We start from the raw sequence: 72,089 nt of genomic DNA, 5'->3' as shown, positions 1-72,089 counted from the left end.
AAAGTTAACTCGAAAATCGAGCATTTTAGTAAACTTTCAAAAAAATTCTTAGAGGAAGTGTAATAAATGTTATAGTATGCTATATATTCGTGAACTACTCAGTAAGCCCTTTTATTTGATACCCCACACGGCATGGTTTGATGAAAAAATTTTTTTTCTTTGTATGCGATTTTTGATTGCTGGGGTGCGGGGAAGGGGACCACAAAACTGGTTGGCAAGATGTGTTTATATGGTGTATAATGGATCTATAAAATATATATCTGAAGTCAGAATGAGGTGCGCTATTTTTGCAAACGAACATCCCCTTGGAGCCTGCTCTATTAGTAGTAAGGACTTGAATAGGTCGTACTACTCGTACTCAACTTTATATTAAATACGAAATCCTAGAACCAAAACCTTTGCGTAAGTAGTCATGATATGAAAATAAATCAAGAATAGCTCTAAAGCCAGTAAAGCCCCGAGATCCATTATGAAATTTTTAAGTTGGAGGCCATAATTATTATACTGGCGAGCATTCTCTCCCAAAAAAACACATACAATCAAATAAATAATATGACAATGACATCTCTCTTCGATAAATGTACATTTATATTCTAAAAAAAAAATCCGTCACAAGAAATAAGAAAATAATTTATCATGATAGGTACTAACAAATTTATATTTCTGTTTTAATAAATCACCCAGGAACAAAATAAAAACGAATTACTTTTATGTCGTTTTCGATCCGATATAAATAGAGATTATTAATGAAAACCATCAGCAAAATGGGACAAACTACCTTTTGTAACTCTTCCTAATACCAGGGGTCACTAAATGGCCGGCCGCGGTCCGTATTCGGATAGCAGTGGTCAAGCGAATAAAGTACTTGAAATCCTGATCCCAGGCCTACACGTCGATATTTTTTTCGTGTAGGTACAGTGAGATGCAAAATTGCATGGAGAAATTATGAATGAATTCGTTGATGAAGTCGCCATGCACTTTTGCAGCTCATTGTACATAGTTTAAATTATGAGATTGAGCGTACCTATATCCCTCAGGTATTTTACTTGTCCAATTTCGCGGTCCAATGTGTTTTTGCGTAATAAATATTTGTAGAGACTGAGAGGCAATGCACATTGGATCAATAAATTGTACACGTTGTGACTAACGTCGCGTACCAGGTATTATATGATAATCCTGTTCCTTAATTAGAATAGACATTATTAAAAAAAAACTTTTCTCCAATTATGATTAGAATGATCTTCGACTCTTGATTTTCGATACAGGTTTGATGAAATATAGATGTTGGTTTCTAAATTGTTTCAAAGAGCCTTTCACAATGGGTAATAATTTATCACAATTCTACCGGAAACTGAACTTTTAACGCAAGTGAACGCGACAGATATAAGTGTCTTGTTTGCCATTCAGGCAAATCTCGGCTCGCACGCCGCAAGAGACTGTACATGCTGAATTAGCACTGAAAACAACATTTGTAGTTCTTTGAGATTCCTATAAATAACTGGTGATTTCTACTGCGCTGGCTGTTCTTAAAAGTTTGACGTTACCTGCTGATAAGTCATCAAAGTCGAGCATGAGCTCTTAAAGGTTAACACACGACCGTACCGTACCAAAGTCATCCACATACTATCCTGAAAAAACTTATGTGAAAAGTTTCAAGGTCGCGGTGGGGTCGTGTGTTTGACCGCCTGAATTTGACCTAACGGTTTAGTTGTCTAGTTGTTGGGCACGGGCTGCGGCCGCCGCTCGAAGTGGAAGGTGTCGGAGAGGTAGAGCCCGAAGATGGCCACGCTGTAGAACACCGTCAGCCCGAACAGCGCCACGCTCGCGCTCGCCGTGAACATGTTCGAATACTCGCACCTGTTGGCAAACACTATTAATTAGAGCTAATATCAGCGATTGTTAATATACCTAGATGTCTAAAGAGCTCTCAAAAATGACCGCACGAATATCGTGCCACGGTAGGCAGGGCCTCAATATTGTGCCACGGAGCTATTCAGTGCGCTAATGGCGGCCATTCGGAACAGTTGTAGTACGGCGTATTTAGAATATATGTTTACCAAAATAATATGGCATACTGTTCTGTAATAACATGTGCTAGTCGTTCCAACAAATACGGAGAAAAATATGGGATTAAGATTCATGTGTAATTGGGCTAGGGTCATAATTATTTCGTTTTCTTTTGTACGAGCTACTTTTGTATGGGTATGATGTTATGCAATATTTTTAACAGCCATTGATATTTAAAAACTTTCATTTTTGTATAATTTTATTTGAAGCGTTCGCCCGGCACTGTTTTACTAAATGCCTACACTATGCCGGTAGAAATTATTAAATTCTAATTCCTATGCCACTGGCATAAGTCAATTTTTTATTCCTTTGCCAGCGGTATAGAGATATGAACGTTTTAAACACATCTGCTGTGTGGCCGATACAGGCCATTAAACTTGTTCAAACACATACATACGTGTCAGTGGCATAGGTGTTCGATTGTTTTGATCACAGACGTTGTGCCACCGGCATAGTGGTTTAAATGACCAATCATAATTCAGAAAAAGGTTGTAGAATAGAACTAGACGTGAACTGTTATTGGTCTGGTGTCAGTACGGCGTATTATGGTTTTGTTTTGAAACACTTTTCGGCTGACATTTTATTTGAAAGTAGTGTTATAGGTTATTATCATTCGGTGGCCATAAAAATACCTATTATAGCGTGAATACGTTTACGCCATAATTAATATTTTCATATGTGGGGTTAGTTTGTTATTTCATAACAACAAATTCATTCTGAAGTTATTTTTTAATATGCATAAAATTAAAATTATTATTTGCTTGGTTCTTTAACGTATTTGACATAAACCCATCCCTTTTCATGTCAAATGTTAGTCAAATATGAACCGCGAATTCTTAGCTGCCAGTACGTTTAGCAAGAAGGTTATTAGCCGAATAAAATCGCAGATTGGTAGTTACTGACATTACATGCATTTCAGGTACACATATGTGTGTACATTAGTATAAAAGAGATGACTATTATTTTGTTTACCAGCTTTGATAACAGGGTCTGTAAACGTATTGTCTTGTGTAAATGTAGGCGTAATTGTATATGTGTGCTAAACGGTGCCGAGAATTTGAACGGTAATGTTCTTAAAGGCAACTTCCATGCTTATATGAGTTCGTTGGCCAATATTTAGATTTAGGTTAGAGTAAAAAAATTGTCATTGTGATCATACTTTGATGTTATACTACTGAAACATTCGCGGTTCTTTGAGGTTCTCAGAAATGGTAGTACTTATTCACCTCATTCTCAATTTTGGTCCTGAATTTCTGCACTTCAAACCCTTTAAAACAAATTTCATAGTACAAAACTGGAAACAACGGCAACTTATGATTACGCCATACATGCAAATCTTTGTCAGTTGGCTTTCCATGTCAAAAGTCACCTTAGCCTTCGATCACCAGCTCGGTCGTACTCGTGTCCTCTGGGGGACTATAAGCACAGTCCCCTACACTCTCACCTGAAGAACCAGACCACGGTGAGCGCCACGGAGACGAGCGTCATGAGGATGTTCTCCAGGTCCCAGGCGCGCTCGGGCGGCGTGCCCTCGGTCACCAGCTCGGTAGTACCCGTCTCCTCTGTACTCAAAGTCTGGAAAAATAAATGCAAAACATCAGTCCATTGAATATTCTCTCTGTGTATGATGGTGATATCCTTAGGACCAGTGCCACCAACCCCCATTTTTATTTTTAGCGGACTAATCAACGTCACTCATCAGTCAACTATGAAAGTTTCCGTAAGGTACAGCGGGGCAAAGCTCGACTGGGGGGAATTGTAACTAGTCCATTTTTTCCATTATTACACTATGATGTTGAGTTCTAGAGGTACATGTAGCCATTGAACACGCCTACCATATACGAGTACCTATAACCGATGGACACTCTCTTTAATAATGCAAACATTGTAAAACATGGAAATAATGGACCAGTTACATTTGTCCCCCAGTCGAGACTTGCTTATGCTGTACCTTACAATAAAATTTGTCAACAATTTAACAGAGACAGATATTTCGGTGCAACTGAAATTCAAAACAGGAAGCTTGTAACGCTTAACAGCAATTTAGATATTTAAACTGCTCGGATTTGGCTGACAGTTTCCAGAAGTGGACCTACGCACGCGAGACTCTGCTGACAGTTCTAAGGAGAAGAACCACCTGTGGTAATAGACAGTAGAGACTGACCTGGGCAGGGACGACACGCTTGGGGTACACGACAGCGCGATCGTGCAGGCCGCACGCGCGCAGAGTCAGCCCGTCGTCGAGCAGGACGCGTCCGTTGAAGATCAGCCGCACGCCACCTGTAGACAGTAGACACTGACCTGGGCAGGCACGACACGCTTGGGGTGCACGAGGCAGTGCACGACAGCGCGGTCGTGCAGGCCGCACGCGTCCGTTGAAGATCAGTCGCACGCCACCTGTAGACAGTAGACACTGACCTGGGCAGGCACGACACGCTTGGGGTGCACGAGGCAGTGCACGACGGCGCGGTCGTGCAGGCCGCACGCGTCCGTTGAAGATCAGTCGCACGCCACCTGTAGACAGTAGACACTGACCTGGGCAGGCACGACACGCTTGGGGTGCACGAGGCAGTGCACGACGGCGCGGTCGTGCAGGCCGCACGCGTCCGTTGAAGATCAGTCGCACGCCACCTGTAGACAGTAGACACTGACCTGGGCAGGCACGACACGCTTGGGGTGCACGAGGCAGTGCACGACGGCGCGGTCGTGCAGGCCGCACGCGTCCGTTGAAGATCAGTCGCACGCCACCTGTAGACAGTAGACACTGACCTGGGCAGGCACGACACGCTTGGGGTGCACGAGGCAGTGCACGACGGCGCGGTCGTGCAGGCCGCACGCGTCCGTTGAAGATCAGCCGCACGCCACCTGTAGACAGTAGACACTGACCTGGGCAGGCACGACACGCTTGGGGTGCACGAGGCAGTGCACGACGGCGCGGTCGTGCAGGCCGCACGCGTCCGTTGAAGATCAGCCGCACGCCACCTGTAGACAGTAGACACTGACCTGGGCAGGCACGACACGCTTGGGGTGCACGAGGCAGTGCACGACGGCGCGGTCGTGCAGGCCGCACGCGTCCGTTGAAGATCAGCCGCACGCCACCTGTAGACAGTAGACACTGACCTGGGCAGGCACGACACGCTTGGGGTGCACGAGGCAGTGCACGACGGCGCGGTCGTGCAGGCCGCACGCGCGTAGAGTCAGCCCGTCGTCGAGCAGGACGCGCCCGTTGAAGATCAGTCGAACGCGGGACTCCGCTGACAGTTCCACGGAGAAGTGCCTCCTGTAACGGACACAAATACGCTGTTAAAAGAAAAACTTATACGCATAAAGTAATTTTAAAAATAGTTACAAAAGTAGATAGCGTACCACACTATCTCTACAAGATGCGGTAACATTGAACGCTGTCTGTGATCGAATTCGAGATCAAAAACGTAAACAAAGAAATGTCAACGTCACATTCCAGGGGTATACAATCTTGTTATCAAAATATAGGTACACACCGTTACCTACGAGGCTATCAATAATATGTTCATAAACACATATAAACAAAATATAAACTGTACCAACACGAAGAACAAAAGCACTTCACACTTTATGTACAGTGTACAGTTATATACGCACACAATACATACTCAACAGTCTCGACACGCGGAGAAAGCAGAACATTTGCAATTATTTACTATTTCATTCACAAAAGATGTGAATTAACATTTTTGTTGCTCATTGATATTGAAAGATCAACTTTTGAAACAAAAGACTCGCGCTGGTTTGGCCGTTGCGACCGCGGACCGCGGAGGTTAGTAGGCCTGTCGGTTACCACTATATTGCCCTTAAGAAATAATAAAAAAAACCCATCAGTTACTGTATTTTTTGACAATAACATCACAAGTATAATAATAATTTATAATTATGAACCAAAGGTTTAAAACTTCTTACCATTGACAATAGCATACTTTGGCTGACATTTGTTTTGTTTACGTTTTTGGTCTCGACTTTTTCGATCACAGACTTTAATCAAAACTACACAGCTTCGATATTTTGTACTTCTTATTACATCTGATCTGAGTTTTTTTTTTTTTTACATCCTTCTTTCAAGTTTTAGACCATGAATTTCGTATTTCGCAAGGTAGGGGCATGGGGTGTCATGCTCATGGCATTGTGGGACGTAAACATAGATCGAGATGTGAATATTTTCCCGAAATTTTAATATCAAATCTTCAAAATTTTATTCTATTTGCAAGCGTTAGGTACATGTCCAAATAGAATAAAGAAGGTAACAGTACGGAGGCAGAGAAGAGATATTCCAATTTAGAGTCAACACTCAACAGTGTAACAGACTATAAGAGTTATTTTTATTGTTACCAACCTTCGTTTGGTATGGTTCTATCTTTTTGAATTTCACGGTAATCTTCAGAAATAATTTTTACGATATATTATATTCATTGCCTGGAAACCCACTGACTCCTACTTATAATTCTTATAAAAAATCCAAAACGAAACGGATAACCCAAACCATCGCCACATTACAAACTGTAACAACAGTTTCAGGACTCACTTACGGATGTTTTAATAATAATTTAAATATCTTTAGCGAGTACGTTAATTAAATATCCTATTAAAACTAGTAATGGTTAATATCCAACACGTGGTACGTTTTGCCACGAAACGTTAAGTGACACGTGACTTAAAAAAAATGAAAATATACACGTTGATTGAATTGAAATGCTCTTAAACAAGGTAGCCACATTATACATAAGATTCGTGTAAACATGATTTGCCAATGTTTTATGGAAACATTTAGGGCCGGTTGCACCACGCCGTCTGTCACCGTTAAAGCATTCGTTAAATTTTATTGTATGGGAAGTTCCATAGACCTCTGCTGCGTGACGATGATGTGTCTGTGTGGTTGATGCAACTGGCCCTCAGAATTGGAACCGTTATTAGTGGTTTTCCATAGTTCAGTTAAGATAACGCGCAATGCGTAGGTGAACAACGATCATGTGATGAGACATGAGACTATAATATACTGTATAGTCGTTGACTACCACACCTAGACTACTTTCAGGGGTTAACTAAATCTTCCTTGCCACTAGTGTCTACGAAACCAAAAACCGGCCAAGAGCGTGTCGGACCACGCTCAGTGTAGGGTTCCGTAGTTTTCTGTATTTTTCTCAAAAACTATTGAACCTATCAAGTTCAAAACAATTTTCCTAGAAAGTCTTTATAAAGTTCTACTATTGTGATTTTTTTTATATTTTTGAAACATATGGTTCAAAAGTTAGAGGGGGGGGGACACACTTTTTTTTCCTTTAGGAGCGATTATTTCCGAAAATGTTAATATTATCAAAAAACGATTTTAGTAAACCCTTATTCATTTTTCAATACCTAACCAACAATGGGTTCCCTCTATTTGGCATAACTTTAATTGTCCGAAACGATTTTCGCATAACAGACTTCGCATAATCGATTTTCGCCGAATGTTAATTTGGCAGAAAACTTATTTGTCATAATCGAAAATAATACGAATAACACATTGTCCGAAAATAAGTTCGCATAATTCTGTTTACGCCGATTGTTTTTATGAATAAAATTAATTCGCATAATTGTATTTGGCATATTTCTTAAAATCAGAATATCCACCCATACTAAAGGCTGTTAAGAGAGTCGGTTTGGTTAGGTTAGAACTGCGACCTCAACAAATAAAACATTTTGTCAAGAATTTCGGTTAGGTTAGGTTAGAACTGCAACATTAATATAGTAGTATTACCTATGATAAAAATTCTGCGTAGTAAATTTCCACTAAACCATGTTATGCAGAAATAATTTATGCATAAAAACCATTCGGCGAATAACCTATATGCATGAAATATATTCGGATAAACAAAAATATGCCTAGACAAATTATGCGTAACTATACTATGCCATAACAGATTATGCGAAAGGTGAATTATGCCAATATAGATTATGCCAAAAAGAATTCTCGATTGTAAAATTATGCCAAAACAAGGGGAACCATCCAACAATATATCACATGTTGTGGTTGGAATAAAAAAAATATCAGTCCCCACTTTACATGTAGGGGGGGTACCCTAATAAAACATTTTTTCAATTTTTTATTTTTGCACTTTGTCGGCGTGATTGATATACATATTTGTACCAAATTTCAGCTTTCTAGTGCTAACGGTTACTGAGTTTATCCGCGGACGGACGGACGGACAGACAGACATGGCGAAACTATAAGGGTTCCTGGTTGACTACGGAACCCTAAAAACGACACTACGCATTGGCGTTCTTTTAAACACTACTCTCACACAATCTATCCCATTTTATACTGACATTACCTATATGATTTACCCTTGAAGTAGTGTCAATAAGTTGAATTTACTTGAGTTTGAATTGTACACGCGTCTGCTAACGCGAGTTGATAAAAGCGCAGCCAGCAAGGTTGATAAAGACAAGCTCTAGACAGAGAAACATACAAATTGGGAGCAAAGGCAACCAGACAAAACGTGCTCTTAAAAGGCTAAATCATAAGTAAGTATGGGTGTCGCCATAAAATGAAATGACAATTAGTTAGGGACTGGTCCACCAAGAGCGAGTAGTTCGCTCGCTTTTGGTAGGATCAGTGCCTTAGGATGTGGCGTCGTTGTACGATCTAGTACACAAGTGGTCTATGCCTGCGGTCGACAGGTCATCAAGCACAACACACGTGACGCAGCGTTGTCTAACCACCGACAATATTATTATTACATTGACATGGGTAATTCCACGGGGGATAAGAGTATGTCATTCTTATTGTTTTGTTTAGTTTGTTTATGAGTTGACCTCTGGCCCCTACTAAGAGGTTAATAACTCTAACGATAAACAACTTAATTATCTAATTTTATTAATGATTCATATCGACATAAAGAAAAAATATTCCGTTGTTTTTTTTTCAATGAATGTATCTAAAAAGTCTAGTTACCTATAATTAGACACAATTATTGAAAACTCATAATTCTAAGTGTTCATTCGTAAGCTCCTGTTACATCTTTGATAGTTACAAGAAGTTTTTGGTAACTTCATTTTTTTTTTGGAAACATTATTCATTTGGTCCAAAGAAATTCTAACCCATAAGTCTCTTCCTGGCGCCACATCGGCGTCGGCGCCCGTTGTACCGGCGTCGGCGTCCAACTGTATTCAAAGCTTGTTCCGGAGAACTTCAAAGTCGCAACCAATCAAATGCTCCAGTTAATAGTAAAACTTACCGTTTTAAATCCTTAAGTAACTCGTCCAGGCTTCCCTCCACCTACTTCAGCGTAACGTTGAGGTATTTTAGTTTGATAAGTATCTTCCTGACGGCCACATCGGCGCGGCGGCGGTGACGACATCGTTGGCCGACTGAATTCCAATCATGCCCCAGAGAACTTCAAACCAACGACCAATCAAAAGGTCAACTTTGGAATTAAACTCACCATTTAAAATCCTTAAGTAACTCGTCAAGGCTTCCTTCCACTTCCTTCAGCGTATCATTGAGGTATTTGAGTTTGATAAGTATCTTCCTGGCGGCCGCGTCGGCGTCGGCGTCGGCGGTATCGGCGGCGTCCGGCGTAGCGGCGTCGGCGGCCGCGCCGGCGGGCTCAGCGTCTTTACCGTTCGAGCCGTCTTTGGCTGGGACCCTGGATGAGTTGGCTGCTGGAAAGAGAAGAATTCATTGTAATCCGAGTTGAGTACAGTACATTCATGAGAGCTGTCATGGATGGAATGAACAAAACTTTCATTGTATGCACAGAACTTTATGAGTAACACCTGTAGTCTATCGATATACATTCGTTACTGTCAGGAACTAACATTTTATTGGTCATTCACTCATCCGTTCCATTAGATAGTGGCAGCCCTTGTGAATCGACCTGGGTGCGTCTAAAAAATATTAGAATTTTTGGTAGCCGGTACTTCAGAAAGTTTCCAAGTTCTGTATCACGAAATATGACGAAAGCTAAAGTAGGACCACGGTAAGTTTTCATGCCAAGTGCTATGCTATAGAGCTTATAGAGTTCGCAACTAAATACGCATTCATTCTTACTGCCAAGTTTGTTGAAAATTAAAGTGGTTAAATTTAATTTGGAATTTTGACAGTTCCATACAAAAATTACACCAGCTTCTATGAATTAGTTAAACAGTTTTGTAGGCACAAAACGGATTAACTACTATCAGTTAATTAGTTTTATAGGCGCAAACCTGATTAACTGATTGACATGAGTTTTGTCGCTACAGCAAATGCTCGTAGGATATAAATATTTAGCCTGTCAGATAAAAAAAATATAATTTACTATCTCCAAGATGGAGTTAATGAGATAACTTAGTTTCGTTGAAAAACAAAACACATTCATGCTCAGGAATGCCGTATCTACGAGTATATAACATTAATTAATAAAAATTATCTAATTTATCGAATAAATCGATAAAATAACACATGAGTCAAATATTACGTGACGTGAGTAGATAAGAGATATTACAATATTTTATATGTCCAACTCGATTTGAAACACAAAACATAATGCAATAGGAGTTACGGCATAGGGAATGATATTCCGCTTTTTGTGGTAGGGCACAGCACAGCAGATATCATTTACCTCGAATCTAGAGCAGAGCCCAACTGGGGAAGTACCTCCGCCTTACAGAAGACCGCAGCCAAATAGCACTAGGCCCTACTCATAGTGTTGTGTTCCTGCCGGTGAGTAAGGCTGCCAGAGCTCAACGAGGGTGCGGTGTGCTTTGAGTCATCGGCAACCCGAACCCTCCTTAGAATTTGTACACTCCTTTTCGCTGTGTACTTAACACAGCAAAAGGGAGTGTACAAGTTTCTAATGGGTTGGCAACGCGCATGTGACACTCCTTGAGTTGCGGGCGTCCATAGGTTACGGTGACCACTTTCCATCAGGCGGACCGTACCTATGCTTGTTTGCCACCGACGTAGTATAAAATGAATCTAGAGCAGAGCCCAACTGGGGAAGTACCTCCGCCTTACAGAAGACCGCAGCCAAATAGCACTAGACCCTACTCATAGTGTTGTGTTCCTGCCGGTGAGTAAGGCTGCCAGAGCTCAACGAGGGCGCGGTGTGCTGGCGACGGGAGGACTCACGGAACTTATTTGTTCCGTCGATTGTCCTTTGAGTCGTCGGCAACCCCAACCCTCCTTGGAACTTGTACACTCCTTTTTGCTGTGTAGGTACTTATAATTAATACAGCAAAAGGGAGTGTAGGTACAAGTTTCTAAAGGGTTGGCAAACGCGCATGTGACACTCTTTGAGTTGCAGGCGTCCATAGGTTACGGTGACCGCTTTCCATCAGGCGGACCGTATGCTTGTTTGCCACCGGCGTAGTATTAAAAAAAACTTCCATAATAATTCACAGTATGGAACATGTCCTATTTTTAATGATTATTAATTTGAAAAAGTAACGAAATAAATGCAATTTTTTTTTGGTTCAAGAGTGAACATAAATTTAATTGTAATTTCTGCTGCAATGGTCAATTGACATGGTTGCATGACATGCAAGTAACTTTAGTAGTATGACTTGCATGTCACTTCAAATCACTTGATTTGGAACACAAAACAGTATCAACGCCGCCGCCCAGTAAGTAAATAGCCTACTGCATCTAATTGAGTTTTTATCATGAGCGTGGTTAATTAACCAGACTGCTGTAACTGCGCTAACGATCGATAACTGTTTGACTCTCATCAAATGTTTAATTAAGATTGTAATCAAAGTGCAAACTGGAATAAGACCAACATTGCGGGAACCCAAACATTACGTAATTTTGTCATGAATTAAATGGAATAAAGTAGTGTGTTAATAGCTAGCGTGCTAGAAACTAACCTGTGGAATTAACTAAGGTATTACCTTCAAACGTTCAAGAAAAGGAGCGTACACCCGTCTTAAGGGTCCGCAACGCACCTCCAATGACTGGAGCAACACCAGTCTTCAAAAAAACTTGCTAGCTTGACTCGTTGGCAATGGTTCTCGTGGCGGGATGAGTGTGGCGTCAGCAGCGGTGTGTGGCACCTCACCTGGCGGGAACAGGTCGCGCGCGGTGACGTCAGCCTCAATGGCGCTGACGATGCTATCCATCTCCTGCATCCGCGCGTGTCCGCTCCTCTTCCACCTCGTGGCGGGATGAGTATGGCGTCAGCAGCGGTGTGTGGCACCTCACCTGGCGGGAACAGGTCGCGCGCGGTGACGTCAGCCTCAATGGCGCTGACGATGCTATCCATCTCCTGCATCCGCGCGTGTCCGCTCCTCTTCCACCTCGTGGCGGGATGAGTGTGGCGTCAGCAGCGGTGTGTGGAGCCTCACCTGGCGGGAACAGGTCGCGCGCGGTGACGTCAGCCTCAATGGCGCTGACGATGCTATCCATCTCCTGCATCCGCGCGTGTCCGCTCCTCTTCCACCTCGTGGCGGGATGAGTGTGGCGTCAGCAGCGGTGTGTGGAGCCTCACCTGGCGGGAACAGGTCGCGCGCGGTGACGTCAGCCTCAATGGCGCTGACGATGCTATCCATCTCCTGCATCCGCGCGTGTCCGCTCCTCTTCCACCTCGTGGCGGGATGAGTGTGGCGTCAGCAGCGGTGTGTGGAGCCTCACCTGGCGGGAACAGGTCGCGCGCGGTGACGTCAGCCTCAATGGCGCTGACGATGCTATCCATCTCCTGCATCCGCGCGTGTCCGCTCCTCTTCCACCTCGTGGCGGGATGAGTGTGGCGTCAGCAGCGGTGTGTGGAGCCTCACCTGGCGGGAACAGGTCGCGCGCGGTGACGTCAGCCTCCATGGCGCTGACGATGCTATCCATCTCCTGCATCCGCGCGTGTCCGCTCCTCTTCCATCTCGTGGCGGGATGAGTGTGGCGTCAGCAGCGGTGTGTGGAGCCTCACCTGGCGGGAACAGGTCGCGCGCGGTGACGTCAGCCTCAATGGCGCTGACGATGCTATCCATCTCCTGCATCCGCGCGTGTCCGCTCCTCTTCCATCTCGTGGCGGGATGAGTGTGGCGTCAGCAGCGGTGTGTGGAGCCTCACCTGGCGGGAACAGGTCGCGCGCGGTGACGTCAGCCTCCATGGCGCTGACGATGCTGTCCATCTCCTGCATCTGCGCGGCGCCCGCGCGCGTTCGCTCCTCTTCTACTTCGTCGCCGGAAGAGTCTGGCGTTAGCAACGGTGTGTGGGGAGCTAAAAATGTTGACAAAGAATTACTTATAAGCTTCTTCTTACATTAAGCTCGTAGAAGATGTTCCAATTGTTTGAAGCTTCGGGTTTGACTGAAAATTGTAGAAGGTGGAAGATCATAATAGGCCCAAGAATTTTCGGAGCACCGCCAACATGTCAAGTTGTCATTTTAGTCCTAAGGCACCACAGAAGTAAGTGCAGAGGGCCTTAGCCATGCCGTCCTATCATCAGCAACCTTCTGGCTTCGTTCCATTTCATCCCGTCTTAGCTTACTCTCGACAGACTGTAACTAGAGTGTACAGTAGACTGACAGTTTCCTGATGGTAGTGTTATACATTTCCCCTCTCCGAATGCTTACATATGTTAGAACCTCATGATTTCTAAGCTAAGCCAATGGATGTAATATTGTAATAGGATTATTACATAATCTATAACAAATAATAAAAAGAAGAACGTACAGTCAATCCTCCTGTAGAAGTGCAGGCGATTGTTGTCCATCATGGCCATGTCGGCGTCCACGATGCTGTCCATCTCCTGCAGCGGGATCACTCTGGAGCTGTCCCGAGGCGCCTCCTCTGTGCTTGCTAACAACACAATCAGGATTTATTACCCAATTGGACATACTTTTGCAAACAGGAACCAACTAGGGATGTACCGACTATTGATTTGGCCGACTAACGACTAGTCGGCGCTAGGGTGGCCGATTAGTCGACTAGTCGGCCAAAATAGTTTTTTCAACTAAGTTCACATTTTGAATGTCGTTTTTGGTCCTTTGTTTGCGCTTTTCATAATTTTTTTACAGGTTCAAATGTCTATGAGAATATTTAGATAAATTTTCCATTTTTAACAACCGGTTTGGCATAGTAGATAGTGAATTAGTAATCCAGCCTATGAAATTGTTAATCCTAAGTAGGACATTTATTTTTGTGATATCTGATATTTGTTGTTTTGACTAAGAAAGGCATAACAAATAGGTACATAATACAACCATATCAGCTGTTGATTTATTTTTGCACTGTTTTTAGTGTTTTTCTATCATTTATGAAGTGCCGACTAATCGGCCTTTTTTGCCGACTAGTCGCCGACTACAAAAGTGGCCGGATAGTCGGCTTTCCCGACTAGTCGGCGACTAGTCGGTACATCCCTAGAACCAACCCATCTATTGTTCAAACATGAAGTGAAGATTCAATGAACTACCATGGCGTCCATAGGTTACGGTGACCGCTTTACATCAGGCGGGCCGTATACTTGTTTGCCACCGACGTAGTATAAAAAAAAAAAACTACAATGAAGATTTCATCTGGGTTGGTTCTCGTTTGCAAAAGCATATCCAATTGTTTACTTAAAGGTTTAATGATTGTTAGTAAAGTTAGCAAGTAAGTAAAACAAGGGTTAGCAGAGATTAACTAGGACGTTACCTGTACGCAGATTAACAAAGTAATTTTCTATATTTTAATTGTAAAACAATCGTTATTTAAATATGTAAGAGTATGAAAAACAATGCACTATCAAGTCTGACAGCTGAATTCCGCGTATGAAGCAATACTATTCACAACTCGTCCGGACTTCCGGTTAGCTATTTAAGTAGCTATAGCTACTATGGTATGTGTAGTATACAATAAACCTATACCGTACCTTCTTTTTTCGAAACTGAATCTCATTAGTAGTAACCAAAGACATATATAACTCCGTATAGACAGATAAAGTTTAAGAAAAAAACGTACCTATACCTACAGTACCATACAGAAAAAGGTATGGTGGCCTAGATGGCATTACACCTTTGGGGTACGCTCAGCTAGATGGCGCTAATATTAATATTTGACATATTAACACATATCAAGCTAAGAATATGGGCCAAATTGTCAAATCTGAGGTTCAAAAGTTCTAAGCCTGTGTCAAGAGATGGCAGTCTATGCACTGTGACTGTCACTGTGACACATTTTACTTCGACAGTAACTCTCTCTAGTCTCTCTCTCTATAATACTCGATCCTCTTTGGTAGTAACTCGGCGGTAATTTTAGGTATTGCAAAATCTGGCGAAGTCTGTGGAAGAAACAGTGTTTTAGAGTGAAATCAATGGAAGCTTACCATTGGTTTCAGAGGTAGATGCTGGCGTAGAAACCGTGGCGACAGTACTTGCTACGATTGTTGCGGGCCCTGAAAATTAAACGACTGTGATAATACTATCAAAACACGCGAGAAAAACTCGATAAGAAGTACTGATAAGGCATAACTCATATGATGCACTGTGCAAAATAAGTCAACAAAAGAGGTATGTATAATTATGCATATAATCGCCTAGCATCCATAGTACAAGTTTTGCTTAGATTGGGGCCACGTGGGTCTGTGTAGTGTGTCTTCCAATATATATTTATTTATTTATTGTTCGAATTATACCTTGATTTCTTATCATTCTATGATTAGGTGTTAGGTGTGGACGATGACGCCATACTATTTCAATTTATGAATACTATGACTTATTGCTAAAATATTATAGAAATTACCAATGATATTGATCATTATTTTCTTTCAGAATGCTGTTATAGAGTTATTTAACTAAAATAGATTTTACAATTTTAGTTCAGACTGTGACTAAACTGGGTCCCCGGGAGGGCGTTGGTCTACCACAAGGCCAAAATTCGCGCCACTTTACCACCAGCATGAGAACGAATTGTGTACTTTTACTGGACAGGGTGTGCGCGCGACCGCATGACTAGCACGGTCCAGTAGCGGTCCGGCCAGGCGTTTGGTCGACCATCAGGCCAGCATGCCGTGGCCACATTACCACCAGCATGGGAACGAGTTGTGTACTTACTGGGGCTAGGCCTAATGCTGACTGTGACAGGGTGTGCGCGCGACCGCATGACCAGCACGGTCCGGTAGCGGTCCGGCCGGGCGTTGGTCGACCACCAGGCCAGCATGCCGACCCCCACGACCGCCAGCGCGGCCACGAATTGGACCACTTCATCTCCCACGCCTTCTATCAATGTCATCCTTGGGGATCTGTAAATACAAAGCACCATTTGTATTTGTACTACAAGATTTTTTTTTAATGGGTAAAGGGAACCCTTTATTATTTACCAAAGAAAGCAACAGGGCTGTGATGATAAATATACTAATAAGATTTTCTTTAAGCCTCTTATTTTCTTTAAGGGTTGATCAAATAATTAATTACATTTTACAAATTGGTACATAAAATTGACATACTATTGCCTTTCTAAGGCATAGGGAATATATTTCCCACCTAATTTTGAACTCTATACCACAGTGATAGGATTCAATTTTGCATAATGCCTGACCTGCTTATGCCTTATAAAGTTTTACTATACTTTCTTCTTAAATACTTATAAAAAAATTTCGAAACTGACAAGCGTGTATGAGAAACGTTATGAAAGTGTGTGAAGCGAAAGTGGTTTGTCAGAATTGTTTTAAATGGAAATCCGTGATCTCTGCCTACCCCTCTGGGAAACAGGCGTGATTGTATGTATGTATGTAAATAAATATGTTTTAATAATACTGTTTAGTTTACTTATTTAGTTTGCCTCCTTGGCATAGGCCTCCTCCACCTCTCTCCATAACTTTCTAGTTTGTGCTTTTCCAATCCACTCTTCTCCCGCATGCTTCTTGATGTCATCAGACCACCTCATTTTTGGTTTACATTCTCTCCTACCCTACTTTGATCTGCAGGAAACCATTCCACTACCTCTCTGTCCCACTTTATTTTTCTTCTCTTGCCATGTGTCCAACCCATTTCCATTTTAGCGTTTTTACAGCGACAGATATATCCTTAATTTTTGTTTTCTTTCTAATTCCTCCTTTTAAAAATATTTTGCAAACATAAAATGCAAAATTCAGAATTTTTGGAAGTGTCACCAAACTCATCTAAGGTGAAAAATAGCATAGACTGCTTCCATGCCCTACTAAATGTTATTTAATTGAGCCCCAATTCTTTTCAAATTATGAAACATAAAGAGTCTTATGCAATTTAATAACACATTAAAAAAAATCTAGATTTTACATTACTTTTATAATTTGCTGTAGTAAGTAAGTATTTATTTATGTATAAATACACAAATTCTACTGTGTCAGGACTACTCAGGAGGCTTCAGGCTACAGGAGGCTTTGGTGGTCAGGACTAGTAGTTCAGGCAGCAAATACGAAACTTGTTTGTAATTCCAAGATCCATACTAATTATAAATGGGAAAGTGTGTGTGTCTGTTTGTTTGTCCGACCTTCACGGCAAAACGGAGCGACGAATTGTCGTGATTTTTTAAGTGGAGATAGTTGAACGAATGGATAGTGACATAGGCTACTTTGTCTTAATTGTCTCTTTCTAACGCGAGCGAGGCGCAGGCAAAAGCTAGTATTATATAAAAATAGATTTGACTTCAGGGCTCAGGACATTGTATCTCTTTATGCCAAATACATAAGTCAATATGACAGATCAATATATACGAACAATAATTATTCAGGCATATAAAGTGTAGATGAATTGTCTTAGTTAATTTTTATATTATTTATTAATGTGTCAAAACTAAAACAATGTTAAATATGAAACTGTACGTTAACCTGTAAACTATGTGGTCTGAGATCATTAGACAGCCTAATGCAAAGTTTGGCAACTAGCCCCATACATTTCAAGTTACAAGCAAAATACACAACTGCAGGTTAGTGATTGAAACCCAAGGCTAGTAGGCTAAGTAACAATCTTGAGATCTATCTATGGACATAAAGTCTGTCTATACCTAGATAAACTTTCCTAGTCCGTAGATAGATAGTCAAGGTCATTCAAGTGGTTATCAGACTGCCGTTTCCCATAGTTATTACCACAAAACTATATACGGCGATGCCGTTAACTGCGAACATATGCTCCAGAATACATCTAGATGAGATAACATCAATAATAACGCGACATCTTGACACAGCTGAGAGATCTCAAATCACCATTGCTTACCTGTATTTGCTGTGTATAGCTTAAGAACCGAATGGATATGGAATACACTACGAGAAATGCAACGCCCATGCACCGAGCACGATCACTTGTATCATATTAACAAAAAACTAGAATGAGATAATGCTAAATAAGTAATTTGCAATTGAGATACGACGGAAATAATATAAATAACAATGCCCAAGAGTGACAGATTCTAGGGAGATTGACAGATCCGTTGACATTTTTGTAAAAGAATTACTAGACACAAAATATATATCTACAATTAACAGGTAACACTGGTGTTAAGAATTCATAACAGACTATCGCCCTGCATTAATTACCACACCACGCCAATCTGACTGCTCTGTACTGTCATTTTTTCTCGCTCCCACTAATACGTGACCTTGTAGCGGAGTGTTCGTCCATATAAATAAAAGCATAAAGGGCCTTAATAGTTCTAACACAAGACTGTACGAGGACCATACCCACCATCCAATCTAGTCTCAAACTGCAATGGTTTTTTCAGAACAGCTGGTGTTTTTTTCACGCACTAGTGCGAGAAGTGGTTCATTATATGTCAGGTCGAAACTTCGGAGGGCCATCTGTACTGAAAAACGTCGTACGATACACGTGCAAAAAGGAAATTCGTAACTCGTGTCGATTTAAAACACTCCCTTCGGTCGTGTTTTAATTTATCGCCACCCGTTTCGAACTTCCTTTTTTACGCACTTGTATCGTAATGTACTATTTCAGTACAGATGGTCGTTTTTTTACGCACTAGTTCGAGAAGTGGTTCATTATATGCCAGGTCGAAACTTCGGAGGCTCATCTGTACTGAAAAACGTCGTACGATACACGTGCGAAAAGGAAATTCGTAACTCGTGTCGATTTAAAACACTCCCTTCGGTCGTAAATTAAAACACGACCGAAGGGAGTGTTTTACACTCCCTTCGGTCGTGTCGTGTTTTAATTTATCGCCACTCGTTTCGAACTTCCTTTTTTACGCACTTGTATCGTAATGTACTATTTCCGCACTAGTTAATATGTAATCAGTACTTTATTGCTTTCATATATGTATATACATTTCAGTACCTATAGCACAGCTATGAACATGAACCCTGGCAAAGTTGTACATTTCTTGTGAGGTCGAAACTTCAAACGGCCATAATATGTACTAAAAAACGTCGTCCGATACACGTGCGTAGAGCGAATGCGACCGATTCTTGTTTCTTTTCTTTTTCCGCACTTGTATCGTAATTTCCATTGATCCATTCCACCTTCTTGTACACTATCATTGATGCAAAATGTTAGACATAAAAAACATTTTTAACAACTTTGGCCGGTGGAGTAGGTACTTTACTTACCATCTTTAAAAAATGTCCTACTTTGTCGCACATGCATTATAATGTACTATCGATACTATGGTCGCAATTCAGTGGTACATGTTATAGTACAAGTGGTACTTAAACTACTTAGATTATGTTTCTTTTTAACCCCCGACGCAAAAACGACGGGGTGTTATAAGTTTGACGTGTCTGGCTGTTTGTATGTCTGTCTGTGTGTGTGTCTGTCTGTTGCATCGTAGCTCTCGAACGGATGAACTGATTTAGATTTAGTTTTTTGTCTGAAAGCTGAGTTAGTCGGGAGTGTTCTTACGCCGTGGCTTGCGTGGGCGACGGTCGCGCGATGGTCGCGCGACGGCGATGCGACGCATACGAAATCAAAACTTATCGATATGGAAGTAGACGATGCGATGAGACGCGACGGCGACGGTCGCGCGACGGTCGCGCGACCGTCGCCCACGCAAGACACGGCGTTAGCCATGTTTCATGAAAATCGGTCTACTATGACGCGGTCGAGGGTTTTTCCAAAATTTTAATTTTGTGGTTAGGACGCCGTGGCTTGCGTGGGCGACGGTCGCGCGACGGCGATGCGACGCATACGAAATTAAACCTTATCGATATGGAAGTAGACGATGCGATGAGACGAGACGGCGACGGTCGCGCGACCGTCGCCCACGCAAGACACGGCATACTCGTAATCGCAACACAAGCCTTCTTGAGCTTACCATGGGCCTCAGTCAATCTAGAATGTCCTATAATCAGTAGCGGCTCGCCCTAAAGTGCGCTTGTGCGGTGCACTCCCAGAAATAATCACAAGTAAATTATAGTAATACATCAGTTATGATACCTCTAATTAATGTACTACTATTTTAAAAAAGTATCGCAAAAAAGTTAAGCCCAATTAAACAATTACTTATATTTCTTAAAAGTTCATTAAACTGACTATTACTCCGCCAACTCCCTTCCTACAATTTCATACGCACCGCGCTCAACGGAGCGCTTTCAATTGCGCTCCTATGGAAAAAGATTCAATGCATTCATCAATAGAAAATTCAGTAAGAGCGAAAGAGAAGCTTAGACACAGCTCCACGCGTGAGACAGACGATTATCTATGAAATATTAGGTAAATCGGGAGCGCCGCACTGACCACAGAACTATATCAAAATAGAAGGCAAAAGTATCATTTTTAGTACTTCGCGTGGCAAAAAGAAGACAACGACCTCTTTCCTCGCCGCAAACGACAGTCTTTTGTTCATTGCGGCTTTAATTTGACAACCTCGACTTGGCGTGCGTTCAAAGCGAGCGATATCTATATAAAAAAGAAATAAGTGTCATAACAATGCGTGTAATGAAAATAATTTCATTTGTTCTTAGATTACGAGCGACGTAAAAATTTGCTATTCAAACTGTCGAGTCAACTCATATTCGTGACGTCAAGTGTTCATGCAAAATGTTACACGGTTGGTCTTGTCAACCGCCGAGCTTTTTCCTTCTATCTCGATATAGGTCTGTGCGTTTGTCCTTGATTGCCGCCACGTTGCACAGCGCAGGCGCGATGCGCGCCGCTGTCATCCTCGTACTTATTTCGCGCGCTATTTTGTTACTTATGTAAACAAGTTTTAGGCACCCGCGGGAATACGATTTAGACTTAATTTGAAACCGCATAATTAAATTGTTTTAATTGCAAGTGTAAAATAATTTCAGTGTGTGAGTATGGATGGATGCAATGTGACATTTATAAAAGTGTGTGAAAAAACTTTAGCAACACGATTAGAATTAAAAGCCCAGTGGTTATTGTGAGTGTGACAAAAGTGACAAACTGTTTTTCCATTTCTTTTATTTGGAAGTGGCGCGGACGACGGAGGTGGTGAGTGTGCATGGACTGAAACCCGTTTGAATGATCGGTCGTAAGGAAATATGCAAGGCCTTAGATTCAGCATATCGAAAATCCACATAGGAGTACCGTCATACTAGGTATCTACATACATGTAAGATCTTGGTGCTCACAATGAGAGTTTGAGTGAACACCCACATATTACAGCCACAAGCCGCCTCTGCCTATAATATTTATTTATTATTTTATTTTTTATTATAATCAATTCGCATTAGTGGCTAATCTATTCTATTATCCTAAAGGTCGTTATAAAGTCCTAATTCTTCTGATTTGGTTAATCTTTAATTAAATAAGAATTCTCTTTTTTTTTTTGGTTTAATGAAGGTTCAACTTGGTTCAACCGTTCAACTAAGCTATTCTCACTCAATGCTGTAATAAGTTGCATCATCCCAGATAGGTAAATATACTCCACCATGTAACTTAAAGATCATTTCATTTTCTAATAAGATATCAACAAAGCAATCACTTTACCCTACACGTTTATAAAAAATATGGTAGTAAGATACTTATCAGTAGGTACTTATTGTTGTTTATTAAATTTCACAACAAAACATCAGAATAAGAAAAAGCATAATACAACTAGGTTGTTAGACAAAGACAAAAATACTATTTTCGTGGATATATGACGTCACCAAAGCCAACACATCCTGCAAACTGTTTTCTAGATAAGGTAAAGAAGCACCGTCATTGTAATTTATTTCGTTTGACCTACGAATAGAGGTGATAATAATGAATAAATATTGTAAATATAATAAAAATTAACGTAATCCGCGACTACAAGACCGCGTTAAAATTATTTACTATATTCCTTTCTACGCAGAAGGCTGTGTTTGAGATTTCAACTTATTACATTTATTTCGCCTATTTCACTTTCTACACTTTTAAATTATGATCGAAGACATTTAATATAGTATAAGATTAAAAATCCATTAACTACAATATACTTATAAAACATAATTTTTCATTAATATATTCAACATAAGCATTCCAATCGTAACATCTAGAAGAAAAAGATGTAGAACGGGACGTTACTGTTGCATCAGCCGACGTCTCGTCGGTTGTAGAAACTTCTGTTCTGCCTGTACTTGCCCGCTCGTGGCCCGCTCCAGCCGCAGCCAGTCGTTTGCGTCATTCTTGACACACCCATTGTCAAAGTAGCACGTGATTATTTTACACGCGATTGAAAATTTAACTGTGTTTACCCTCACAGTAATTGACGAATCGAGAAAAGAAAAAGAAGTTTTTTCATAAGCGGCGTTTATTTTTGTGATTCTGGCTGTTACATTAGTTTGTTTTGTTTTTATTCCGGTCTTATTAACATAAGTTATAAGACCTCCGCCAGTGTTTTTTCGTTGTAAATAAATCAGGAAAATTGAAAGTACATAAGGCGAGGTTGTAGAGTAGATATCATGAGCTACGCGTACTCTCCAAAACCCAAAAGTTTGACCAGCGCGTTGTATAACCATCGCATGCACCAGTTGATGCAGGGCACTGTGCGTACTAATATTTGTTTGAGAAAGGAGAAGACAAAGAAGTTTAAGACCAGCATTTTTAGAAGACACATCAAGATGTAAGTACTTAGTTTAAAACTCCCGCGTTCGTTCCACGACCTTGCCCTTTCATTTGACCTTTTCCAGCTTCCGTCTCATGTCTCGCCCCACCCCACGCCTTTCCACCACCCCACCCCACGCCTTTCCACCACCCCACGCCTTTCCACCACCCGACCCCACGCCCGCACCACCCTCTAGTCTAGCGTATTCTAGTAACTAGTTTTATTAAAGCAGTTTCAAGTTAAGTGTCTAGTGCTAGGTATAGGGTTTGCAAGATCCGCCGATTTTGTGGATCCGGATATTTCGGATCTTAAAATTTGACGGATTCGGATAAAACGGATCCGTGTTGAAAAGGTCAATTTTTATAGGGGTTTCGTGAAGTCAAAGCTCCAGTTACTGAAATAAAATAACTTAGTCCTTTACCTACTTATTCCAGACTCCTTTTAAATACGATTTTTCTAATTATTGGTAACTGTCAACTGAATATAGTTCAAGTTGTAGTACCTACAATATTATTCAAATACACGTTTACACAATAATAATATTAATATTTTTTCTAGAAAATATTTCATTTTCCGACATATTTTTCGACCTTAAAAGTTTCTTTCATCTCTGTCGCACTTATGCCAGCGACATTTTGTTTTGTTTCGGTCCGTCGTGGGTCCGTCTGTTATCCATTTCACTCAGTCAAGCGCTCTCCAATCGCACTGAACGAAAGGAGAAGGACCTATAAAGACCGATTAAGTGCGTTTTCACATTATCCGATCCGATATCGGATGTCGGACCGGTACCCCATACATTACGGGCGCCATCTTGGATTTTTTCTATTGAAATCCTTCCGAAATCCGATATCGGATCGGATAATGTGAAAACGCACTAAGACCGTGCAAAAAAAATAGTGCTTTATACAAAATTAATAATTTATCGTTATTCCTGTCGGGATGCATCCAGGGTGGCTAGCCGAATGGCACAATCGCTCACGAAACGTTCACGAAACGAAGCGCTAGTAGATATCTATCTCTATCGCGCTTGCGTATTGGCGCGACAGAGCCAGCGGCGTATCGCTTTCGTTTGGCGTCGGAGAAATGCCATTCGGCTACGGGGCCTGTTAGTAACGATAGCAGTTTTAAAAAGGCACGTATTTATTTATTTAACCGGGCGACTAAATAACCATAGAAATGGGTATCAAAAATAATAGTTTGGCGACTAAAATGTGGCCTCAAATTATTTCAATATGAGGTAGCATTTTAATGTCATTACGGCTACGGTTTATTCAGACGCGAGTACCAACTATTTATTTGGCAACTGAATTATTATATTGGAAACAATTTAAGAGATACAGTTTAATAGGACAACGGCTGTCTATTAATATAAAATATACAGTTCTTTTAAAATATTTATATAGCAAATTAACATAAAAAGTACATTTAAAATTTATACATCGGCACTCATCACCTGAGCTGTCATTTTAATAAAAAAAAAAGGATTCTTATAAAATATAATGGTCGACAAAATATTATACTTATGGGTAAGAAATTAGGTGTTTGGGAGTGCTGGTAAATTCGTCTCTATAGAATGAATTTGACTTTTCATGACGTTTACTCTATCGAATCTAAGGCCGGCCTTACGCAGTCTTAACATCACTCTGAACGATTCATTTTTTTGGCAGGAAAACCTTACTCAGAATATGCTTTGGCATAAATTGTTCCGCAGATTTTATAATATCGAATCTTATGCTGGCATAATGTTAATGAGCAAAATAATCTTCTAAATTAAGAGTACTTCCGTAGATTTTTGTTTGCATAATATTTAGGCGGTAAAAAGTTGTCCATCTTCTTCCTATTTCTGTTTTGATAGCGAGTCATGTGTGTTGGGGATGCAAGATACCTAGAACACTCCTCCTCGCTTCGCTCGTCGTCGTACCTAACGGTGCCTCTGGCACTGTGTTTCATTTCCTTTTTGCTATCGTTGTTTTGTTCATACAAAATACCTAAGAATTATGCCATAGCAAATTTGGTAGGACTTATATTCTAATAAAAAAATAACCTAACCCTAACCCACTTTTCTGCTAGCAGAAAATAATTCTGCTCTTGTAATATTTATTATACTATACGATTATCATGGTAATTTTTTTTAAATACCACGTCGGTGGCAAACAAGCATACGATCTGCCTGATGGAAAGTGGTCACCGTAACATATGGACGCCTGCAACTCAAGGGGTATCATATGCGCGTTACCGACCCATTAGAAGCTTATACACTCCTTTTTTGCTGTGTACTTATTATAAAATGATTTGGTACGCGTTCCCTTATAGAGATATTTAAATACTACTCGTTGTTTACGGGTCGCAAATACGATGTTTGAATAGAATGGAATAAACATTTATTCATGAACACAGGCAAGACAAAATACACATAATAACAACAAGACAGAAAGGAATGAAGTGCCACGAAATGGCCTCATCTCAGCGTGTTGCTAGTGACTTCCAGCGCTGATCTTCCGATGAGACTATCCGGTACGTAGAAACCTTCAACCCGTTTTCATAAAGAAACTATTTTATATGTGTTTTAAAAAAACCTACTTCCCATTAATTTTTTTAGTTACCTCCGCAATTTAAATACTACTTTAAACGATGAGCTAAGTATAATTATTTAGGTGCTAACATCTATATGACTACAAATATTAAAAATCTTACGCTTTACAATACTAGGTGCCAATTATTATTTTAGTCGCCAAAGTATTGTTTAATGTTCCTCGGCAATATTTTTGTCGCTTGAAATTTGCTGCCGTTTTTTCAATAATAATGATGCGTAATATTTGAGGCTCATATATTTTTTTTGTCGCCACAATATTAAAATACAGCCAAATTATATTATTGTATGCCCGACTTAACTTCCCGTTTAATATTTTAGTTGCCCGGTTAATTATATGCCTTTTAAAAACTATGGTTTACTGTTAATTTTGTTTAGTTAAGAAACATCAATACATAGGTAATAGTTTTATGGATTAATCGCATGGCGTAATGTACCTAACCTTAGATAGCTTGATATTCTGTGGTATTTGAATGAAAGCGACAAAAGACACGAAATAATTCATAAGTTTCATTCGAAAATTCTTTCTGGCGTGGATCAATAACGGATCCGTTTTATCCGGATCCTATGAGACCTTGGATCCCGATCTCAAATTCAACGGATATCCGGATAGTTCGGAGCTAGGTATCATGCAGTTTTGGGTTCCGTATCCGTACCAAAGAAAAACCCTTACAGTGCGATTCTGTCCATCTGTCTGTCTGTTACATATATCTCAATAACGGCTTAATGCTTATGCTATATATTGAAATTTACAGTACTTATGGAAATTGTTAACTTTTACAAATTGAGAATATTATTCTTTTTTTATGAATACTTACTTATTACGTAAAAAAACATTTTTTTACAAAACATTTCAATAAGCTCGTGATATGTACATGTATATTATTATTATTTTACTTTTCTATTATTAACTCATTACATAGTTATAACATTAAATTAAACAAAATGAATACAATATTACACTAACTAAAACAAAACTATCAAATCAAATCCCCCAAATCTGAACCTTGCGGAAGGGTGCCCATTACCATTATGCTGGCCACATTCCCCTGCAGGATGGCAATGCCAATTCTTTGTCCAAGGAATGAAATGAACCAGCCCTAGGATCTCTGGTGGTGTATATTAGCAACTTCTTGAAATCCTTATACAACGTTAGTGCATCCCCAGACACCAAGGTCTTAAAAAGTTTCCAGTGTCTCCACCGCAAACGCTCCAAATACATGGTTGCTTACTAGACCAGCATATTTGCGGTGCTTCAGAGCTTCAGCTGTTGCCGCTGCCCCGCCCGGTCTTAAAGAAGTAGAGGCCAAATGGGCAGCTCCACGTTAGGGCACACTACAGGCCAAGAATTTACCTACTGCATCCGACAGGTACGCCACCTCAAAGTCAGGTATTGACGGAGAGAGTATCTTTCCCACGAGGGATAGCGTTCTATGGACGGATGACAGAAAAGCAGGCAACGCAACACAAGAAATGCTCCTTAAACCCAGGCCGCCGAAACGGATCGGTAAAGTCGTCTGTAGGAACTGCCAATCGTCACTGTCGTCGAGCTTAATATTGAAAATTTTATTGTAACACAACATGTATAGTGCAGTCTGCAGTAGTGTTGTCGATTACCTGCTACAAATTTGAATGTCTAAAAAATGGACTGCACCTCATCGCATGAGTCAGCTTTGGAGCGAAAAGACTGACGAATGGATATACGCGCACAAGAAGACACAACCTAAAACTTGTAATTGTAACAACAAAGCACAAAACAAATATATAGGCAAAAACTTAATTCCAAACAGAATAGTGAAAACTTGGAACATTTGTACCCTACAACTACAACTACAACCTACAAGACGCGAAAACAACACAACACACAGTACAAGTACAAATTCACAAGTGAGGTGAGGTTGGCAACGCGCATGTGACACTCCTTGAGTTACAGGCGTCCATAGGGTACGGTACGGTGACCGCTTTCCATCAGGCGGACCGTATGCTTGTTTGCCACCGACGTAGTATAAAAAAAAAAATAACCGACTAAAGTTGTGAACTCTTCCAATGTCAGTGAATTTCAAAGACAAATTATCTAATAAGTGGCGGCCTGCTGAACGGATCACCGGGATCTGGCTACCGCAATCTCACCTCTCGACTTCAAGCGTTGCTCTGTTGTCGCACTGTGCGTGCGGCCGTTTTGTAGGGCCCACTCAATGAGTTGGCAAGTCACCGCCTGTCTTCTACAATTCAGAGACTAATTGTCACGGCAGGTGTCCGATAGTCTCCTCCCATTGCCCATTAACCAGTCCACCCAATTTGCAAAACAATAGCCTATGAGTCCTATGACCTTAGTTCCTATTGCAACAAAAAAGTGTTGCACTGCAATAGTCTTTGCACCTGGCGAGGACCATCTTCGGGTGTATCACATTGTGCGCTAGGGGATGGTATGGTATCCGCCACGTATCCCTATCCTTTAGATTAAAGTGTTAGAAAAGGCCTCTGCGCTGTTGGCTTCGGCTCCACGTACACCTCCCAAAGGTCCGGAACCCCATGGACCCGAGATATGGAAAGTGCATACAAATCCATACTATCCATACTAATATTATAAATGCGAAAGTAACTCTGTCTGTCTGTCTGTCTGTCTGTACGCTTTCCCGCTTAAACCACGCAACCGATTTTGATGAAATTTGGAACAGACAATCTTTAGACCCTGAGACAGAACATAGGCTACTTTTTATTTCGAAAAAAAGGGATGAAGGGGTTGAAAAAGAGGTTGAAAGTTTGTATGGGATTTCTTAATTTTAAAAGATAAAACCATGAAACTTTATATTTTAGCACTTGATAAGAAATCATTGAACATCTTGATAACGGATAGGGATAGGGATAGGGATTGGGATAGGGATAGCGATAGGGATAGCGATAGCGATACGGATACGGATAATATGGGTATCGTTAGAGGGATACGGATAATCGGTCGGCGGTCTCTTACAATCAATGTGCTCTAAGACGATCGTTGTTTGCTTGCTTGAAAATTACGTTTGCGATAAGTATAAGCAAAATGTAAAAAATTTTAAGGGATAATAGAAATACGGGCTATGTGGGATGTTTATAAAGGTTTCCCCAGCGTATATAGAATGTGTGTGTGTGGATTGAGTGAGCACCTTCCGAAAATGAAAAAAAATATGCTGATCATTTAGTAAAAGTTCTAAAACAATTGTAAAACGAATCTCTGAATTTGTAAAAAGATAAATCAAAAGATACAGCCATTAACATGTGCTCACTCAGTTCTCACAAACTACCAACGAAAACAGTGAATATATTCATTTAACATATCATATTTATATACTAACATTTAGTAAAAAATAGGCCAACCTACCTCTATAAATATTAGATCACCTAGTGACGTATTAAATTTTTTACAAATAGTTTCTTATGCTCACTCAATCCACACACTTTTGAAAAGCCGAATTTTGATGAAAAACATAAGATTTAGACCGCTATTATATGTGTATAGTTTAGTAAAAGTGAAATGGGAATTTGTAAAATACAAAACGAACCACTAACGTGTCAGGTTTTTTTATAATAAATTTTTGTAAGTGCTCACTCAGTCCACACGTTTTGAGAAAGTTAAAAATGTAAATATCTTACGATTTGTAGCACCTAAGACACTCGAAAGTACTTCAACATTTAGTAAAAATTTTTACTAAATATCCACCATCTAATATTTTATATTCGTTGTCTGGTTTTAAAGATATTCAGACATAACTTTTCTCATACAAATGTATCAAGTAGGGTGACCACACTATGTCGGCTCCTGATTTTCCCCACCTTCCCATTGTCATATTGAGATTGGGGAGTATCGTTCGTTCAATTTTGATAATATTAAACTAATACCATATTAATTATCCATCTGCAAACTGTTTTTAGGTTATGTTCTTGGCCTAGTGATGATGTGTATTGTGTAATTTTTATCGACGTCAGGATAATAACCATATCGACATGCATGCATTAAAAAGGACATGAATGATAATTGGTAAGAAACAAAGAATATAATACTTCACTAGTAAGAAACCAGAACCTGGTAATCTAATCGCGCTAACAGATGAGCGTACCGGATTTGTAAGTGGGAGCGAGAAATAGTTATTCTTTTCTCGCTCCCACTTACAAATCCGGTAAACTATTATCAAAATTGAACGAAACTCCCCAATCTCAATATGACAATGGGAAGGTGGGGAAAATCAGGAGCCGACATAGTGTGGTCACCCTACTTGATACATTTGTATGAGAAAAGTTATGTCTGAATATCTTTAAAACCAGACAACGAATATAAAATATTAGATGGTGGATATTTAGTAAAAATTTTTACTAAATGTTGAAGTACTTTCGAGTGTCTTAGGTGCTACAAATCGTAAGATATTTACATTTTTAACTTTCTCAAAACGTGTGGACTGAGTGAGCACTTACAAAAATTTATTATAAAAAAACCTGACACGTTAGTGGTTCGTTTTGTATTTTACAAATTCCCATTTCACTTTTACTAAACTATACACATATAATAGCGGTCTAAATCTTATGTTTTTCATCAAAATTCGGCTTTTCAAAAGTGTGTGGATTGAGTGAGCATAAGAAACTATTTGTAAAAAATTTAATACGTCACTAGGTGATCTAATATTTATAGAGGTAGGTTGGCCTATTTTTTACTAAATGTTAGTATATAAATATTATATGTTAAATGAATATATTCACTGTTTTCGTTGGTAGTTTGTGAGAACTGAGTGAGCACATGTTAATGGCTGTATCTTTTGATTTATCTTTTTACAAATTCAGAGATTCGTTTTACAATTGTTTTAGAACTTTTACTAAATGATCAGCATATTTTTTTTCATTTTCGGAAGGTGCTCACTCAATCCACACACACACTATAGAATTACCTACGCTGTGGTCGATGTGTAATATTTCTACAATCATTGCAAGCAAAAGTATTATGTGCAATCGAAATAATCGCAGATAAATATACCTACAGAGAAACCTAAGGATCCAAATAAAAATCTTAATGAATACTTTTATTACGCGGGCGAAGCCGCGGGTAAAAGCTAGTAATTATAATATATTGAAGACTTGAAAGAAATAAAGAAAATAATATATTGTATATGTTAAGACAGCAATCCGATTTTTAACCGACTTCGTAGTTTAGATCGATGCCGACTTCAAAAAAGGAGGAGGTTCTCAATTCGACTGAATGTTTTTTTTTTTTTTTTTTTTTTTTTTTTTTTTTTTTTGTATGTATGTTCCTCGATATCTTCGAGAATTGTGGACCGATTTTCAAAATTTTTTTTTTGATCGAACGGGTATAACCCCGAGATGGTCCCATTGGCACCAAGTCAAGGTCTGATGATGGGATCCTGGAGAAATCGAGGGAACTCTTCAAATGTTATAGGCACATGTAATGTTTTTAGTGTATTTTTCAAAGGTAAACCAGTATTTACGCCTGATGGTAATAATTTTATGTGGCTGAGCTGATGATGGAAGGTCAACTCCTCAATGATTAGGAGTTAAAGGATAATTCTTTCACTAGTGTACATGTATTCGGACTGATACGTATAATATCAATAGGAACCACTAAAAATCAACAAATAAATAAACTTTTTAACAAAAAATAAAACCGCCTTCAAAAATAAGCGCGTTACAAAACACGGAGAAACTAAAAAGCAAAAAATAATAAACCTTTGAATTCAGATTTCTTATCGTATTGCAATAATCTAAACATCCAAATTATAAACAAATCAATTATTTTTGGAGTCGGTGCCAGCCTGCGTATGGTTGGGTGGGGCAAACAGGCAATAGCAAGGCGACTAACAGGTCTGGTACCGACTGCAAAAATAATTGATTTGTTTATAATTTGGATGTTTAGATTATTGCAATACGATAAGAAATCTGAATTCAAAGGTTTATTATTTTTTGCTTTTTAGTTTCTCCGTGTTTTGTAACGCGCTTATTTTTGAAGGCGGTTTTATCAGTTGCATGGTCTCATAGGCTACGTCGAGTGAGATCGAGTGAGAGAATTAGGCTACGAGACGTTTGCTTAGGCTATAGTAAGGCCGATAGTCCACTATCATATTATGTTTATCATAGAAATATGGTCATAGATCTGTGTACTTCCCTTTTTCTCCAGCGTGAAAAAAAAGGACGGCACGTTGCCTATATGATCATATTTCTATGATAAACATAATTATGATAGTGAAGAGTGAGCCCATTTGTAATAAAAAAAAAAAAAAAGTGGACTATCGGCCTAATCCTCAAAGTGGCCGACATTTGTTCAGGTACGTTTAAAACGAATACTACTTAATACTTTGTACTATGTTATCAGGCATAACAATATATTAAAGTGACCATCAATGTTCAGTGCTCTCGTCGCTCTCGAGTCATAACATGTAGTATTTCGCCTAGTCATCATGACGTCGCGCTACAGCGAGTTCGCTTTACACTCTTTACAGACAGGTACGGGGCCCCGATGGGTGGCTTCCACCGTATCAGGCTGATGTACTTACTACACTAGATTATAGATACACGACACGATATCTCTCACCACCTTCCACAACCTACATTTATCCGGTTTTTCAGCAAGCTCACTTGGAGATATCTATATTTACCTATTTCGTAAAAAGAGTTTCCCACTTCCTCTAAATTACGAATATAATTTGGCAGAGCTGTTACAGCATATATGTACGTTATAAGGTCATTTTACGTAACAAGAAATGTAGATCAGTTTCCAATAACCAATTTTAATACTACCATATATTAAATATAACAAGATCATACCATCCCATACATTAAAATGCGACCGCCTACGAACGCGCTTACACTCCACCACACATAGATGGCGCCACAAAAAAATGCCTTGTTGCCACCGATTATTTGTAGATTGGCATTAACCTCCTAAGGCCCAAGGTCCTTCCTATAGTAATAATTAAGTTGGTCATTCAGGCCCAGCTTCTTCAACGACTATATAGTCATAGCGTACCACGGTCCTACCAGTAGGACTTATTATAAAAGCCGACATTTTGATTTCAAATTTCGCGCCAATCTAAACTGACGTATCCGATTTTCTAGAGGGGTGTTTAAGGTTGAATGTGAACACACTCATAAGCTTGAAAAATAAAAACAAAGTGTCAAACTGACAAGTTACAGACGGCGACATGGGTATTCCGTGAAGGAGAGGTTAGTAAATCCAATTTTATTCATGTAATTTTGAGTACTTTCTTACTAATTTGTAAATAATCTTCTTTTTTATTAGTTATTTTACGAAGTTAAGTAATAATTTCATTGATTTTGCTTATATTTTACGAAATACGGGATGAAAAATATTAAGTCCTATGAGTAGTACCTCGGTTTTATACAACTACATAATTTAATAATAATGTTTGTGGTGGTTGCAAAAACTGACACATATTGCTTTTATTGTTGTAGGATTAAATGACAAAGAAACATAATTCGCTCTTAGGGAATCAGAAATAGAAACTGAAGATGAAAAAACAGACTTTTGCCACATAAAACTCATAGAAACAAATTTTGTTCAAACCAGATCCCGGTATGCTTCCTCTAGTTCCTATGTCGATATTTCTCTGTCAGAACTAATTCCAAAGCCTATCCACGGCAGGACCCGATATTTCACCTTGCAGCTTCTGCAGAAGGACGTCGTGGAGCGCCTACAAGAGGATGATCTCACGCTCGCAGTGGAATAACATTCGTCGAAGAAGAGCGTAAAATCTTAATTTTTAAGTGATTTAAAAGTGATTGGTGCATTGTATTATTTTAATAAGACTATTATTTTATCTCATTCTTTCTATAAAACTAAAAAAATAAACAAATCTTAAGTGAGTTTTTTCATTTCGTAATATAAATAACGTTTCTTTATAAGCCCATGGTCCTTCCTGTAGGACTTTTTTTAATTAAAATCAAATTATCCTAAAAGGCATCGTAAACTGATAATAAATATGCCCCAAAGCTGTTGGTGGCATACAAGTACAATAACATTTAAAAAATGTATTCCTAATGTTTGGGCCTGAACGAGTATAAAACAATAGTACTACTGGTAGGACCGTGGTTCGCAATAACTAGTAGCCGAATTTCGCCTTGGGCCTTAGGAGGTTAAGTGTCAATTCCGAGCCGTAAATCTATGCCAAAGTGACACTTAACGCCATCTACAAGTATAATCGAAAGCTACAAGACATTTTTTTGTGGCGCCATCTATGTGTGGTGGAGTGTAAGCGCGTTCGTAGGCGGTCGCATTTTTATGTATGGGATGGTATGATCTTGTTATATTTAATTTATGATACTACCTAAAATTTTAAAAAGTGTGAAAATCTCGAAAACCAGGCGACTTTTACTAAACCTTGGTACCTAAGGTGCCCTCTTGGTGGTTAAAAGGTTGTCCATTAATTACTGAGCACCCGGTATATCGTTGTCAGAGTACCCATAACACAAGCCTTCTTGAGCTTACCGTGGGCTTCACTCAGTCAATCTGTGTAAGAATGTCCTATATTAAAAAAAGAAAATTAGGTACCTATCTAATTCTTCATTTAATTCTTATAAATTGTAAAGTTCTAACACTTTGATCAAAGGTCCATTTTGGAATCTCGAGTGCACGATTTCGCTATTCGAAAGTTTGCGAAAACGGTGAAATAGATCGAGTGGTCGAAGTTTAAAAATCTCGGTTCCCAGATCACAATGCCAAGTCGTAACGTCGTAAGGCCTAAGTAATACCACAGAATATATAATAGTACAAGTAACCACAGAATATATAATAGTAAGTAGCGCGGCGATAGAATCACGGAATGAGCCGCCCTAATACAAGCATAACAAGCAATTACTTATCGATGACCGTAGGCTCAAAGGGCGTAAGGAACAAAATGGCGAAAATGAGTTATGAATGCAGTTATACTCAGATTTTTTTTCTCTATCGAATGGTATATTCAACGTCTCGATACCTTTGAAAAAATGTCCGATACGCCCTAAAAAAAATCGTCGTTTCTACCAAGTTTGAAAGAGCATTTCGTCGTATCCACCAAGCTAAAAAAAACTTTTGGTGCGTTTTGGCGTAACTCCCCAATCTCATGTACGTTACATTACAGGGCGGATCATTTTTCTAAATTTAAGAAATATTTTAATGATGGGCGCGAATTTGGTGCTCTATAGGGTGCAAATGACATAAAAAATATTAAAAAAAAAAATAAGTAATGGGAAGTGCCTCCACGAAGCTATCGAAAAAAAAACAACGATATAATAACTCTGCTTTGTATGTTTTGCTAAATATGTACCCTCGTCGATATTTATAGTAACGCTACAGGAATTAAACTGCCGCTGAACATAATAGAAAAAGAGTAACAATTAAATACATGACCATTATGAGTTATGACACTTATGACCAATATACACTCGCGATCAAAAAAATCGACTCAAACGAATTTTTAATTTCATCGTTTAATATCTCCGGAACCAATCATGAGACCAAAAAAGTAACTGTACCATTTTAGAGCTTACAGTGTAAGCTTTCGATACGAGCATGTTTTTCAGGCGAAAAATTTCAGTTCATGAAAAACAAGCGATCATACCAAGGAGGTGTAATATTTAGGTGCAAAAATGACCTTGACAACGAAAGAAAAAAACATTTTCATGAAAGAATTACAAATTATTTTTATCTTTAATACCTGGTGTTACCACCAAAAACCTTTTTCACACATGCCATGCGTCTCTTCATTGACCTTATCAGCTTCCTGATGGTGTCCTGGGACTCCTGGGGGCATGCTTCCCACTCTTCGACCAAAGCTTCTTTCAGGGCCAAAATTGTCTCCGGAGCGGGATCGCGAGCTCAAACCTTGCGTTTTAGGTAATCCCACAAGTTTTCGATAGGATTTAAATCGGGACTGAGAGGTGTGGCCATTTCAGAGTCAGGATGCCAACTGCGTCAATGGTACTCCTTTGTGACGCGGGCGGTATGACAAGGGGCATTGTCTTGCATTAAATGGAACCCCTCGTCAAAGAACCCGGCGTAGGGGACGACATGGTCTTGCAGGATGTCGGTGATGTACCTGTCTGCATTCAAACCACCGCCTCGACCCCCGCCATCAACAAAAACCAGCTCGGTCCGCCCCTCCATGGAAATCTCAGCCCAAATCATGACGGAATCTCCACCGTAGGCGACTGTTTTAGCGAAGCAACACTGGGCGAATCTCACTCCAGGTCTTCGGTACACCAGTCCTCTTCTGTCGCTGCCAAGGAGACACACTCTGCACTCATCGCTGAAGAGCACGCGGCTCCATTGGTCGTAGGTCCAATTTTCTTAGGTCGCCACGAATTCCTTCCGAGCGTCCCGATGTCTCTGAGTCAGTTTGGGCCCAGTAGCAGGCCTTCTTGGGGTAAGGTTGGCTTCCTTGAGTCTTCGCCGAACTGTTGGGGTGCTAACAGGCACAACCCGGTTCCGCATCAGGTCTCGCTGGATGGCAACAGCGGTACGGTGGCGATTACGAAGACTGGAGGTGACGATGAAGCGGTCTTCACTCTCCGTTGTGCACCGCTGACGGCCAGATCCTGGTTTCCGTTTCAAGGTTCCAAACCGACGAAACCGACGGTAAACTCTGGAGACACCGACTGGCTGAAATTCAGCTGCTCAGCAACAGAACGCTGCGAGAATCCTCGATTCACCAAGGCGACGACTTCGGCGGCTTCAGCTTCGGTGGTATCCATTGTTCTAAGATGATTTCAGTGAAAGATTGCGTGGAGATGTGCACTGGTCAACTTCTGATAAGCGACTGATAAGAAATATGGTGGTGCGTCTTCATTCGACATCCCTGCTGGGGTGTGAGTGGCCCCTTCCGCGCTGGGCGCTGTGGGGGCTGTGTCGGGGCGCGCCCCATCCATGTGGGGCGGTCTGACGCCGTCATTTTGTGGACGGCTTGGCGATCCGGTGATTGCTAGCCCTACCGCTACCGGCCGTTATCCAACCCCGCGACCCCTAGCCACGGTGATACCGTTTGAGCGGGGCCGGGTTTCGGGGTCGCAGTGAAGGCGACTGGCAGCTCGGGCTAGCGTGGGCATGGTGGTGGTGTTGATGATGTTCAGTGTGGTGTGGGGGTGTTGTCCTCTTCTTCTTCTTCTTACGTGTCGATGTGTAGTAGAGCTCGGGGCGGGTCCCGAGCTTTGCGCTTGTTCGGCGGCCGTGTGTAGTGGGGCGCGATCCCTCGGAGGTGCTCGAAGTTGGAGTTGTCCGCGCGGTCAAACATGACCCGCGCGAGACGCACGATGAACTGCTCCAGGCTCCTCCACTTCAGGTGCTTCTCGATGGCTGCGTTCCTCACGTACCGGGGGGCTGCGATGATGGTCATCAGCGAGAGGGACTCCTGTCGCCTCATCTTCTCCTTGTTGCTCCTGCAACAGAAAGAATACCAGGCTGGTGAAACGTAAGTCAATCTTGACCGAACGTAAGCTTTGTACAGACCGAGCTTGGTCCGCACAGGAAGCTCACTGGCAAACACGGGCCGCAGACACATTCGTGCGGTTTTGGCCCGCATGACTGTGTCTGCGGTGTGTTTGGTCATGGTTAGGCCCTTGTCGATGGTCACCCCCAGGTATTTCACTGTGGGTGACCACGCGAGGCGTTGACCCGCTAGGGTGGGTGGCGTGGGGGGCACTCCGTGTGTTTCTCCAGTCATGATGGCTTGCGTCTTGCCCACGTTGACTGATAGTCTCCACTTGGAGAGCCAGTCAGGAAGGGCGTCAAGCGACGGCTGGATCTTGGTGACCGCATGCTGCTTCTGGAAAGAAGAAGTGTAGTAGCGGCGTCGTCTGCGAAAAGGGCTAAGTGTGCTTTGCCAACGAGCGGGATGTCGTTGGTGTAGCGTATGTAGCAGGCAGGTGATGGGCAGCTCCCCTGGGGAACGCCCGCCTGGATTGGGCGTTCCTGTGATGACTTGTACGTGGAAGCGTCGATCCGCGAGGAAGGCTGCGATGACTTTCACAATGCGGCGGGGGGCTGTGGACAGAGAAAGTTTATATATTAGACCTTCGTGCCAGACTCGGTCGAAAGCTTTCTCCATACTCTAAGAACAAATTAAATTATTTTCATAGAAAATATTTTAACTTGTATTTTTTAAGTAGTAACACTACTATTATGTTATAAACATTAAATAAATGTCATATACAAAGAAAAAGTGACCAAGGCCTCCAGTGTTCCGAGCTGGAATCGAACCAGCGTACTCCGCTTACCGGGCGAATGCCTGAACCACTCGGCCATCGGTGCACGAAGGCAAGGGTCGAAATTTCCAAGTATATGACATTATTGACATTCCCGAAGGCTCGTGGCGCCCTCTGCCATCCCTGAGGTAGAACAGTATGGTTCGACCTCCTAGCTGAATCAACTCAGGTGATTACAAGCTAGCGAAGAGAGATGGCGCTGCCATTCATACTCTAAGAACAAATTAAATTATTTTCATAGAAAATATTTTTACTTGTATTTTTTAAGTAGTAACACTACTATTATGTTATAAACATTAAATAAATGTCATATACAAAGAAAAAGTGACCAAGGCCTCCAGTGTTCCGAGCTGGAATCGAACCAGCGTACTCCGCTTACCGGGCGAATGCCTGAACCACTCGGCCATCGGTGCACGAAGTAGGGCTTGCAATATCGGACGATTTTCAATTCCGGAACTGGTTTTCGAGATTGGACTTCAATTCCGGAATTCCGGAACTAGTTCCGGAATTGAACAATTTTTTTTGGTTTGGTTTTCTGGTGGGTTTTTGATGAAATAATACAATTTTAAATTGAAATTTATTATAAATCGACGTTTAAGACAATAACTCCGCACCTGAAAGGCATATAACACTGAAATTTTCATTTTAGTAATTTTACAGGAAAGCCCATTTTGTGTCAAAATCGGTCTTGCAAGTTATTTCGAACTACAGTTAACGATACAAACGACGTTTTAGTGCCAGTTTTCTGGTAGAGGTCAACGTTAAAGTTATTTTTTTATCCATTGACCATCGAAATAATATAAAAGTAATAATTTACAAGAATGGCATAACGTCTTGTTCACATAACTGTAATAAAAGAAATATTGAATTACCTTTATCAGACTCGAGTAGGGACAAAAGATGTCCAAGCTAGCCCAAAAAGACAGATTTTATGATTTATTCCTAGGTATACCTATGTATACATATGTACACCTTATTTTTTTGTAAAAAAAATAAATCATTCTTTTCATATTCATCATTTTCCATACATTTGCTTCTCAAATCTTTTGATTTTGTGGTAAGGGGTAATAGACTTAGATAGAGTTTAGTAAAATATGGACACGTCTTTGTGAAAAGTGTATAAAGTAACTACGACGTTATGCTTGTATTCACAAGCACGCAAGCAAATCGTAGTATTTGGTATTACATTCATTCGAATGTAATACCAAATACTACGATTTGCGTCTGAACAGACTTTATGCCTAAAATATTCAGTGCTATGAGAAAAGAAGTAAAATTTAGATTATTACTGAAATTTAAGTTCGATCTAATTAAATTGAGCATAAATAACGCTAATAAAATAATAATGTACCTAATGTTATTTATTTATATTTAATTGTCCTTCAATATTCGAGCATAACACTCAACTCCCGTCTAGTAATTTTAAATTATCACAAAACACAACTTTCTACAGCAAATATTTAATTTAAACTGATTATATATTTCACTTATTAGCTAAAACAATTGAGAGCAAAACCAGAAAGTGACAAGGGTATAATATTAGCGGGTTAAATTACACTATCTCGCTCTAACTAGCCCTGGATGCAACCCTTTGGTCATAAAATAGGCACTACCTGAATCCGAGCAGTGTCTAACTTATAAATTTACATATCTTTTATAGACGCGGTGGTAGTTTTGTAAAATAACCAGGCTGATATTACACGTTTTCGTCCAAAAATATATCTTTTTTCAATACCGGAATTTTCGAGATTATATGTTTCAATTCCGGAACTGTAATATCGGAAAAATTGTCCGAAATTCCGGAATTTCGAGATTCCGGAATTCCGGAATGCAAGCCCTAGCACGAAGGCAAGGGTCACTTTTTCTTTGTATATGACATTTATTTAATGTTTAGCTTTCTCCATGTCTAAGAGAACCGCGACTGTATACTCCTCTTTGTTTTGGGCTGTGCCCATGTGGTGCAAGACCCGGGTGAGCTGCAACGTAGTGGAGTGCTGCGATCTGAAACCAAATTGCTCCGGCCTGGGTGCCAGGTGAGGCGAGAGGTGCCGGAGCAGCAACCTCTCGAACACCTTTGAGAGGTTACTTAGTAGGGTGATGGACCGGTAGTTTTCCGGCTTTCTTCTGTCCTTCCCAGGCTTGGGGATGACGATGACTCGTCCTGTCTTCCAGATGGTGGGGAAGTGCCCCGAGCGCATGATCCCGTTGAACAGACGCGCCAGTGCCGCTAATGTGTGTCGGAGCGCCATGTTCGGGATGTCGTCGGGGCCCGGTGCCTTCTTCGGGTTGCAGTGACGCTTGATTGCCGCTCGGACCTGTGAAGGAGAGAAGTAAATTGGATCATCGTGTGACTCTATAGGCACGTTGAGGTATTCTCGAACGTGTTGTACGATGCTCGCTGTGTGCTGGGGCTCGGTGTCGGGGAAGGGCTTGAACTGCTGTTCAAGGCTGCGAGCGAGTATTTCCGCTCTGTGAGTATCAACATCGAATTACCTAGCAACCAATTGTTTGTAATAAATAACCGTCTCTGATTGGCCGATAAGGGTGCGCGCACACGGGCGACAAAGTTGCTCGGCGACTTTCGTATTTGTATGAAAAGTTGCGTCGCCTCGTGTGCGCACCTTCATACTAGCCCATAGATAGACCGAGCGACGGAGACAAAACAGTTTTGTCTCCCGTCTGTGGGGGCCCCAACGCGACAGATAAAAAAAAATGTGTTTCAGATGCAGGAAAATTTGCCAGGTATCGCAAATTAGTATAGAAATTGTATGAAGTTCTATTTTTGAAATTATTAGAGTTAACTAAAGTCAACTATAATGAGCTTATTATAATTGAGTCGGAACTGCCATAGAGTATCCAACACTGAAAAGTTAGCACTTATAGTTTAGTCTGTGGTGGCCTAATTGACAGATTACAGTCGACAAGTAGAAAAATAGTTTTTTGGCTCTCCTGAAAAATCGTGTTTTGTCCCTTACGCCCTTTGAGCCTACGGTCATCGTTATGTTTTTGTTGGCCCCCAAATACTGAGGAAAATGTATCACTTTGCCGTGTTCTCAAGTGCATAACTGCATAATTAGTTGGTAGAGTCGACTACAAAGAGATGTATCAATTTTTAGGGTTCCGTACCTCAAAAGGAAAAAACGGAACCCTTATAGGATCACTTTGTTGTCCGTCTGTCCGTCCGTCCGTCCGTCTGTCAAGACCCTTTTTCTCAGGAACGCGTGGAGGTATGAAGCTGAAATTTATATAAATTACTCAGGTCTACTGTCCCTTGAAGCTGTGAAAAAATCAAACTTCTAAGCCAACGCAATCAAAAGATACAGCCGTTTATGCCGCAAATTTTCGACACTTGCAAGGGAATCAAAACCTACAGGGTGCTTCCCGTGAACTCAGAATCTTGAAATTTGGTACGAAGCAACGTCTTATAGCATAGATAAAGGAAAAATTACGAAAACCATAAATTTTTAGTTACATCACATAATATATTTTTTTTTAATAATTTTAACCTTACTACCCATTTCCTCATAAACGCGTAGAGGTATTAAATTGAAATTCATACCAAATACTCAGGTCTATAATACCTTTAAGCTGTAACAAAATCAAACTTCTATGTCAACGCAATCAAAAGAAACAGCAATTTAAGCTGCATATTTTGAAACTCGCAAGTACTCGCAAGGGAATCAAAACCTAAAGGGTACTTCCAGTCGACCTAGAATCTTGAAATTTGGCATGAAGCAACGTTTTATAGCACACATAAAGGAAAAATTCCGAAAACCTTAAATTTTTAGTTACATTACAAAATATATATTTTTTAATAAATATAAACTTATTACTTTTTTCCTCATGAACGCGTAGAGCTATCAAGTTGAAATTCATATCAAATGCAGGTTTGTACGGAACCCTCGGTGCGCGAGTCCGACTCGCACTTGGCCGGTTTTTTTCACCTTATTACAATTAGGGCTTGCAATATCGGACGATTTTCAATTCCGGAACTGGTTTTCGAGATTGGACTTCAATTCCGGAATTCCGGAACTAGTTCCGGAATTGAACAATTTTTTTTGGTTTGGTTTTCTGGTGGGTTTTTGATGAAATAATACAATTTTAAATTGAAATTTATTATAAATCGACGTTTAAGACAATAACTCCGCACCTGAAAGGCATATAACACTGAAATTTTCATTTTAGTAATTTTACAGGAAAGCCCATTTTGTGTCAAAATCGGTCTTGCAAGTTATTTCGAACTACAGTTAACGATACAAACGACGTTTTAGTGCCAGTTTTCTGGTAGAGGTCAACGTTAAAGTTATTTTTTTATCCATTGACCATCGAAATAATATAAAAGTAATAATTTACAAGAATGGCATAACGTCTTGTTCACATAACTGTAATAAAAGAAATATTGAATTACCTTTATCAGACTCGAGTAGGGACAAAAGATGTCCAAGCTAGCCCAAAAAGACAGATTTTATGATTTATTCCTAGGTATACCTATGTATACATATGTACACCTTATTTTTTTGTAAAAAAAATAAATCATTCTTTTCATATTCATCATTTTCCATACATTTGCTTCTCAAATCTTTTGATTTTGTGGTAAGGGGTAATAGACTTAGATAGAGTTTAGTAAAATATGGACACGTCTTTGTGAAAAGTGTATAAAGTAACTACGACGTTATGCTTGTATTCACAAGCACGCAAGCAAATCGTAGTATTTGGTATTACATTCATTCGAATGTAATACCAAATACTACGATTTGCGTCTGAACAGACTTTATGCCTAAAATATTCAGTGCTATGAGAAAAGAAGTAAAATTTAGATTATTACTGAAATTTAAGTTCGATCTAATTAAATTGAGCATAAATAACGCTAATAAAATAATAATGTACCTAATGTTATTTATTTATATTTAATTGTCCTTCAATATTCGAGCATAACACTCAACTCCCGTCTAGTAATTTTAAATTATCACAAAACACAACTTTCTACAGCAAATATTTAATTTAAACTGATTATATATTTCACTTATTAGCTAAAACAATTGAGAGCAAAACCAGAAAGTGACAAGGGTATAATATTAGCGGGTTAAATTACACTATCTCGCTCTAACTAGCCCTGGATGCAACCCTTTGGTCATAAAATAGGCACTACCTGAATCCGAGCAGTGTCTAACTTATAAATTTACATATCTTTTATAGACGCGGTGGTAGTTTTGTAAAATAACCAGGCTGATATTACACGTTTTCGTCCAAAAATATATCTTTTTTCAATACCGGAATTTTCGAGATTATATGTTTCAATTCCGGAACTGTAATATCGGAAAAATTGTCCGAAATTCCGGAATTTCGAGATTCCGGAATTCCGGAATGCAAGCCCTAATTACAATGCAATAAGGTGAAAAAATGTATACATCTCTTTGTAGTCGACCGTACGATCAAAACACAAATTTCTCTTGCACAGAAAAACCCATGGCAATTGTGAAAAACAGGATCCAACATGCTTAGCTCCACACCTACACAGTACACACCAACACACACACTACGATAGTAGTTGATTACGGTGGTCTCGTAACCGAAACCCCATCTGATTCGCTGTCGTGGTTGACGTCATTTTTAAGCGGCCAATAGCGGAGCGGCGAATTTATTTTTAGAATGAATTTTGTGAATGGTGGGGATAGAGGAAAACTGTATCTGCGACGAGCACGTTGTTATTGCACAACATTTTCGGAGTCCTTACGGAGTGCACGTACTGCTCTCCGCATTTGTGCTATTAGCGATTTTGTACGCTGATTTCTATACTCGGTTCATTTGCCTTTGCTAGCTAACGCTAATACATAAGACAAACGCGTTAAGGCATTCATTGAAATTAATTTAATTCTTTGTGAAAAGTTCTACGAGTTCTAATCGACTGGAGGCGTTACATTATTTGTTCGTAACGAGGTAAGTTTTATTTTAATTGTTGTTTTACCAAACCAAGTTGATTCAACTTGAAATTTTGTGTTATTTCAACTTGAATATTTTATATACATACTCTCGAAATGAAGAACAATGTACGGAGTAGGTACGTTCGAGTTCCTTTCGCAGCTGCGTCGACGTACCGCGAGCAAGTTCCAACCTGTCTGCGTCGTCCCCTCGTTTTGATCGTCGCTCGTCTATTTAGAAACGTATTGGCACATTCTACGTTGGCTTTCAGTTCTAGAACTTCTAGAAATATCGACTGCCTTTCATAGATGATTGTTTATTGTTTCGATACTTATTATAATCGGTTACTTTGTTAATGACTTGATATCGTAAATTGGTTTAAACTAGATAGCCGATATAAATTATTTTCATGGTAATGTTCTTGGATTGTTATTCGTTATTACCTAATTCTTTATGAGCTAGGTGGGTTTGGTCTGTGGAACACTTGGAGGCCATCAGGCCAGGCAGTTAGCCAGAGCCAGTGCAGAATAATTTTCCGGCTCCACTTAGCCAATTATGGGATTGAAAGTTAACTAAATTGATATTTGATATTGAAGTGAATACGATTGATGGTGAATCAGATCTAGAAGTTCATCAAATTCTATAGCTAATAAAACAATATACCTACTAATCAGCCATGCCATGAGAAAGAAACATACGTACTTTCCAAGTCGTGCCGCTCGCCGTGCGTGAGTGAGTGGGCGATCGTATACGGGAAACCCCCGACGCGACGCAGCACGAATGATATTCGAACCTTTTTCCTTGTATGTGGTTATTTATTGTAACATTTGTATATAATCTTGCAACCCATTTAGGTCTCGTCTTATTAAGTCTTTCTCCAGGTGTGTTCCGTTAGGTTCTTCTCATTTAATTTACATTTGAATATAATAGTTATTTGTTATACAAGAGTGCAAAGTTGTATTTTAACGCCGAGTGTGGAATTGAAAAACGAGCAAGCGAAAGGATTCATTAGTTGAACCACGAGCGAAGCGAGTGGTTCGAGAATAGAATCCTGAGCTTGCGAGTTTTTCAACACACGAGAAGTAAAATACATTTGCACCGTGTGTAACACAAAATTTTTCCTCTCACTATAGCGAGGAAAGTGCAACGCAAAAAACGCCTTTATCACTGCTTCCAGTAGTTCCACAGGTGGTAAAACATCTTCATCACTAGATTAACCCACTTTTATCAATTTTAAAGCAGAAAATTTGCCTCTATTCAAGGTCAAATTACTTAATCCACTAGTGGATAAAATGCGTTTTTACCCGCTGGTATTAAAGGACAAAACACGTGTTTCCGAGCTAGTGAGGGGAAAAATAAATTACTTATCACATGATAACAATGATGTAGGATAGGGATGACCCGCTAAAAGTACCTATGTTATGACAATGGACATATAGAGCTGGTCTGATAGATCAAAGATTATTATTATTACGCAAACTAGTACAAGATGCGCTGAAGTCAGGGGTTCCCAAACTTTGTTGAAGCACGCCTCCCTGCTCAGCTGCCTAAAATAAAGTAAAAGTAGTAAAACCAAACTATTAGTTAGGTAATATTAAAATTTTATGTGTGCACAACATGTTCCATGGTCCCGCGCCCCCTTCATGATGTTGCTGCGCCCCACAGCTTGGAAAACGCTGGCTTAGGTCAATGCAATGGCTGATGTGTAGGATATAATGCGGCAACGTATGTAATGTGTGTCCTTTACTTACAGTCATTAAATTAAGTACATTCAATAATGTATTACATATTTATCGGCTTCATGTTGATGAACGATATTCTCAATTGGAGTGACAAATTATAATATTGGACAATCAGGTTGATGAAACAAACCTACTAGTATTTCGTATTTTAATTAAATACGGCTACAATACGTACTGAATCCAATATAATATCGCTTTACACACTCGCCAAACCAAACTTGGAATCTAATTAACACTTATTCAAAGATCATCATTGGCCACGACATCTATTGCAGATGATTGTAGCAGCGTCCAGTAAATCATGTGTTGTGGGGAAGTTGATAGCAACGTCTTCGGTGGCTAAAGAGACCTATACCAGAGCGGCATCTTCAACTTAGTAATAATGTATACGATTAAGTCAGTCATTTTATTTTGCGTTTGATTGATGTTATAGTAACGTGTATGTTTCGTTGTTGCAGGCCTACTGTCGTGACAGTCACTTGGTTGGGAGCCTAAAGGGTTACAATTTCAACTAGAGCTCAAGAAGAGTTCGAACAAGTAAGTAGAACGCGTTCTCGCAACTTCCTTAACGCTCTCTGTTACAGAACTCACCGGCCCTTGTGTCCTGGGGTCAACACCAGAAGCTATTACTTGAGCTAAAAAATAAATGTTAGACAGAACAATACTTTCGTTTATTTAAAACGGAAAAGTAAACTGAGGATTCCATTAAAAATGAACATATTAAAGGACTCCAAGTAAAACAAATTGTAAATGAAACATAATTTGAATAATTATTTTTGCATAAACATCGTGGATCAGTACAAAAAATAATCTAAGTAATGTTTAGTCACTTAATCACGTGCACTAATGTAACTGAATTTAAATGTTTATTGCTATTTTGTGAAAGTAATCGATTGTCTAACTTAATTTTCCGATCTTTTTTTAGCAGAGAGTATAGAGATAGAGACGAATTAAACAATTGCAATCATGTCATGCCTCATCATCATCATCCATGTCCTCATTCTAAGTGTCTTACATCCTAGTCTACTGGTACCATCGAATAACTTCTTTAGGCAGCGTTCCCACTTAAGCGTCGCGTGTCTCGGGGCGCGCAACGGACGTCTCTGCCACGCCGCCTGAATGTAATTCAAAAAACGTCTCCTCAGTACATTTTGTATAGGCAGGACATAAGACGCTCCCCAGGCGGCGTGGCGGTGACGTGGCGCGCGCCGCGCCGCCTGGGGGCGCGTCTTACGTCCTTCCTATACAAAATGTACTGAGGAGACGTTTTTATTTGAATTACATTCAGGCGGCGTGGCGGAGACGTCCGTTGGGCCCCGAGTCATGCGTCTTATGAGTGTGGATGGTCCCTTAATTACACTAATTCTCAATAAGTAACTTTTAGCAAAAAAAAATCCTAGCTATTTGTACAAAAAGAAAATTAGTGTTTTGCAGTTAATAGACACAAACTCACACAATACAGAAATTGAGCTTTATCGGAATTAACGCTCAGGAACTCAAACATTTGAAAGAATGACTAGTACATGTTCATGACGCAAATAAAATAATTAACAAATTAAATAACGCTTTTCTACACTACATTATTGCGTAATGATCTATTTATTCATGAGAAACAAATAATGGATTAACATTAAAAAACCATTAAAATTCCTATCTTAATTATTTCTTTAATTTAGTGTTAAGATAACGTAGGTACCTGTTTGCCCTAGTTCTAAGAAAAATTACGTCTTGATATATAACTTTATAGAATATAGTTAGCATTTATTTATAGCTTAAAACTTAAGTTAATATAATAACAGGTTCTGAAAGTCAGCCCCGATGAAACATCGGGTCTCGCTTGTAGAAGCAGTCTCAGTCTCCCCTTTTAGTATAAAGCTATTATTTTAGTAAAGTTTTTATAAGTCTAGCATATTTAACACAGGGGCGGATATAGTCAGGCCCGGTCGCAAGCCGGGCCTCGCTTATAGCAGTTTCCGGGACCAATTACACTCATTTTTACTTGCAGGAAATTCTTTAGGTACCTACGCTACATCAATATCATAAAAAAAAAATATATTCATTCAAATCAAACTAGGGCTTAATCTTCCATTTATGTTCTACATATATATGGTAAAATACATATTTATGCTTTATCCAACTCTATATAAAAATACACGTGTACGTAAAGCATTTATCCATTATGATGTTGTCGTGGCCAAGGTCTCTTATGACGTTACATAACGCCTCGATTCTGCCAGTCACGATGACCGGCCACTTTATTCTTGTCTTATTTGTGGCAGTGGGGGTAAACTGCATATCAAGAGACCTTTGCTTTTGATAATAAATATTCCAATTACCATATTCACATACCTATTACCTATAATATGTCAGACTTCTTATTACATTATTCCGTTAAGTATTCGTTTTTGAGCTTTTGAATCCCTCTTTGAAACTTATCCATTATTTATTTTTCATTTTCAACGTCTTACATATGAAAAATCAAGCATATTCATATATCTTTCCATCAGTCCGTTCCCTTCCTTTCCTCCTGGCTTCATATGGATGTGCACATTATTGTTACGTCGTATCATTTTTGTTTGTAGTTCTATTCAAAATGGTTGGTCAAAAGATCATCTGTGCGAGTGGCACCGACAATCTCGGATATCAAAACAACAATTTATACACCAAAAGATATGGTTTTTTCGCAAACGAGTCACAGGACTCAAAGTATTTTGAAAGTGGTAGACATAGATCGCATAAAGAAAGAGAATCAGGAGAACGGCCTGCACGGAGTAATCGCCGACGGACCAACCGCAACGCCTCAGCCGCACTTCAGCTTCGAGGTGAGTACTCACGTGAGTACCTAAAATAATCAATTATTATTTATTATAAGATTACTTTTAGCTCCACCCACCTCCAGGATTTTTGCTAACATGCTTAAACTGAATTTTCAGGAGTTTCTGAAACCGGAGCCAGTGTTCGAGAGCAATATGTATCACGACACGGACTACGAGTTCTTCCAAGAACTGGCTGGGTGGTGCTCCGATCCCGCCAAGGACGAACAAGTACAAACCATTGGTAAGATCATATAAATCTCGTCGTGATTACATATTTCTGATTTAACTATCGAACACTAGTAGGTTGAAGAGGTTACCAAAGATAACAAGTACATATATATATAAATAAAATAAATAAATATTGGGAGACACCTTACACAGATCAACCTAGCCCCAAACTAAGCAAAGCTTGTACTATGGGTGCTAGGCGACGATATACAGGGTGATTCATGAGTCGTGAGCAGGAGTGAACAGGGTACTGGGGAGGGTCACACTGAGCAACTTTCATAATGGGGCAACACTAAATTGTGATATTTTTTTCTTGACTATGACTTAATTGATAGTTAATCATCAATTAAGTCATAATTAGAACGTAATTGATAATTAGCTATCAATTAAGTCATAGTTAAGAAAAATAATCACAATTCAGTGTTGCCCCATTATGAAAGTTGCTCAGCGTGACCCTCCCCAGTACCCTGTTCACTCCTGCTCACGACTCATGAATCACCCTGTATATACTTATATACATAGAAAACATCCATGACTCAGGAAAAAATATCTGTGTTCATCACACAAATAAATGTCCTTACCGGGATTCGAACCCGGGACCGCGGCTTAGCAGGCAGGGTTACTACCAACTACGCCAGACCGGTCGCCAAATGGAGAAAACTACAGTCAATTAAAATGCATAGACTGCCACCTCTTGTAACATGATTAAAACATTTGAACCTCGGTTTTGCAAATTTGACCCTGTCATGTCAACTTGACTAAATTTATATTAAAATTGTCAAATTTTAAAATTATCCCTGAAAATAATCTAATCTGGTACATGTTAGTAAAATCCACATTAGTGTGTTGATCAGTAATTTCCAATTATATCACAAAATTAACATTTGGCATGTACCTAATTATGAGTCGGAAAGCTAACCTAATGCATGTTCTGACGGTATTATTTTTTCCACAGATTCTACAAAGCAAACTGACGACAGGGCATTCAACACTGACACACTACACACACCATTGTCCCCCGGCTGGGACAGCTTCGACGCCAACGTCGCCGCGCAGTCGAGCTTCTACAACACGACGCCCAAGGACCCGCTGTCGCCGGCCGAGGGCGTCGAGACGATGTTCGCCCTCCCCGACACCGAGCGGTTCGTCGACATCCCCAGTCTGCCCGCGGTCATCGACCGGCAGGAGCCGTGGGCCGGCTGGGACACGTACACTAAACTCATCACACACGACACGCCCTTCATCGAAGACGACTCCCAAGATCTGAAGTACACGGTGACCCCGAGCGCGGTGGAGCGCTGCGACGACGTGGTCGCGGAGTACATCGTGGCGCCGCGGAGAGCCGGCGCGGGCTTGTCGCTCGACGTGGCGGCGCGGCCCGCGCTGGCCGGCCCCGTCATCAGCACGCCCGAGGTGCTGTCCTACGTCGAGCAGCTGGAGCAGGAGAAACACCCCCTCGCCGTCTTGGTTAGTATCTCACAAGGTTTCTGATCTGTTTATTTTTTTTTCCGATGAAAAAGGCCTTTATCTATTACAGCGGCTTCGGGATTCTACAGAATAGTATAGTTGCTCAAAATACAACTTGCCTATGTCAATCATCAATATCATCATATCATCAATCGTTCTATTCTTACAAGGTACTTTAGTTGAAATGAATTTTATTAATTGCTGTTTTTGTCTACAGAAATCTCGGCAGCAAACTGTGGCACAAGAGAGCTTCATATCTCCACTGGCAGCGGCGCCCGCTCCGCTGGACTACCAGCCCATCACCCCCAAGAGCGAGCCTCAGGTGGACTCCGAGGAGGAGGCCACCGCGAGGGCATCCCGGCGGCGGCGGCGCAGCGAGGACAGCGACGAGACGTATACACCACATCAGGAGCGCACCACGCCCAGAAAATACAAGAGGAGAAAGCCTAACATACCTATAAAAGACATGATCTTGGCGCTCGAGGGCTCGCAGCAGCTCACGAGGGCCCGCAGAGGACGCCCTCCCAAGAGGAGAGACAGCGCCGTCTCAAACGCGTGCAGCGAGAACTCCTCCATGTCTACACAGGACATGAAGTACAGGGAACTTCGGGACAAGAACAACGAGGCGTCCAAGCGCTCTAGGATGCACAGGAAACTAAAGGAGCTCCAAATGGAACAGGAGGCCGACGAACTCGAGGAGAAGAATAAGAAGCTCCGAGTTCAGGCTGGCATCCTGGAGGAGATGGCCAAGAGGCTAAAGGACGCCCTGCTCACGTCGATCATGCAGAAATAATCGGGCCCCGCTCGATCTGATCGCGTCTCCAGTGCCTTGCACTTTAAACATTCACTAGTCTACCACGTTCACAGACACGTGTGACGCCTCTTGGCCGGTACAACTAATAATATATTAAAAAGTAATTATTAGTGAGATGTACCTCGTGTGAAAACGGATGGGACTGGTGTCATGCACATAGCATGTGTGATTGTCTTTTATGTATGTTCGCAATCATTGGATTGTATAAAGTATCAAGGAAATGAAAAAAAAAACCGGATTTGACTATTAGACTTAAGATTTATTACTTTAGAACTTATATTTATGTCGACAATGTCACGTATGATGATAATTTTGTCTTAGAATAAAAAAAATCTCGAGTAACTTGAAAATGTCGTGTAATTAGGTCTCTATAGAGTTATAAATTGTCGACATTGAATACTAATTGTAAAATCTTAATATTGAATTGCTTACTTCTTTTTAAATATTGCATTATAATGTGATGATTTTAAGTTGTTTTCTATTTGTTATAACCAATGAAGTAAACTATGATTGTGAATTGAAACATTTTTATATTTATCTCTCCACTATACTTTCCCTTTCGACGATCTACAGCTATTACAGCAATATTTAAAAAATACAGATGAATTGATAACCCTCCGTTGAGATTTGGAAGCTAGTAAAAATAATCTCATATTTTCATATAACTCTAATGACTTGACTAGAAGACAAAAGTATAGGCACTAACAAGCACTAATGAGTATTATAGTGTATAGCGCCATCTCCCGGTCAATTTGCTAACTAATTTGCGCGACCTGGTTTTTCAGGGATAATTCTTTATAATGTTAACCGATTTAAACAGTTTTTACTTTATTAACCAGAAGATGGTTTACGTAACATCCCGTATTAATTTGAAGTACGATATACATCCGCAAGGGTGGGTAAATTGAAAGTAAAAATCTGAAAAGTTTTTTGTGAATTAAAAAACCGGCCAAGAGCGTGTCGGGCCACGCTCAGTGTAGGGTTCCGTAGTTTTCCGTTTTTTTCTCAAAAACTACTGAACCTATCAAGTTCAAAACAATTTTCCTAGAAAGTCTTTAGAAAGTTCTACTTTTGTGATTTTTTTCATATTTTTTAAACATATGGTTCAAAAGTTAGAGGGGGGGGGACGCACTTTTTTTTTCCTTTAGGAGCGATTATTTCCGAAAATAAAAATATTATCAAAAAACGATCTTAGCAAACCCTATATCACACGTCCAACAATATATCACACGTTAGGGTTGGAATGAAAAAAAATTTCAGCCCCCACTTTACATGTAGGGGGGGTACCCTAATAAAACTTTTTTTTCCATTTTTTATTTTTGCACTTTGTCGGCGTGATTTATATACATATTGGTACCAAATTTCAGCTTTCTAGTGCTAACGGTTACTGAGATTATCCGCGGACGGACGGACGGACAGACAGACATGGCGAAACTATAAGGGTTCCTAGTTGACTACGGAACCCTAAAAAAGTATTCAAAATACAAACACGATTATATTTTTCCTGTAATATATAGCATAAAACCAATGTTTACTAAAATTTTCATAATTTTTCGTTGGTAAACTTCGGAGATAAGGGGGAGGAACGGTATTTTTTTTAAACATTTTCCTTCAAAATTTTTTTTTTCCATAACAAAAAAATTATAAAAAATAGCTTATTTACGTTCAATTTGAGCTCTTTCCAACGATACCCCACTTGACCTAGTAACTTGAAATTTACAGTTTGCCCCCCTTTCATTTTGGCCATTTTCTACAATTAAAATAATTAATATATTTAAAAAAATTATACTTTCTATTTGTAGAGGTTTACAATGTTCACAAGTATTCCAAATTTCAAGTTGATAGCATTAGTAGTTCTCGAGATATTTAGGAATGTGACAGACGGACAGAGTCGCACCATAAGGGTTCCTGTTGTACCTTTTTGGTACGGAACCCTAAAAATGGTGACATTTCGGATTACAAGGTCTCGATCGCTGATTCATAGTAATTGCATATCAGCAAATCGTTTTGACAGTTCTTAAAAAGAAGCTGATTTGACTAGTAGGAAACTAGCCTATTGTGACGACCGGTCTGGCTCAGTCGGTAGGGAGTAGTGACCCTGCCTGCTAAGCCGCGGTCCTGGGTTCGAATCCCGGTAAGGGCATTTATTTGTGTGATGAGCACAGATATTTGTTCTTGAGTCATGGTTGTTTTCTGTATATATGTATGTATGTATTTATCTATTTAAGTATGTAGTGTATGTATGTACATATATATTAGAGATGGGCCGAATATTCGATAAATATTCGGTATTCGGCATATTCGGCAAGTTTTTCAATGTTCGTATTCGGCCGAATAATTCGGTTGCATTACCGAATATTTACCGAATAAACAAAATAACTAACTAATGAAGATTTTACGTATTCTATTGGATACGAAGCTCCTATTTTAGTAGCTTTCTAAGGTACTACTAAAAGAGGTAATTAACTAATTATAATTACCAATGCGTCAAATAATAAATACAATTGTTTTGTAAAAAAGTTAAGAAACCGTAGTTTAAGAGTTGAAGAGAGTACACAGTTCTTTTAACTAAGTTTTAGTTATCCACTAAATCATAAGAACATAGTTGTAGTAACACAATATATGTATTAACCATTATCAATCATTTAATAGTTTTAATCTTAACATCCGCCTTAAAAATATGGCGTTACCGAATGTTCGGTTCGGTAAGAGCTGAACCGAATGTTCGGCCGAATATTCGTATTCGGCAAAGTCCATATTCGGCCCATCTCTGTATATATATTCCCATTACGAATTGAACGGAATAAACGTAAACAAACTGCTGTCACTGTCAAAGTAACACGTGCAGCTCAAGTCAGGGGTTCTCAAAGTAAGGACCGAGAGAAAATCAAATTACTTTTAACCAGTGAAGCTAAGAACATACTACGCGGACGTCCGTCGTAAAACGACCGCGACCGCGACCTATCAGTGTGCACGGAACAAAACATCCAGAGAGCCAGATTTCGATCGGACGTCCGTGCGCTCAAGGCCACGTCCGCGTCCGTCGACCGATAGTTTGCACGGTTATGTGTATTTCCATTGTCCAGATTCCCGTCCGCGGTCGATTCACGACGGACGTCCGCGTAGTGTGTTCCTAGCTTTATTAACGATCACTCTATTACATACTTCAAATCGTGAAGCGATCGAACACAATGACTGTTATATTATGTTATGATCTAATGCAAGTCAATATTAAAATCGGTCCAAAATAGACGAAGTCCTGTCATATCAGATACTTACAAAACCAATCAATTAATTTATAACCACCTTATTACCACCATCGCATTTGAAGAAGACGGTTTTAATTAGTAATTAAAAATCACTGCCACCTAGTCTCAAAAGCTGCTAAAAAAAATGGTTGTCTGTAAAGTCGGTTTACGGACGGTAGTTTGACGTGATAACGTCAAACATTACAGTAGTATAGACAGGGGCGGATCACTCCGCGATTCTATCGCCGCGCTACAAAGTACATGCTGGCAGCCGCGAGTTCGCGGCCTAATCAGGGGTGGCGCGCGGCGCGTTTTCACAGAACTCACGTTCCCACTTTCTATTGTTACTTTACGTCGCGAGTTTTTTTAAGCTAAATAATTACAATGTAATTATTTTGATGCCAATAAATCAAAGATTTGTATAATTAAAAACGACGTTCACTGAATAATGTTGACATTGTCAGTAAGTGCGAGAGGGACACCAGCCCAAACAATGACCTCTCATGTGGACACACTTTTTGACCTAACTACACAATCTAGTTTTATAATTCTAAATCTATGATGAGTTCAGACGGTATATGTTCTGTCAAAAAGTCGTATAAATTAAAATAATTAATTTTCTTTTTATTTAACTTATGAAATGAGAACACGTTCATATTGGAAGCCTCCTTTTCTATTTTCACTTATACCACCGCTGCCACCATGTTTTATGTTATTATACTTATTATACTTATGATGAGTTCAGACGGTATATGTTCTGTCAAAAAGTCGTATAAATTAAAATAATTAATTTTCTTTTTATTTAACTTATGAAATGAGAACACGTTCATATTGGAAGCCTCCATTTCTATTTTCACTTATCCCACCGCTGCCACCATGTTTTATGTTATTATACTTATTATTTATTTAACTTATCAAATGAGAACACGTTCATATTGGAAGCCATCTTTTTTTTGGCAGCATACACAAAGATGGTCCATACACAAACCGCTTGGTGGCCTTGAGGAACGGGACAATGACGTCATCTTTTTCGTGCATGCAGCCCGTAGTAACGAGTTATTAGACGTTATCACGTCAAAATAATGTTCAGCGGCCCGCTACTTGGTCGCCCAGGTACATTTCCACAGTAATATCAGTGCAATAAACAAACTACCCGACAAAAACGGCTTTTTAATTTCAATAAATATACCAAAACGTTTAGTGTTTCAATTTATTTTCGTTTAAAAAGAGTCATTATTTGTGTAATGGAATATGTAATAGTACATTACGATACAAGTGCGTAAAAAAGGAAGTTCGAAACGAGTGGTGATAAATTAAAACACGACCGAAGGGAGTGTTTTAAATCGACACGAGTTACGAATTAAAAAACACCATCTGTACTGAAAAGTACATTACGATACAAGTGCGTAAAAAAGGAAGTTCCAAACGAGTGGCGATAAATTAAAACACGACCGAAGGGAGTGTTTTAAATCGACACGAGTTACGAATTTCCTTTTCGCACGTGTATCGTGTCAGATGAGCCTACGAAGTTTCGACCTGGCATATAATGAACCACTTCTCGCACTAGTGCGTAAAAAAAACACCATCTGTACTGAAAAAATCTTTTACGATACACGTGCGAAAAGGAAATTCGTAACTCGTGTCGATTTAAAACACTCCCTTCGGTCGTGTTTTAATTTATCGCCACTCGTTTCGAACTTCCTTTTTTACGCACTTGTATCGTAATGTACTATTAATAAAGCTAGGAACATACTACGCGGACGTCCGTCGTAAAACGACCACGACCGCGACCTATCAGTGTGCACGGAACAAAACATCCAGAGAGCCAGATTTCGATCGGACGTCCGTGCGCTCAAGGCCACGTCCGCGTCCGTCGACCGATAGTTTGCACGGTTATGTGTATTTCCATTGTCCAGATCCCCGTCCGCGGTCGATTCACGACGGACGTCCGCGTAGTGTGTTCCTTGCTTAAACCTGTAAAATATCGGCAATTGTAATACCTCGAATGGTGCAAATTTTTTATAGCACCGGCCACAATTTTGTTTACAATAATTCCGGCTAATTAAAAATAGGAGTTATAGTTGCTTAGCACCCATATAGTACAAGCTTTTTATCTAAGGCATCACTTCACTAACTTAGGAATTGATGCCTTGATCTGAATATAACACAAAAATATTTTCCCCTCACTAGCTCGGAAACACGTGTTTTGTCCTTTAATACCAGCGGGTAAAAACGCATTTTATCCACTAGTGGGTAAAGTAATTTGACCTTGAATAACGTCAAATTAACTGCTTTAAAATTGATAAAAGTAGGTGAATCTAGTAACAAAGATGAATTACCACCTGTGGAACTACTGGAAACAGTGATAAACGCATTTTTTGCGTTGTAGTTTCCTCGCTATAGTGAGGGGAAAAGTTTTGTGTTACACTCGGGTGCAAATGTATTTTACTTCTCGTGTGTTAATAAACTCTCAAGTTCAGGATTCTATTCTCGAACCACTCGCTTCGCTCGTGGTTCAACTATGGAATCCTTTCACTTGCTCGTTTTTCAATTCCACACTCGGCGTTAAAATACAACTTTGCCCCCTTGTATAACAAATAACTATTTCCCCTCACTAGCTCGGAAACACGTGTTTTGTCCTTCAATACCAGCGGGTAAAAACGCATTTTATCCACTAGTGGATAAAGTAATTTGACCTTGAATATAGCCAAATTTTCTGCTTTAAAATTGATAAAAGTGGGTTAATCTAGTGATGAAGATGTTTTACCACCTGTGGAACTACTGGAAGCAGTGATAAACGCATTTTTTGCGTTGTAGTTTCCTCGCTATAGTGAGGGGAAAAGTTTTGTGTTACACTCGGGTGCAAATGTATTTTACTTCTCGTCTGTTAAAAAACTCGCAAGTTCAGGATTCTATTCTCGAACCACTCGCTTCGCTCGTGGTTCAACTATAGAATCCTTTCACTTGCTCGTTTTTCAATTCCACACTCGGCGTTAAAATACAACTTTGCACCCTTGTATAACAAATAACTATTAAAATTGCAAACGGGACTTAATCGCGTATTTACTATGTTTTAAACACTAACCTCCGACGTTTCAAGGACGGCATTGTCCCCGTGGTCTCGGAGCAGACTGGCTGAAGTTGACATCAACATCTTCTATACTCCAATTGCTAATTCGAGTCCAAAAAAACTACGACAGATACGTCAATGTCACAGCTGTCAATGTCACTTATGTCACTGTCAAAATACTTTTCAGGTTTCGCCAACCTTCTACATTCTTTATTTGGCACGTAAGAAATCCAAGAATACTTGATGATAAAATTGTGAAGAAAATTCGTTTTAGTTTTTTTGTTTTAATTCTCATACGTCAAATTAGTTCCACCGGTCGCCACTAATGATAAATGTTGGTAATTCGCATTATATTACGTGTATATGTGACAATCAACATCACCTTCATTCACGTTGCTAATAATAATAAAACTTAAACCAGACAAATGTATGCACTAAAGCTGCCCTATCTCAGTCAGGTGCAATTTTCGCCAATGTTTATTAAATTAGTCATTGGAGTCTAACAACCCATTACCAATATTAGAATGTTATTGCTGAAGGGTAGCACCTGAACTGGCTCTCAGAATGGCGCGTGGCGAAGTCAGGGGCTCACGAAAGGTATTTCCTTAGTAACGAGTGCCCAATGTATCTCTGAGACTCCTCAGGAGATTTGGAACCATAAATTGAAGAACATTACTCAAACTTACTTACATACTCTCTTTAAGGTAAAACAATAGATCATTACATGTGCCATTTTTTATCTAAAAGGTTCATAAGTGTCGGTTGTCAATAAAGCGCTACTTGCATATTAACGTCTGTCTATCATATATCAGAGATGTAGTCTGTATATCTGTGTATCATGCATAATAGTAAATTCAAATACAGTTTGACAGACCATGGTGTCATGGCCGCTTCCAAAACAATGGCGGCCGTGGCAACCATAAAGCCCAATATACATTATTTCGCTGATTAGCTAATTGTAAAATATATGTATAAAAAATTGGTCACAATATCTATATCATCAATAGTTTGTTCTATACCGCAAAATATAGCACCAAATGTTATTGATACCTGAAGTGATACAAGCGCAATACCAACTTTACAACTAAAAATCACGGAAAAAAAGAAAGAAGATCGAGCGTCCTAGTATTTATGTAAATAATAAAAGACTATTAAATATATAAATCAAAGGATTGAAATAAATAATAAATAAATTATCTTGGCGTGTGTTTTTATAAAAAAGGATTATACTATTTTACAAACATTTTATTGCAGTGGCAACATCGTAGTAGTTTTTTTGGACTCGAATTAGCAATTGGAGTATAGCTGTACGAGTTTTTCGAACTACCCGCACTTGGTCCTGACTACCCACTTGAACAGTTTGTGCACTAGGGATGTCACCTTGTCGACACACAACACTCACGATATTCGGTTTTTCTACCTGCGATATTTGTTTCTTTTAAGTCCCGTTTGCAATTTTAAATATGTGTAAAAATCGTGAAAGTTTGAATCAGTGTAACACAAAAATAGTTTAAAAAGAAGTTTGTAACCTAGGTAGCATATGTAATGGTTATTTGTTATACAAGGGGGCAAAGTTGTATTTTAACGCCGAGTGTGGAATTGAAAAACGAGCAAGTGAAAGGATTCTATAGTTGAACCACGAGCGAAGCGAGTGGTTCGAGAATAGAATCCTGAACTTGCGAGTTTTTTAACACACGAGAAGTAAAAATACATTTGCACCCGAGTATAACACAAAACTGACTCACTATAGCGAGGAAACTACAACGCAAAAATTGCGTTTATCACTGCTTCCAGTAGTTTCGCAGGTGGTAAATCATCTTTATAACTAGATTCACCTACTTTTATCAATTTTAATTGCGATACCTGGCAAATTTTCCTGCATCTGAAATACATTTTTCCGCAACCTTCAAATCAAGAGTGAACAGGCATCTTCTGGGCGAGCTCACTCCATCGTAGGCCACGTCTTTGCCTTTGGCTAGTCTGTGGTCAAGAGTAAGCCCATTTATAAAAAAAAAAAAAAAATATCTGTCGCGTTATCGGCCAATCAGAGACGGTTATTACAACACAACGGTGAACGACTCTATCAACATTAATTTTAACTTGCATGAATGATATTTCCGTCCATTGATGATGACTTGTAGAAAAATTATTGTATACAATAGTGATATAATTAAGCTTTTCACTCTCGTACCGTACTATTAGGCCACTCAGCAAGCTTCGTGGCCTAAACATGGTACTCGACTGAATCACGATTGTATTATATCACGATTGTATAAAATACTATTTTACCCGCTGGTATTAAAGGACAAAACACGTGTTTCCGAGCAAGTGAGGGGAAAACATAATTTACACGTACTTGTAATAATTCTCTTGTAAAATGTAACTTGTGAACTTGTAAAGTAAAGTAAAGTAAATATTTATTGCGAACCATGGTATGTACAATTGGTGTTACAATATATATAAAAAGAATCACATGGACCCCGGTGGGGTGTAGCAAAGTCCTTATAACTAGAGTTTACAATATAGTGCTTAACTAGGTACCTACTGTAAACTAGGAATACTCATTGTACGGGAAAGGTAAGATTATGTTTTTCTGTCTTCCATAAATTCTTGTATCGAATAATAGCTCTTTTGGATTAGGTGAGTCTTTAGTTTAGTTACAAATGTGTTTATGTTATCTATTTTTCTGAAATTTGTGGGTAGTTGGTTGTAGATTTGTATCGCTTGGTAAAACGGGCCTTTTTTGTAGATGTCTAGCAAGGACGATTATAAAGGACCAGCAGAGTCCATACTAAACACCGTACCCCGTTGGCAGCCGTAAATCTATGTCGCTAGATGTCACTAAGAGTGTCATTTGAATAAAAATGTCGTTTTTTTTTTAAAGTACGCACGCGGTAGTTCAACGGCATTACAAGTGATACAGTGAAAAGTACATAGATGACGCTAGGGGCCCGTGTCATGTTTCGGTCCCTGTTTACAACGCAAGCCATCGTTCTTATTTTGAATTATGACAATCATGCAAAAGAGTACCATACTGTCAAATTTTCTATCTCTTTCATTTCAGCGTGACGTCAATGATTAGTAATATTACTTTCAATATATTTAAAATTTAGATTTTAATGAGGCCATTTCGAACGGTGTTTATGATAGATATCATGTTGACAATCAATCTCCTGACCGTCTCGCTCACACCAATCCTATCCTATATTTGAACAAGTGCGACCGAAACAGTCGAGTATTATTGAAGATTTTTGAATGTCTAAAATCTTATTGGTAGTTTTCGAAAACCCGCTTTTTCCATAAAGTGTTGGCGCGACGTCAAGTGGGTGATAGGCGTACGAGCAAGTACGCGTTGGATGGTCGACTACTATGCGCGGCGGTTTTTACGCGTACTTAGACCGTTTTCACATTATCCGATCCGATATCGGATGTCGGAAGGATTTCAATAGAAACAATCCAAGATGGCGCCTGTAATGTATGGATTATCGGTCCGATATCCGATATCGGATCGGATAATGTGAAAACGCACTTACGGTGACACATAATCGAAAAAGGTCGTCGAGCCATAAGTACGCATACTTGCTCGTATCGTACGTCTATCGCCCACTTCAGACTGCGTTTCGATCGGCGTTTAGCGTCAATGATTATCAGCTCGGCTTCATGGCTTTACGAACCTTAAGCTCGGACCATCGAATATGAAACTTATAAACTTCTTTGTACACAAGGATATAAAGAAGTTTATAACCAGGTGCTCCATGACACCATTGCACCAATCTGTCGCCAGCACCGCTACACTTCAACGGCCAAGTCACGTCAAGTATAAATGGGAAAGTGTGTGTGTCTGTTTGTTTGTCCATCTTTCACGGCAAAACGGAGCGACGTATTGACGTGATTTTTTAAGTGGAGATAGTTGAAGGGATGGAAAGTGACATAGGCTACTTTTTGTCTCTTTTTATATCCCCCCACTTCCTTATAATGGAGGATGGAAGTTTGTGGAGAGATTTTCGAATTTAACGCGATCGAAGCCGCGGGCAAAGGCTAGTTAACTATAATAATAAAGAAATCGCAGTAAGGAACTTTATGTAGATTTCATTACTTTTTAGAGATAAACAAGCAGCTCCATCGAGACGGCTATTTTTTACAGAATGTTTTTGGTGGGATATACATAGGCATAGGTATATAACACTAACAAGGTATCTATTGTCTTAGTCCGTTTTCACATTATCCGATCCGATATCGGATGTCGGAAGGATTTTTGGAAAAAATCCAAGATAGCGCCTGTAATGTATGGGGTATCAGTCCTACATCCGATATCGGATCGGATAATGTGAAAACGCATTAAATTTAGTCTCATTAATTATTAATTATGTCAGAGTTTAGGTTTATACGAGTACCAAACGAGTAGTATACGAGTAGAAAATATATTACCAAAACAATACAAACTATCATTAATTTATTATAAAAACGTAATCCAAAGTGCCACACCTAGTCGGCCAGTGCATGGCCTACGCTGCCGATGGTCAGGGTGCTCGGAGTGACATACAAGAAACGCTGAACTATCCGCGTTGTGTCCAAGACGAAGCCTGACCGACGAAGCTAGCAAGTCTCTCTACATGTTAGCTGAAATACTGTCAAACCGTTCACTGTGATTACTCAGATTATTATAAGCAAAATGATCTTCGAATGAACTTTCTGGACAATTGAGATGCATGGGCGCAGTCGAAACCAGCTCGCCCCTTCAGCCGTGTCCCGTTGAAAATCGGAAAGATTCTTTTCCTTAGCACATTTAATGTTTACAAATTGGATTCGCCTTCTGTCACCTAAACTGGTAAATTTATGTATGAGGTCATTGGTCATACAATTATAAATTTATACCGTTATTAATTCTGTATCTCTACTCGCATTGCTACTGCGATTCTAAAATATTTAATATCCATATTATGAATATTCAATAAATCATACAATGATATTTGTGATGTGACATGGATGTCAGATGTAACATCTGTTGGCACAATGATTGCGTTTTGTTGAACGTATTTGAGCTCAACATATAGATTTATTATCACTAAGTATATTATATTAATGAACAACGAAACGGATGTGACATTTTCCTAGTCCACCAACGTCATCTAGTCATTTTATTTGGCAATAATTAGACAACATGCGAACAAACTTAGCCAGCGAAGCGATCACAACTACGTCGAGGCCGACCAAAAAATATAATTTGTAAAAATTGTGTTTGCGAGCCAATATTGCCAATGAGCCAATATTTTGATATTAAAATAAAGTTTTTTGATAGTTATTCATAGTATAATATAAAAACAAGTAAAAATATGTGTGAAAATATGTTTTTTTCCACTCCCGGGTTACGAAACAACGCCATCTAGTTTTAAAGCAAAAACTAAGCTTTTTTCAGGGGTACGCTTTTTTGTATGGGCTATATCAGTCTAGTATTAAATGGTCCTTGATGTCTAGTATTGGTTCTGGAGGGACTATTTTATCTTTTCTTCGAGTACTCTTACTGAATTCAAATTTATTCATATTTTTTCGGACAAAGGTGGCCATTTCTAGTATGTATAAAGATGGTAATGTCAGAATGCGTAGGTTGATAAAGTGAGGTTTGCAAGTGTCTCTCTGTGTTATATTAACTAGTGTTCTGATACATTTTTTTTGGAGAATGAAGAGGTCGTTTGAATCTGTACTATTACCCCATAATAGTAGGCCATAGCGAAGCCAAGCCTCGGCATACGAGTGATAAGCGGATAAGGCGCATGGTAAGTTTGTGTTTGATTTTAGAGTATACAAGGCGAAAAGGAAAGAGGATAATTTAGATGTTATTTTGGCTACGTGTTTTTTCCAGTTGAGGTGTGTGTCTAGTGTTAGTCCTAGTAGTCCTATTTCGGTTACTTCTCCTATATTTAAGTTCTGTACAAGAGATGTCAAGTCAGTCGGTTGTTTTTGATGTGGTCTGAACTGGATTATCTTAGTTTTATCTTATACTATTAAACGAGCAATTCTTGTATATTTATTTATTTATTTATTTATTTATTTATCTATTTATTTATTTATACCGACGATCTCGGAAACCGCTCTAACGATTTCGCTGAAATTTGTTATGTGGGGGTTTTAGTGGGTGAAAAATCGATCTAACATATCCTTAGGTCCCGGAAAACGCGAATTTTCGAGTTTTCACGCGTTTTTCTTCGCGCGCCATCTCGTGTGGAGTAGTTGTACTGTTGAGACAGAAGTCTTTCGGTCGATGTAAGTATTATTTACTTCAAAGACTAGATGGCGACACAGGTCAAGGCTAACACGAATAGAAAAATACACTGAGCTTTTGTGACGAAACGCGCGCCATCTCGTGTGGAGTAGTTGTGTTGTTAAGACTGAGAGTTCTTTCGATTGATCGATGTAGGTACTATTTATTTTCGAACTAGATGGCGACACAGGTCAAGGATACGAAACAGAACCGAGCGAAGCTCGGTCGCCCAGATATTTGGTATTTATCTGAGCAAGTGAGGGGAAAACATAATTTACACGTACTTGTAATAATTCTCTTGTAAAATGTAACTTGTGAACTTGTAAGCTTTGATAAACAGGGCACAGCTGCCACAGAAGGAAATATGCCACAGATCCTTAGAATCTTGAGCGTGGCATAGGTTATTGTGCAGATACAAGGTTTAAATTGTTTCGTGTAGTTAGCGTGTCGCGTGTCACTCGTGTCAGTCGTCGTGTGGCTCCTCACTTCAACGTTTTCTACCTTATCTATCAAGATCCAAGTGGTGGAATAATAGCTATGGAAAGGGATGAAGTGGATTTGGTTACTTTAAAGATACACTTATTTGGTTGTAAAAAGGTAATTTTATTTATAATTCACAATTAGAACAAAGTATATGAAATAAACTTGAGAAATGAATACATATTAAACAATTTTCACGTCTTTGGACATGTGTTTACCAATAAAAATATCCTTGTGACAAGGTCCTAACCGTCTGTAGGTAGGTGAATTTCCACACTGACTAAACTCAATGGGGCAGGCTACACAACAGAAAAATGCATACTTGCAAGTAATTGTTGCACTACCATGGCAATTGATTATGGAACCATAACTGTTTGTAAAGATAAATAATACAATTAACATTTTAATAATCTAAATCGACTACATATTTAACATAAAGGAATATTCTAAAATAATGAAATAAGATTCCCTTGGTGGCAATCACGATGTATTGCGTCGCAGTACTCAAAAAAGCTTTGATATTTCAACAAAGTAAATGAAATTACAAAACAATATTCACAAAATATCGGAGAGCAGCACCTGTATCAAATCGTTAAAACAAAACCTGTCGCTGAACGTCGCGGGAAAGCTCGCCGTTGCCTTTGCGACCGTACGTAGTTCACTATTACGTAGCAAACCCATAGAAAAATGTACATCAATTCAGTACATTGTCACAAATCGAGCCCCAGCCCTCACCGCGGCCTCCTTTACAAGGAAAGCGACGTCGGAGCCCCTAATATGTACAAGAGTACCCACAACCGGAATGGAGACGAGCTGAATATTACTAAAGTAGAAGTCACAGCCTTCTAGGGGCCAGTGAGGGCTGGGGCCGGGCTCGCAGCGGCGGCAGCATGTGCGCCCTCCCGGATACACACCGCACTGTAGTCCTGTCACTCGGTACACGGCGCGACTGAGTCTCAGTGGCGCAAGTCTTTACACTTGATCAATTTACACTTTACACGGCAGTCGCTGCGCTACTCGGACGCGCCGTCGTCCGCATCCTCGAGGAAGCTAAATTTATTCGACGCTACAAAGTTCTGTAACAATAGAGAAATCGGTTTCAGTCGGAGCAATCTTCCAAGGTGAAGAGGCTAACAGAGTAAGAAATAGGTTAGCGAGACTTACGGGTTTTTCCTGCTCCTTCATCTTGGGCAGCTTCTGGTCCGGGCTGAGGTCTCTTGGCGCGCGGCCGCCGTTGCGGTCGTCGGCACGAGGAGACGGGCCGCGCTCGGCGCGCTCCCGGGACGGGTCCCGCGAGCGCGGCCGGTGGTCGCGGTCCCGCGAGTCGGCGTCCCGCGAGTCCCGCGGGTAGTCCCGGGCGTCGCGCTCGTCTCTGTGGTCGCGGTCCCGCGGGGAGGCCGGCCGCCGGTCGCGGTCCTCGCGCGAGAAGTCGCGCCGGTCTCGGTCGTCTCTGGGGTGGTCGCGCCGGTCGCGATCGTCCTTGGAGTAGTCGCGCCGGTCTCGGTCGTCCTTGTAGTCTCGCCTGTCTCGGTTGCCGGAGTAGTCGCGCCGGTCACGGTTGCCCGAGTAGTCGCGTCGGTCTCTGTCGTCCTTGTAGTCGCGCCTGTCGTTGTCATCCCTGTCGCGCCGGTCTCTGTTGTAGCTGTGAGAATCTCGGCCGCGATCGTCTGCAATAATAGATTACATTTTTGTGAGCACATTTATTTATAGCATAAAAAGACGTCCTTTGTAATTGATACCGATGTACATTTACATAAAATCACGCCTGTATCCCCTAAAGGGGTAGGCAGAGCACATGAAACTGTACATTTACAATATGAAAAACTTTTTAACAAAAAATAAAACCGCCTTCAAAAATAAGCGCGTTACAAAACACGGAGAAACTAAAAAGCCAAAAATAATAAACCTTTCAATTCAGATTTCTTATCGTATTGCAATAAGCTAAACATCCAAATTATAAACAAATCAATTATTTTTGTAGTCGGTACCAGACCTGTTCGTCGCCTTGCTATTGCCTGTTTGCCCCACCCAACCATACACAGGCTGGTACCGACTCCAAAAATAATTGATTTGTTTATAATTTGGATGTTTAGCTTATTGCAATACGATAAGAAATCTGAATTGAAAGGTTTATTATTTTTGGCTTTTTAGTTTCTCCGTGTTTTGTAACGCGCTTATTTTTGAAGGCGGTTTTATTTTTTGTTAACAAGTTTATTTATTTGTTGATTTTTAGTGGTTCCTAGTGATATTATATGTATCAGTCCGAATACATGTACAGTAGTGAAAGAATTATCCTTTAACTCCTAACCATTGAGGAGTTGACCTTTCATCATCAGCTCAGTTGATTTTTAGTGGTTCCTAGTGATATTATATGTATCAGTTCGAATACATGTACAGTAGTGAAAGAATTATCCTTAAATTCCTAACCATTGAGGAGTTGACCTTCCATCATCAGCTCAGCCACATAAAATTATTACCATCAGACGTTAATACTGGTGTACCTTTGAAAAATAGACTAAAAACATTACATGTGCCTATAACATTTGAAGAGTTCCCTCGATTTCTCCAGGATCCCATCATCAGACCCTGACTTGGTGCCAATGGGACCATCTCGGGGTTATACCGGTTCGATCAAAAAAAAAATTTTGAAAATCGGTCCACGATTCTCGGAGATATCGAGTAACATACATACAAAAAAAAAAAAAAAAAAAAAAAAAAAAAAAAAAAAAAACATTCAGTCGAACTGAGAACCTCCTCCTTTTTTGAAGTCGGTTAAAAATACGTACCACGCCTTGCGCCACCACGACGTTCTCCAGAATGATCATTCTGAAAATAAAAATTAAAAATGAAATTGATGTCATTTTAAAGTCCACAAAATATCGACTTATCGGCTTTTCTATCACAGAAGCCGAAGCCAACATGTAGACATTTATGACGGTTTAATAAAATGTAAGGGGTAAGGGGTACACCGAGCGGATTATTGGATGAATAATTGGATGATGATGAACCGGGTTATTGGATGAAAATGTGGGAATATTTATTAGGATAAAAATATCGATGTTATAATTAGAGACCTACCCTACGCCCCCAACGTTCTTTTTCTTCGGTTCCCTTTCGTGCCTCTTCTTCTTGTTTACGAAGGCGTTCTTCTATTTCCCTCTCCCTAGAAAAATAATAATAATTATTATCTATAAATTAAACTATGAAAGCGTATAAGGTTTTTAGATCATATGTCGGTATACAGCGATCGATCCGTACGATAGCCGCGGAACGATGTCTAAGATGACCTTTTTATTATAGCACGAGCGAGTTCAATCGCCAACATTGAAAACATCAACAATTTTATTATAAAAGTCGCTTCGCGTGCAGAACGATCAGAAATTAGAGCGATGACACATTTACACGGTGCGAGAACTCGTAGCACGCGATTTCGGCTTAACTTTGTGGACATACGACGGCTTAACGGCCCAGCCACGACATTGGTCTAACTAAGCGTGACAGCGGTGAGCGGCAGCCATAAGTGCGAATGAAAAGTCCTATCGCTGTGTCTCGCTCCAATGTATGGCCGCCGCTCACCGCTGCCGCGCTTAGACCAATGTCGTGGCTGAGCCGTAATCGATTCGCGTCAGCCGGGACGGGTGGTTTTAACTTTATTTAATTTGGAAGCGACCGTCGGTCTAGACGCAGCCAACAAGCCTCGGTACTAACTTGGCGGCGGTGTCGACGGGCTTGGCGGCGCCGAACACCTTCTCGGCGGACACGGGCTTGGGCGCGGGCTTGTCGTCGCCGGCTGCAGCTGCAGCCACGGCCACAGCCTCGCCCGGCAGCGGCGCGTCGGCCGCGCGCGGCACGGTGCGCGGCAGCAGGTTCAGCTTGGGCCGCTCGCGGGGCTTGTCTGTGGACGTTTAGCGACTGTAATATACGGGCGGATATTCGCCCCGATTCTGACTAAACTGAGCCCAATATTTGGGGAGACCGCTATATGGTGACTGGACGATTCGAATTTGATTCTTAACGGTGTTGTTACACGGGCGACACGATTGCCGGCGATTGCTGCGTTTGTTCAATACGCACCGACTAACTATCGAGAAAACGCGGCAATGGTATGTGAATTGCTGGCGATTGTGTTGCTCGTGTAACGGCACCTTAAGACATACGCTAGTCTCTGTCACCATTATTATCACTGATATGGTTAACTAGGCCACCGAGTCACATTTTTGAAGTCAGAAAATATTACCCGACAAAAAACAAAAGGTTTATTGAATATAATAAAACTTACCATCTCTGGGTGGAGGTGGATCGCGGTCCCTGTCACCGAATCCTCGGCCTCCGAATCCTCTGCTTTCGCGATTCCTGAAGATAAGATAAAAATTAAACTCTATGACTATGAACTAGAAAAGTTTCTTCTCAACATTGTAGACTGCTTTGAGTAATTATGTTAACTAGAGAGGGCACCTCAACTTGATTTTGTGTAACAACACTTAGAGCCGATCGGCACAAACGCGCTTAGTCTGTGCCGAACGGCTGTGGTATAGGTAGTTTCAACTCAGTTGAGGCCACGCACACTATAACACTGTCATGTAAAGACAACGAGATTTTGAAATTAGTGTTCTTACCGTGTACCGACTGCAGATTCAACAGTGAATTGCAAGAAAGACCAAAAAGTTTCTATTATTTTGTTAAGAATTACGTCTATAGAATAATTTTCAAACAAAGCAGAAAATAAAATATCTCGTATGTGATTAAGAGCGTTATAACATTTCGGCGTCGGGCGAAATTAGGTATTTTACCCGCCGCGCGAGCCCAATATGCCGACCCTTTCTAGCACGTCTTATCACTCGCTCGCACTACAATAATGGACAAAACAATCTTGATCCTTTCTATGGAATTTTGATAACAACCACAATCTACTATCTCGATATAAACTTTTGGTTTCTAATAAACATTATTTTGTACGAAAATACGAGAATATAGCGCGAAATAATATCAATTATGTTAAAATTTATTTAAAAAATTAAAGTAATAATTATAAAAGTAGATCCCATCCCAAATATTTGCTTTTGTTATATGATAAGTATTAGAGTAAAGTATATATTAATATGATGATAAAATAAGACAAATACAATTCTAATTACTTCAAGGTGGTGCTCAGGGTCTGATGATGGAGCCAGATGGTGGTCACCAATACCAATGAACAATATGACTATACAACTTCGTGGTTTACATGTCATTCTAGCATTTTCACTTTCACATTTCAAGTGCATATACCACGAGTATAGGTTTTCGGGTGTGCTGATTTAAAAATTAATGACCGATTTGGAATCTGACATTGCTGACTGTCACTTTGACACAAAAGTCGTCATGGGTGTCGTAAAATAGGTTTTAGGGGGTGCTGATTCCAAAATTAATGACCAATGTGGAATCTGACATTGCTGACTGTCACTTTGACACAAAAGTCGTCATGGGTGTCGTCAAATAGGTTTGCGGGGGTGCTGATTCCAAAATTAATGAACAATGTGGAATCTGACATTGCTGACTGTCACTTTGACACAAAAGTCGTCATGGGTGTCGTAAAATTGGTTTTAGGGGGTGCTGATTCCAAAATTAATGACCAATGTGGAATCTGACATTGCTGACTGTCACTTTGACACAAAAGTCGTCATGGGTGTCGTCAAATAGGTTTGCGGGGGTGCTGATTCCAAAATTAATGAACAATGTGGAATCTGACATTGCTGACTGTCACTTTGACACAAAAGTCGTCATGGGTGTCGTAAAATTGGTTTTAGGGGGTGCTGATTCCAAAATTAATGACCAATGTGGAATCTGACATTGCTGACTGTCACTTTGACACAAAAGTCGTCATGGGTGTCGTCAAATAGGTTTGCGGGGGTGCTGATTCCAAAATTAATGACCAATGTGGAATCTAACATTGCTGACTGCCACTTTGACACAAAAGTCATCATGGGTGTCGTAAAATAGGTTTTAGGGGGTGCTGATTCCAAAAATAATGACCAATGTGGAATCTAACATTGCTGACTGTCACTTTGACACAAAAGTCATCATGGGTGTCGTCAAATAGGTTTCCGGAGGTGCTGATTTGAAAATTAATGACCGATTTGGAATCTTGACATTGCTGACTGTCACTTTGACACAAAAGTCGTCATGGGTGTCGTCAAAAAGGTTTCCGGGGTGCTATTCCAAAATTAACGACTATTTTGGAATCTCACAGTGCTAATTGTCATTTTGACACAAAAGGAATCATGGGTGTAGTCAAATAGTTTTTAGGGGGTACTGATTCCAAAATTAATGAAATGATTTAAAAAGTAATGACCGATTTGGAACCTGACATTGCACAGTACCCCTGGAAACCTATTTGACGACACCCATAACGACTTTTATGTCAAAGTGACAGTCAGCAATGTCAGATTCCAAATTGATCATTAATATTGAGATCAGTACCCATGAAAACCTATTTGAAGACACCCATGATCACTTTTGTGCCAAAGTGACAGTCAACAGTGTCAGATTCCAAATTGGTCATTAGTTTTCAAACACCTCCGGATACCTATTTGACGACACCCATGACGACTTTTGTGTCAAAGTGACAGTCAGCAACGTCAGATTCCAAATTGGTCACTAATTTTGGAATCAGCACCCCCTAAAACCTATTTTACGACACCCATGACGACTTTTGTGTCAAAGTGACAGTCAGCAATCTCAGATTGAACATTGGTCATTAATTTTGGAATCAGCACCCCCTAAAACCTATTTTACGACACCCATGACGACTTTTGTGTCAGAGTGACAGTCAGCAATGTCAGATTGAACATTGGTCATTAATTTTGGAATCAGCACCCCCTAAAACCTATTTTACGACACCCATGACGACTTTTGTGTCAAAGTGACAGTCAGCAATCTCAGATTGAACATTGGTCATTAATTTTGGAATCAGCACCCCTAAAACCTATTTTACGACACCCATGACGACTTTTGTGTCAGAGTGACAGTCAGCAATGTCAGATTGAACATTGGTCATTAATTTTGGAATCAGCACCCCCTAAAACCTATTTTACGACACCCATGACGACTTTTGTGTCAAAGTGACAGTCAGCAATGTCAGATTCCACATTGGTCATTAATTTTGGAATCAGCACCCCCTAAAACCTATTTTACGACACCCATGACGACTTTTGTGTCAAAGTGACAGTCAGCAATGTCAGATTCCAAATTGGTCATTAATTTTGGAATCAGCACCCCCTAAAACCTATTTTACGACACCCATGACGACTTTTGTGTCAGAGTGACAGTCAGCAATGTCAGATTGAACATTGGTCATTAATTTTGGAATCAGCACCTCCTAAAACCTATTTTACGACACCCATGACGACTTTTGTGTCAAAGTGACAGTCAGCAATGTCAGATTCCACATTGGTCATTAATTTTGGAATCAGCACCCCCTAAAACCTATTTTACGACACCCATGACGACTTTTGTGTCAAAGTGACAGTCAGCAATGTCAGATTCCACATTGGTCATTAATTTTGGAATCAGCACCCCCTAAAACCTATTTTACGACACCCATGATGACTTTTGTCTTTTGTGTCAAAGTGACAGTCAGCAATCTGAGGTACTACATATTCGTAATCTGAAAGTAATCAAGTCAATAATTTCAGTTATTTTGAATCGACTATGATTCCGAATTATTGGTAATAGTAATGATTGTATAGATGATTAGTGATTCCTTTACATGTAATGGTAATTTACCGTTTCACTTGATTACATTACAAGTAATCTGACACCCAGTAGTGTCAGATTACAAAGTAAAATCAAGTAATCGTGTAATCCGGAATCGATTACGATTTCCCCATCTCTGGGTTTAGTTATATGGTTCATTGGTACTGGTGACCACCATCTGGCTCCATCATCAGACCCTGAGTACCACCTCTTGTCAAAGGTCTTGTTGAGACGAACCCAACGAGCCTAAACACGAAGTCGTTTACTTACATGGTTCACTGGTACTGGTGACCACCTTCTGGCTCCATCATCAGATCCCGAGTACCATCTTGATGTGTCTTATCATCTTGACCGTATTGTAATTTTCACATTTTTATCATCACAACGTTGTAATACTTTAACATTCAAACATAACAAAGTATTACAAAAGCAAATATTTACGGATCTAGGATCAAATTCGTTGGTCGCTGTTTACACACACACAATGCGAGGATAGCCCGTGTAG

At 40.0% G+C, this 72,089-nt stretch overlaps 3 protein-coding genes across 8 annotated transcripts in view; 1 reads left to right on the top strand and 2 right to left on the bottom strand.

Annotated features, from left to right (window-relative positions):
• Positions 1-156: 156 nt before the first annotated feature.
• LOC125238231 (transmembrane and ubiquitin-like domain-containing protein 1) lies at positions 157-18,432 on the bottom strand. Of its 2 annotated transcripts, none has more exons than XM_048145512.1 (9): positions 18,219-18,432; positions 16,080-16,267; positions 15,353-15,421; positions 13,723-13,848; positions 13,118-13,267; positions 9,522-9,738; positions 5,188-5,347; positions 3,512-3,642; positions 157-1,857 (listed from the first exon to the last, which is right to left on the bottom strand). In XM_048145512.1, the coding sequence occupies exons 2-9, from the start codon at positions 16,255-16,257 to the stop codon at positions 1,713-1,715; spliced, it is 1,176 nt and encodes a 391-aa protein (XP_048001469.1). In that variant the 5' UTR covers positions 16,258-16,267; positions 18,219-18,432; the 3' UTR covers positions 157-1,712. The 2 variants fall into 2 exon arrangements, with proteins under 2 accessions (XP_048001469.1, XP_048001462.1); XM_048145505.1 differs by having other exon boundaries at positions 158-1,857; positions 9,522-9,741; positions 18,219-18,431.
• A 4,105-nt stretch (positions 18,433-22,537) lies between these two features.
• Positions 22,538-51,316, top strand: LOC125235812. 5 transcript variants are annotated; one of them, XM_048142412.1, is made up of 6 exons: positions 22,538-23,004; positions 45,927-46,005; positions 48,051-48,302; positions 48,402-48,525; positions 49,468-49,979; positions 50,197-51,316. In XM_048142412.1, the coding sequence occupies exons 3-6, from the start codon at positions 48,141-48,143 to the stop codon at positions 50,770-50,772; spliced, it is 1,374 nt and encodes a 457-aa protein (XP_047998369.1). In that variant the 5' UTR covers positions 22,538-23,004; positions 45,927-46,005; positions 48,051-48,140; the 3' UTR covers positions 50,773-51,316. The 5 variants fall into 5 exon arrangements, with proteins under 5 accessions (XP_047998369.1, XP_047998395.1, XP_047998377.1 ...); XM_048142420.1 differs by lacking the exon at positions 22,538-23,004 and adding an exon at positions 43,508-43,744 and having other exon boundaries at positions 48,051-48,290; XM_048142403.1 differs by lacking the exon at positions 22,538-23,004 and adding an exon at positions 43,508-43,744.
• A 12,636-nt stretch (positions 51,317-63,952) lies between these two features.
• The window catches only part of LOC125240680 (eukaryotic translation initiation factor 4B), a 20,847-nt gene continuing 12,710 nt past the window's right edge, over positions 63,953-72,089 (bottom strand). The window contains exons 9-14 of the mRNA XM_048148692.1: positions 68,130-68,203; positions 67,559-67,745; positions 66,929-67,013; positions 66,637-66,676; positions 65,015-65,517; positions 63,953-64,926 (exon numbers count right to left, since the gene is read on the bottom strand). Coding sequence (XP_048004649.1) covers positions 64,864-64,926; positions 65,015-65,517; positions 66,637-66,676; positions 66,929-67,013; positions 67,559-67,745; positions 68,130-68,203 — 952 coding nt within the window. The 3' untranslated portion in view covers positions 63,953-64,863. The remainder of the gene's footprint in view (positions 64,927-65,014; positions 65,518-66,636; positions 66,677-66,928; positions 67,014-67,558; positions 67,746-68,129; positions 68,204-72,089) is intronic.

The sequence above is a fragment of the Leguminivora glycinivorella genome, chromosome 2, assembly GCF_023078275.1.
Source record: "Leguminivora glycinivorella isolate SPB_JAAS2020 chromosome 2, LegGlyc_1.1, whole genome shotgun sequence".
In the NCBI taxonomy this organism is placed as follows: domain Eukaryota; kingdom Metazoa; phylum Arthropoda; class Insecta; order Lepidoptera; family Tortricidae; genus Leguminivora; species Leguminivora glycinivorella.
This window is presented reverse-complemented; position numbering and strand designations above follow the sequence as displayed.

What these genes read in the sequence shown, in the direction of transcription:
- LOC125235812 (XM_048142412.1), top strand. Translation starts at nt 48,141, where the DNA reads ATGGTTTTTTCGCAAACGAGTCACAGGACTCAAAGTATTTTGAAAGTG. An exon ending in GCTTCGAGGTGAGTACTCAC is followed by an intron (nt 48,303 to 48,401) that starts GTGAGTACCTAA and finishes CTGAATTTTCAG; the next exon opens with GAGTTTCTGAAACCGGAGCC. An exon ending in AACACCCCCTCGCCGTCTTG is followed by an intron (nt 49,980 to 50,196) that starts GTTAGTATCTCA and finishes TTTTGTCTACAG; the next exon opens with AAATCTCGGCAGCAAACTGT.
- LOC125238231 (XM_048145505.1), bottom strand. Translation starts at nt 16,257, where the DNA reads ATGACATTGATAGAAGGCGTGGGAGATGAAGTGGTCCAATTCGTGGCC. An exon ending in CTTCTACAGGAGGATTGACT is followed by an intron (nt 13,268 to 13,722) that starts GTACGTTCTTCT and finishes CAACATTTTTAG; the next exon opens with CTCCCCACACACCGTTGCTA. An exon ending in GCGCGACCTGTTCCCGCCAG is followed by an intron (nt 9,742 to 13,117) that starts GTGAGGCTCCAC and finishes TTCTCTTTCCAG; the next exon opens with CAGCCAACTCATCCAGGGTC.